At 45.1% G+C, this 72,089-nt stretch overlaps 1 protein-coding gene across 1 annotated transcript; it reads right to left on the bottom strand.

Annotated features, from left to right (window-relative positions):
- Positions 1-22,939: 22,939 nt before the first annotated feature.
- Positions 22,940-47,978, bottom strand: LOC308656823 (PRAME family member 20-like; the record flags this gene model as incomplete). The annotated part of the gene is made up of 4 exons (XM_081308173.1): positions 22,940-23,256; positions 45,546-45,946; positions 46,733-47,314; positions 47,692-47,978. The coding sequence occupies 4 exons, from the start codon at positions 47,976-47,978 to the stop codon at positions 22,940-22,942; spliced, it is 1,587 nt and encodes a 528-aa protein (XP_081164299.1).
- Between the last annotated feature and the right edge of the window lie 24,111 nt (positions 47,979-72,089).

Genomic DNA, 72,089 nt, shown 5'->3' with positions numbered 1-72,089 from the left:
GCAAAAAGAAACAGGAGACAGGGCATAAAGATGCCAGTAACGATATTTTTAGGGACCAAAGTTAGAAATGTGAACTTAAAGTCGCAGCCCCATGCGGAAGATTCAAATGGCGCGGATCAGCCCGCTTTCTCGCTGCCGCCGGCATCTCCTCCTAGCGAGAGCCCGGGAATTCCAGGAACGGTCGCATAGTGTGACGTCATCGCGCCGGCCATGGGGGCCGCCATCTTTAGATTTACCGGAACAAAACAAACAGTTTCCATGCCGACCATGGGGACCGCCATCTTTAATTTTACTGGAGCGGAACCACAGTTTCCGTACAAACCCCTAATGATTTTCAAGGCTTTTAAGAGAGATAATTCAGCCTATGGGATCATTACAGCCAGGACTTCCCTCCCCCACAGCCATTCCTTTAGATTATAGCTTGATGGTAATAGATTTAAAGGACTGTTTTTTCTCTATAAGGTTACATCCTAAAGATTGTGAAAAATTTGCTTTCACTGTCCCAGCAATTAATTTTAAGGAACCTGTTAAAAGATACTGCTGGAAAGTCCTTCCTCAGAGAATGCATAATAATCCTACACTATGCCAAAAATATGTTGACCAGACAATAGATCCCATTACAAATAGCTTCCCATTCCTTGCATCATCAAAATGCTTCTAGCTTACGTAAAAAATTCAGTATTACCAGAGAACAGGCTCGTCAGATTGTAAGCCAATGCCCTAAGTGTGTTATTTACACTCCATCTCTGCCATCAGGGGTAAATCCCCGTGGTTTAAAACCAAATCAAATATGGCAAATGGATGTAACTCATATTCCTCAATTTGGTAAGCAATGTTATGTGCATGTCATAGTGGACACTTATTCTAGATTTATTTTTGCCACAGCACGTACTAAGGAAAATACTCAACATGTAATTTCTCATTGCTTAGCAGCTTTTTCCGTTTTAGGGTGTCCTATGCAGATTAAAACAGATAATGCTCCAGCTTACGTAAGCTCTGCTTTTCAACAATTTTGCCAAGAGTTTAGAATTAATCATAAAACAGGAATTCCTTATAACCCCCAAGGTCAAGCCATTGTAGAACGAGCTCATTTATCTATTAAACTTCAATTACAAAAATTAAAAAGGGGGAATAAGATAATGACTCCCCAAAATAGCCTTAATCATGCCTTATTTGTTTTAAATTTTTTAAACTGTGACACAGAAGGTCACACTGCTGCTGAGAGACAAATGTCTCCCTCGGTGACAGGCCCTTTAGGCAGAGTTCTGTGGAAAGATTTACAGACTGGTCAGTGGAAGGGCCCAGATCCGGTAATATCATGGGGCCGAGGGCATGCTTGTATTTTTCCAGAAGGTGCTTTTCGTCCTATCTGGGTGCCTGAACGTGCTATCAGACATGGAGGAGATAGAACCCAGACTCAAGCGACTGAGGATCGACCCGGAGGAGCCACAACCCAGAAGGAGGAGATATCGGAAAAAGATGAAGAAAGACCAGATTGAACCAGCCGAGAAGCTGATTTCATGGAAAGATGTGAAAAAACTGACAACCCAGGCTTCCCAAATACTTCGACGCCTAGGAAAGAACAGGACCCCAGTCTTGATGGTAGCGACAATAATTGCCCTACTGGGCTGTCAGGTAAAAGGGAATCAAGTAGACACTTATTGGACATATTTCCCAGATCCACCCCTGGTACACCCAGCTGTGTGGACTGGAGAATCTATTCCAGTATTTACTAATGACTCATTCATGATGGGAGGATTTACAGATACTCATATTACTCCCAGTCATGTGACTAGATTTAATTATTCTGGCTACAGTGCCCAATTACCTTTATGTTGGTCACATGATAAACATGCTGGCTGTCTAAAAGTATCATTTGAAGAAAAGACAGCGATTGGTAAACCTAGACTGACAAATAATTCTATTTATGGAGACTTAAAACCTAATACTAGATCAGTAATTAAGATGGGACTTTCCCATAACAAGCCAGTCATTTCTGCAAAACCTCCACCGGTACCTCACTGTCCAAATAGTTCTATAATTGAAATTGGCACCTTTCCTAAATGGATGGATTATGTAAATACCTTTCCTGTACAACATAAGGTGTCTAAAGCTAGTGGGTATATTTTAGACTGGTCTCCAAAAATTGATAAGAGACAATTACGAAGAAATTCTACTATGACACCTGCAGGATTTGTTAGTAATATTTTGACTTATAGTGAAGGAGGCATTCAAAGAGATATTTGGCGTTTACTTGCTGCCTCAGAATATTTACATTTTACAGATAAACCTTTACCAAAATTTGTTGGCAAGAACTGTAAAGAGGGATCTTGCTATGGCCTAAGAGCCTGTGTCCAATCTCCTTATGTTTTAATTATTGGAAATGTAAAAGTTAGATGGATAGATGATAGATATTTTGTTACTTGTAATAAGTGCAACCTAACCAATTGTATTTCTAGGTATAATGGAGGAAAAGGAGTGCTGATACTTCATCAGCCCTCTTTTGTTTTATTACCTACTAATATTTCAGAGCCATGGTATGCTGATGCTGGTTTACAAGTTTTACAGCAAATTCATGCCCAGCTAACAAGACCTAAACGTGCTATTGGAGTCATAATTGTTGGTGTCTTAGCACTGGTCTCATTTATTGCCTCAACCGTCTCTGCATCTCTGACATTGTCTCAGAATATTCAGCATGCAAAATTTCTTAATAATTTAGCTCAAAATACTTCCAAGGCTCTGCGTAATCAAGTAAATATTGATGAAAGGATTGAGACTAAGTTAAATGCCTTAGAGGCGACTGTTATAAACATTGGTAATGAACTTTCAGCCTTAAAATTTAAGGAAAGGCTTAAATGCCATGCTAATTATAAGTATGTATGTGTTACAGCTGCCAAGTACAATGCTTCTCTCTGGGATTGGGAGAAAGTTAAAAACCATTTATTAGGCATTTGGCAAAATAGTAATAATAGCTTGGATATTCTGGAACTTCATCACCATATCCAAGACATTCAAAATAATAGAGCTGATTTTTCAGATCCTTCTTCTTTGGCTAACCAAATATTGAAGGAATTAAATGGATTCAACCCTGGAAATATTCTTAAACACTCCGCTTGGTACCTTATTGGATTATTCTCTTTGCTGTTAATTCTCTTTTGTATTGTAACTATAAGATGGCGAGTCTTCCAATCAAGAATCCGGGGACTCCAGAGAGTGAACCGCCGCCTCATTGTTAAGAATAGAAAGGGGGAATATGTGGGGAGCCATTCTGACACGTGATTGGGTGACTCCCGTTAAGGGCCTGAGGCACTCTGGCTGTGTCGGAGTTATCCCGACCCTTTCCTGATGAGAGAGCCCATCCGTGTGGGGGTGTGCGTAACCACTGACCCTGGAGACCCAATCACTGACCCTGACCTTGGAGTACAGCCCCCCCTCAACCTTCATTGGATGGAATTCTCCCCTGAATCTCTTGTCCCCCCAAATAAAAGGCTACTCCCCAGCGTGTTCGCTCTCTCTCTCTCCTGCTAGCCCAGAGTAATCCTCGCTGCCCTGCTGGGCGGCTGGAGGCAGGGAAACAGGGAGGCGAGCCGTCTCGGACCTAGCAATGTAAAATAAGGTACTGTCTGTGTGTTTTATTTTGATCTCTTCTAACTAACTTAATGCCAGAACCTCATTAATGAAACCACTGCGCAGGCCGCGTGGTAGAGAAGTGTTTTGAAAAGATCCTATAAGGCACATTATAAAGCCCTCCACAATTTGCACCCTAAAGGGTAACCCAGGACCATACGCTGTGCCCTCTTGAATGGTATTATTAACAGGAATGGCCAGTGGCATCATTACACCTGTGGTCATACAAAGCCAGCAATCTCCGGCAAGAGTGGGATTGGAGTCATTAAGCAGGGAAAAGGTGGTCTCTAAAATACCTAGGGTGTTAGCGTCTAGATCAGGGAGTTGGGATTTAGGTAGTGCCAGGGGGTGATACATAAGTTTGGGGATCTCTGGTTCCAGTCGCCTAATTACCTCAATGTGTTTAATGGCATCTGTGGGTCCCCCTCCATCAGAGATCCCTACAGGGGCCATGCTAGACCAGCAGGAGGGCTTGCCAACAATACCATAACAACCAGCCAGCTTCATGTAGCCAGATATGTCTCCCCCTCCAAACATAGGTTGAGAAAAATAAGCACTATTTGGTGGACCCTCCCCTTTGACGGCAGTCAGCGTAGCCTCAAAATATGTTTTCCCATTTTTAATACAAGGGGAGGCCTCCGTATAGCATGAGGAATGAATTGTTGACATAAAGTTGCAAGTTGAAGAGCATTGTGGAGTGCCCTCCGGGTTTGGAGCTTTAATTTTTGGCTTATTGATACAAACCCAATTGGGGTGGGTAGCACCCGTGGTCTGGAAACTTGTACTGAGGTAAGCCACCCTATTGGTACAATCAGAAGTGGTGGTGTAAAAGCCTGGGGCCTGCGTCATTGTTCCCCCTTTGCATTCACAGGGGGTTCCATAGAGGTATGTTAGAAGATTTGTGCCGGCCGGGGGACCAAGGCCCCCATGAACTAACTCACCCAGCGGGAACATCACCAGCAGAGTCCATCTCACGGTTTGGAAGATCGGTGGCAACGGCAGGCTCATGTGTCTGGGGGTCTTCATCTGTAGCCTCATGTTTGTCGTTCACTGGTCTTATGCAGCGTTCCGGGACCCAAATGGGCTTTTCTGCTCCTGGAGGGAAAACACATACGGCTCCCCTCACTCTCGCTAAGAGTGGAGCCAAAGGCTGCCACCTTCCGGTGGATAAATCTTTCCACCGTACTTGAGCATTTTGTACAGTTGGAGGGGAGAAATGGCGCTGTGCGGCTGTACGTCCCCTCGCATCAGTGAGCAAAAAATTCAAAGTGAACAAGGTTGTGGATAATAGCGCTTGTGGTCCCTGGCAGCATCTATATATTTCTCCCTCTTTTGTTTTTTGTAAATAGGTTTTTAAATGTTGATGGGCCCGTTCTACAATCGCTTGTCCCTGGGGGTTATATGGAATTCCAGTTTTGTGTTTAATCTCCCACTGGGCACAGAATTGTTGAACTGCTTGGCTTGTATATGTGGGTCCATTGTCTGTTTTGAGACAGCGTGGAGTGCCCATGCAAGAGAAAGCCTTTAAGGGATGTCCAATTACATCCTTAGCCTTTTCCCCAGTATGTAAGGTAGCAAAGATATAGCCAGAATATGTGTCAATAGAAACATGCACAAAAGACAGCTTTCCAAAACTTGGGAAGTGGGTAACATCAGTTTGCCAGACATCATTGGGGTGTAAGCCTCTAGGGTTAACACCTAAACTGGGAGAATGAATAAATGGAGCACATACTGGGCATAGGGAAACAATTTGTAAAGCCTGATCACGCGAGCATCCTATGTGGAAGCATAAGGATTGTGCATTTAGATGAAATTTAGCATGGAGTTGTGAGGCCTCATCATACCCGGTTATGGTGTATATTAGGCCCATATTGTGAGTGGCGGTATCTGCTTTAGCATTACCCTCCGCCAGAGGGCCAGGAAGCTCCGAGTGTCCTCGGATATGTCCAATGAATAAAGGATCTCGTCTAGCCCAAACAAGGAGCTGAACTGTTTGTAATTGTTCCATGATGGTAGATTGTCTGCCAATATAAGGGGCTGTTTCAATAACTAAGGCTAAATTGGCAACATAGAGACTATCAGTGTATACATTAAGTGGGATGGAATTGTATAGTTTAAGGGCCATAATTAGAGCCTCAACTTCTGATCTTTGGGCAGACAGTTTAGGTACTGGGTGTCGAGTTACTTGAGACCCATCAAAAACAACAGCAAACCCCCCTTTTGCTCCGTCTGTATAAACAGTCTGAGCTCCCGGGATAGGTTCCCCTTTAATAATTTTAGGAAAAATAATAGGACATTTTTTAAGGCCTTCTAGAAGTTTATGTCGGGGGAAGTGATTATCAATTTGACCTTTGAAATTACAAAGAAAAAGACACCAAAGATCATGTTCTTGTTGTAATTTTAAAATCATATCCTGGGTATAAGGCTGAATGAGAATGTCAAAAGTTTTTCCAAACAGTGCACCACCCAAATATTTGGCTTTCCAGATCAGATTTATTACTAGTTCATAAAAGGGAGTTATTACCCAAGAGTTAGAAGCGGGTAAATGGACCCAATAAATAGGGCCTGCTTGCCAAAACACTCCAGTAGGAGTTAATTTTGATGGCAGGATTATAAATGATAGGGGTATAGAATAATCTATTGTGGAGAGCCATTTTGCTGCGCTGCCTTGTGTGGGTGTTGGCTTAGTTCTTGGACAATAACTCAGTTCTTTGTGGTTGGCCAGTTCCGGAGCGAGCCGATATGATAATGTACTGAGTGTTCTAAGAACCAGTAAAAGCTGGTAAGAACCAGTTGACCTGTACTTCCTGGCTCTGGGCGCCAGTGCTGAATTCCTTGCCTTATTGGCTGCTGCTGTGTTGCTATGCGCTTTTGTCCAATCACATGAGACTTAAGCCGCGGCTCTAGTATATTAGGGGTGGTCTTTTCGGGCTCGGGGTCCTTTCTCTCATCGAACCATAATGGAAGCTCCCAATAAAGCGTGCTAGAGAAGAATCCTGTTTGTTGTCGTCATTCCTGCCGGCGGGTAGACGCGACAATCTATCTGGGTAACCTGCATCTTTTGTGGGGCTGTTTTTATTAACCTGAGTGCCTTCAAGGCTTTTGGAGTAGGTTTTCACAGGGAGGTGGGTGAGGGGTCTCCTCTCAAAAGGTCATACAGGGGTTTAAGTTAGTAGTTCAATATACTTAATATTTAATCAACAATGTGAATTTATTTACCAAAATTAATCTTTATCTTAAACAGTAAGAATTATTAGGCAATAAGGATCTTTCTTTAAAGAAATAGACTTACATTTTAATAGGTGTTTATCATATCAAAATATGGACAAAATTTTTGCTCACATTAGTATAGTTAAATTAGGAAAATAACCTGAAATACCCTTAAATTAATTATAGTCAATTTAGTATATATAAATCTCTTTTTTGATTGTTCTAACTTTTTACATCATCTGTTTAGATAACAATATAAAAATTTTTCTCCCTCTTTTTTTTTTTTAGGAAAATGAATATAAAGACCTTGTTTTACCCAAAGATGATTTCTTTCTTCTTTTTAGGATCCATGTGTGCCTTTTCTTCATTGAAGCATCCTTTTCTTAAAAAAAATATACTTAGGAACAATTTCTGAAAACCTTAGAATCTATAAACAAATTATTATACTTTGATAAGAAATATCAATGAAAATATAGTTAAAACCCTTAGATATTCTGTAGAAATAATTATAATAATTTATCATCTTATGAGTTTAAACAGTAACTTTGAGAATTAGAAACTACTTGGTTGTATTTTCACTTAAAAACAAATTTATAGTAAACACATTTATCTCAAATATCTGTAACTGAAAAGGCAGAGTATCTTGATAAATGTAAATATAAAACATAAATTATGGGTTTCCTGTTGAAGAAAAACAATTAGGCAAATATATATTAACTAATCAATTAGGCATGTGCTAATTAATTTATGGATTAACAAATATAGGTTATTTAAATATCTAAAAAATATATATTAAGAACAAGAACTTAACTTATAATTGTATTAACTTTATGTAACCACGTGGTCTTAAAATATTTGGATCCATTTTAATTTATTTTTAACTAGGAGTGCACTCTTCTATGTGACGTCACTTGATGTACTGAAATAAGATCCTTGAGTATACATTTTTATTTTTATAATTAGCAATGAGAATAAGGAATTTTTGGTCATCACAGGAACTTTGCCGGCTTGTTCCTGTGGCGAGCAAATGCATCCTCATAACCTCCAAAATTAAAAGTAAAATATAAAGAAGCATATTTGATATCTCTCATCAATAGAACATTATTTAGTAACACAACTATAAAGAAAAAGTCAGGTTATTTAACTTAGAACTAGCTTAAATTTAGGACTGTAACATAGAAACCTGTAGAATTAAATTTTGTCTGAAAAAGATATGTTTCGTTAGCATTTACAGGTAGGCATCTTTTAAAAATACAGGCTCTGAGCAGCTCTGGTAGAAATCTGAAACACAGCAGTACAGGTTAGTGGCTGGAAGGCGGGATTAGAAGTCCTGTCTGAGTGACTGTGGAAGAACCAATCAGTAGCCCCCAAAAGTGTGGGAGGTGGGACCAGGAAGCCGCTCTTCCGGCCAGGCACCCCATGGTTACCATGGTGATGCAAACAACATGGAGTCTGCTGCCCATTTTGGGGGCAAAAGTTCCCCAAGTTTTCCTAACCGATTGCATTTTGTTTGATTTTGTCTGTGTTTTTCCCCCGCCTGGCCAAGATCTTACTGTGGTAGCAGCTTGTTCTGTCTCTGGATTGCCCCATACTCTCTGGCTTCCAGGGCCCGGGGTGGGCCCCTGTTCCCGTTTCCCGGCTGCAGTGGGCGTCCCTGAGCAACAAACTTGGAACTACACTCGCTGCTCCAATGATTCCCCTTGCCACATCGGGGACAGGGGCCAGGCGTGCCTTCCCGACCCCGTCTATCCCCCTCGGGACAATTTCATTTAATATGTCCCTCTTTCCCACATTGGGAGCAGCTTTTAGGTTGGGCCCCTTTACCATTAAACCCTGACAATCCCGTTTTGAGGGCAGCAGCTAAAACCTGTCCGGTAATATGAGCTCCATTAATATCCTTACAAGCTCGAATCATGTCATTAACACTCTTTGCTCTGGTAGATTTAATAGCATTTTGGCAATAGAAATTTGCATTTTCAAGAACCAATTGCTTAATGACTGGCATGACTTGTTCCAAATTAGGGAATATTTTTCCTGCTATCTGCATCAATCGGGCTATGAAGTCAAAATAAGGCTCAGAGGGTCCTTGAGCAATTTTTGAAATTTTTGTTTCAGAATTTGAAATAGGTAGAGCCTTCCAAGCCTGAACGGCTGCTGTAGCTATCTGAGCATAGACCCCAGGATCATAATTAATTTGCTGATTTATGATAGCATATTGTCCTGAGCCTGTTAACATTTCAAGGTTACGCCGTGGGAAGCCGGCGTCCTGATTGACTCGGGCTAGCTCGCGACACCTCTCTTGATTTTCACTTTTTCACAACAAAAAATCCCCTCTGGACAATACAGCCCTACAAAGCTGTTGCCAGTCACTAGGTGTCAGCTGATTGGCAGAGAAAGACTCGAAGAGAGTCAATGTAAAGGGGGCATGGAGTCTGTAATTAGTAATTGCCTCCTTTAGTTGTTTAATATCTTTAAAGGCAAAAGAAACATACACTCTGGCCGGCTGTCCATAGGCATCCAGGTTTTCAATTACTGGAAAAGTTTGGGCTATCTTAGGCTGCCACTGAACCTCCCCCCCCCCTTCTGGGGTTGTCCTCGTCCCAATCGGGGTTATAAGGAGGGAGCACAACAGGGATCGGGGCTGTAGGTGCTTTAAATCTTGACTTCTTCATTCGACCCTCTAGTTCCTCTATCTCCCTTTCCAGTTCATCCTCTTGCCAGCTGTTACCAAGGAGCCCAGTTAGTAACTCCCTTATCTTAGAAATGTACTCAGCACTGTGAAGCCCAGCTCAAGGCCAGAGGCCTTGTTTACATATTTTTGTGAAAAACTAGTAAGGGAGTGTCTAGCGCCTGGAGTGCTGATTTTTTCAGACAGTAGCCAAATAAAACAGGGCAACATGAAAATAGGAAATTTATCTACATTGAACTTTTTTGTAGAGATTCTTTTGCTGAAAGTCCTAAAATAAGCCATGGTGAATATTCTGAAGAAGGTCAGTTAAGACTTTTCTGTGGGCCTATTAGGGAGGGGGAAGATGAGAAGGCGGGGTTGAGAGCAGCTAGGGTGGATCTAAGAATGAAGAAGGAGTTGTGAAAGAATAATGGGAAAGGGATAAGGACTCTGCCATTTGCTCTTCCTGGACCTGATTAAGGGCCTGTTCACATTCAGCAAGCTGTTCTTTAATCTTCACTTTATCAGTTAAAAGAGCATCCTTTACCAATCTCCATAAGAGAAAGTGGCGATTGGAATACTTTCCGGACCTTGATTCCTCAACAATCTTTGTAAATCACATCTGACCTGATCCCAATCATTGTTATTAAGAAATCCCCCTGTCAGAAACCAAGGACATGCCTGGGCAATAACTTCAACGAATTCTGTTGCAGTTTTTGTTTTTATTCCTGTTCCTTGTGTGTTCAACAGCTCTCTGAGTTCGTTGGCCAGACGAACTTTAGCTGCTGAGTTACCCATGGTGCGCACCCCTTTTCCCCTTCTCTTATGGAAGGTCTCTTTTCCCCTTCTCTTATGGAAGGTCTCCAATTCTCCCCCTTCTCTTATGGAAGGTGAGTCCCGTCCGCTTACCTCCGCTTTCCGGTCTCGGTGGGAACCTCCAATCTGCCACGTCCGGCAAAATGGACCGAGTCCGGCGGGAGACGTCGGGATTAAAAAAGACACAGGAGTCCGAGGTCCTTCATCCAGGGGGAGTCTGACTTTATTATCTCAGCTCATACTTATATATTTCTTTCAGACAGAATGGAAAGTTACTGGTAGGCGGAAGCAAGGACGGAGGGGAGCAGGTGGTTCTTGTCGACTCATACTAAGCCTTCAACCAGGAACCTTATCAGACCCAAGCAGGTCAGGACGTTCCCACATAACCGTTATAGGCTGAATAATATGGAGACAGACACCACAAATCTTTCAAGGCCTTGGGAGCTGGCCTTTTTGGCGTGCACACAAGAAACCAGGGCCGGTACCAAGCCCCGGGGGCCAGGGGGAATCCGAGCCAGCACATTACCACTCTTATTACACATATAGAGCACAATTTTTCATATCTTTGGTTGTATATAAATTATGTTCATGCCAATTCGTGTCTTCATACATGTACTTTGGATAATGATATCCATCACATTCCACCATCCTTGCTAATCCCCTGCCCTCTCCCTTCCCCTCCCACCTCTCTGCCCTATGTAGAGTTCATCTATTTCTCCCAAGCTCCCCCTCCCTACCCCACTATGAGTCCCTCACCTTATATCACAGAAAACACTAGAATGCCATTTGTTTTTTGGGGATTTTCAAACTTCACTTGGTATTATCTTCTCCAATGCCATCCATTTACCTGAAAATACCATGATTTTATTCTCTTTTATTGCTGAGTAAAATTTCATTGTGTTATAGGCCACTTTTTTTTTTAAACTCATTCCTTCTCGAATGCTGAGGCCTGAAGCCCTGTGCGGGGTCACAGCGCTGGTGATTTCTTTGGAAAGCAGCTGTTTAGGAGTCCTCAAATGTTATGCTCAATTTCGGGACCCCCCAAAGACCACCAGGGACCCAAGATTGATGTAAACAGCAAAGAGGTGTTTATTGTGAGCTAGCTCAGTCCTCTGTGCACGCACACAGCAACTGGTGATGCTGAGAGGCCCTGAGCCCAGGGTTTGCAGCAGTTTTATACATTCTTTGGAGAAGGCAGGGACTTCACATACATCATAGCATCTCTTAGCAAATCATCACACACCGCAGGAAAATCAAATAACAACTCTAAAACATGATTAGCACATTCACTGGCGGGAACAAGTTGGGTAAAGGTGATTGGTCAGTACAAAACGGGTATTCATTTGAACTGATCGGTTTAAGCCAAAAGGCGTGTTCGTGCTGAACTACATGGTTTCCCAACATGTTATCAACCACCATAAACTACTGGGAGGGTCATCTGGCATCCCAGGTATTTCCCTGTCTCATGCTGATCGGTGGTTGCTAGGGGGTTGCTATGGATCCCCACCTAGCCTGACTGAGTCAGGGACACCTGGCTCAGCAGATCTCTCCTGTTATTTGTAGATAAACAACTTAGCAGGCAGGGAATGTGCCTAGGAGTGCTCTGTGGGTTTTTCCAAGGACAAAGATGATGTCCCTTCCTTGGACAGGCTTTGCTCTGAGGTAGAGGCTGGTTTTTCACAAACACTCTCTGAGATGCAGTATTCCAACTAGGTGAGATCTGGATCACGGACCAACACAGAACACTGCCTCCCTCTGGCATGCCATCTTCATTCTCCCCACCCTTTTCAAATGCTGGTGATGGAACCCAGTGATGCTTTACCACTTAATTTCCTCCCCAGTCCTTTCATTTATTTTGAGAAAAGTTCTGGCTGAATTGCTAGGGCCATGATAAATTGGTGAGGTCAGCCTTGAATTTGCAGTCCTCCTTCCTCAGCCTCCGATGTGGCCAGTGTTATACGTATCTGCCACCACACTTGGCTCTGGCACTGTTTTTTTTTCCCTTAGCCACAGAGAGAGGGAGAATGGTGCAAATTCAAGGAAGATGCCTTTGGGGTAAAGCAAGGTATACTCACTCAAGCCAGAGTGCAGGCTATCTCTCTTTGTTTTCTTCTTTTATTTTAATTGGCTTTTAAAAAATAAATGACAGTAGAATGCATTACCACTCTTATTACACATAGAGAGCACAATTTTCCATATCTCTGGTTGTATATAAATTATGTTCATGCCAATTCGTGTCTTCATACATGTACTTTGGATACACAGAATGCTGCCTAGTTTTATTTATCACTAAAGAAGAAAACTGAGGTTCAAGCATTAAATCTTTAACTCGTGTTAGTTCTGTGGAAAGTGGTGAGTTAGGGGGCTTACAGATTCCAGAAGAATCTTCAGATTCACATTTGGATTTATTGTTGGGAGCCTGCCAGCCCCGAAACAAGCCTGAGGGTCACAGTGCAGGTTTCTGGTATTAGCAGAACTTCTTAAGACCAGTTCATGTTTGGTTTTTGTTTTTTTTTTCTGACTTTGAGCTCTGGGTAAATTTGCCTCTGACAGTAGGCAAGGTGTCTCCCCCCTGTAACCCCAGCCACTCAGAGAAGCTGGCAGGAGATGGCAAGATCCAGGCTAGCCTCAGCAGCTTATTGATACCCTGTCTCAGAATAAAAAAGAAAAGATAAAAAGGGCAGAGATGTAGCTTGGTGACAGAGAACTCCTGAGTTCAATCCTTTGTACAGGGGGAAAGGAAGGAAGAGAGGGAAGGAGGGAGAGAGGGAGGGAAGGAAGAAAGAAAGGGAGGGGGGACAAAAAGGAAGGAGAAAAAAGGAAGTAAAAAGAAAGGAATACAGGGTAGGGGAGGAGAAAGGAAGGAAGGAAGGGGAAGAAAGAAATTGCCTCTGGCAGGATACGGACCAAGACCAGGGAAGATTGGTTAGGGGTGAAAATTCATCAGTATGCAAGATTGGTTTAACCTTTGGAATAAACCTGGAATGCAAATCTCCTTTCATATTTGAATAACAATTTCATTGATTAACCATAATAATGGAATAAAGCAAAAAAAAAAAAAAGAAAGAAAGAAAGAAATAAGAATCATCTCAATTGACACAGGGAGAAATATTTGTCTGCCAGGTAAGAAGGTGCATTCCTGTTAACCCCAGCTATGGGAGACTGAGGCAGGAGGACCACAGGTTCAAAATCAGCCTCAGCCACTTAGTGAGACCCTGTCTCAAAATAAAACATAAAAAGGGCTGATCATGGCTCAGTGGTTAAGTGCCCCTGGATTAAATCCCAAGTACCCACCCACCACGCAAAACATATATGGGAGATTCAGAGAGAAGGGAAGGCTAAGAAGGTCCCCTAGGCAGGGATGAATCGGTGGCTGGGGTTGGGGTGGAGAGCGAGAAAGGTTTTTCTTTCTTTTCATTTTCTTCCTTGTTTTCAATGGAAAATTGTTTATAAATTGACAAAAATGATCTATGAGAGAAGATGAAACAAGATTCAAAAGAGATGGAGCTAAAAACAGGGAGAAGACATTGAGAAGCCAAGAGGTACCCATGCTTGGTACAGGATGAAGGGCAAGGCCAGGGAAGGTGTCTGCATTACTGGACCTTTTACAGGGAGAGTGTGGTTGTGCATTACGTGGGGAAAGAACATACGAAAACCGAGTGAAGGTTGCCCACATGGACCCGTTAGGATTGCTGGACTTTCACACACACACACACACACACATGCACACACTCACACATGCACTCATGTAGTGACCATAGCCTCAGGTTCCATGCTCAGCTCCAAGGGAGATGGAGACACAGCCCCTGCCCTTCAAGGGGCAGCTCTATCTATCAGGTGAGATTGTCCAGTAAACAGCTGGAAAACATCCTTAGCCCATGATCTAGCCCTGGAGCTCCAGGTATTCACCACATGAGTGAAGCTGCCCCAGGGGTCGGGTGGGGACCCCAGCTGCTCTGTTCAGTGGCACAAGATGTCCTGCAGTTGGGGAATGGAGACACACACAGTGGTCCACACAGCTGTGAAAAGGTGCAGGGAACCTGAAGTGCAGTCACCAGGGAGGGAAGCCAACCGAGGGCGGTGTACTGTAGACATTCCTGAAGACACAAAACCAGGGGCACAGGATAAAGCCCAGTGGTTGCCAGGTTTGAGTGGGAGAGAGGGCTGAGCAGCTGGAGCACCCAGGGGCTGTAAGCTGTGAATTATTCTGCGTGACACTATAATGGTGGATACCATGTCGTTGGGCATTTCTAACCCCAGAAGTCTAGACTCTAGAACCTGAGTCAACTCAGGACTTTGCATAACACTGATGTGTCACAGTAGAGGTATAATGCCAGATTTGTAGACCCCAATAGACCTCCAGGATCTGAATCTGATGCAATCACACAAGAGTCTTTATTGCAAGCTCGAGCCTGGACTCACAACCGTTTCTGATGCAGTGGTCCCAGGGAGTGAGTCCTGGTCCATTGTTCAGTGAGATTTTATAGGTTTTGGGGGATACTCTATGTGTCACATTATCACACAGCAAATCATCACACACCACAGGAGAATCAAACAATTCTTAACATTGATTAGCACAATCACTGGTGGGAACAAGTTGGGTAGGGGTGATTGTTAATTCAAGAGGGGGATTCTTTTGAACTGATTGGTTTAATCCATGAGGGGTGTATGTGCTAAACAACATGTTATCAACCACCAAGACTACTGGGGGGTCATCTGGCATTCCAGGTATTTTCCCTGTCTCACGCTGATTGGTGATTGCTAGGGGGTTCCTATGGATCCCCACCTAGCCTGACTGAGTCAGGGACACCTGGTGTAGCAGATCTCTCCTGTTATTTGTAGATAAACAACTTAGCAGGGTGGGATGTGCCTAGGAGTGCTCAGTGGGTTTTTCCAAGGACAAGGGTCATGCCCCCTCCCTCTGGACAGGACTTGAGGTAGAACCTGTTTTCAAAAATGGAGTCACATCAGTTTCTCAGAGGCATGAATTGTAGTATTTGTACCACTCTGGTGTGAGATGCTGGTCCTGGGGGAGGCTGGGTAGGCAGAGGGCCTTGGGAAGTGTGGAGCTTCTGCTCAGTTTTGCTGTGGTTTTAAAACTACTCTAAAACAAAACAAACAAACAAACAAAATCCAGTCTATGTTAAAAAAACATAAGGGTAGGCTTCCAGGTCTAATGTTGGTTTCTCCTTCTGTTTACCAGGGAGTCCTTGCTTCCCCGAATGCTGAAGTATAACTCCAGAGAGGCACTTTGAGCCAAGGGGAGGGGTGCAGAAGAAGGTGATGAGCCCAGCCTAATTCCATTTTAAGATTGGGAGCCATCTTGTCACAAAGACATGAAAAGGTCATTTCTGTTTTACTATAAATTACGGAGATTTCTAAACTTACTTGGGATGCCTGCCCATGCCTGGAACTCACCCATGCCTGGCTTTTCCTGACCAGATAACAACCCTCTCTGAAAACTTAGCGGGGCCTCATAAATTCTGGCATTGGGATCTGAATTTACTCCCTAACTTGAAATGTTGAGCCATGTAGATCATTAACCTACTACCTACCTTTGTATTATGCTTGTCAAAATCTTTAAATGTGTAAGTTTGAAGACCCCCCCATTTTGCAACTTTTTGTGCTATAAAACCTTGCTCCTAGAGAGTTGGGGGACTGTCCTCTAACCTATGGGTTTCAGGAGAGAGTCCAGGCGGGCCAGAATACAAGCTTGCTTTAATTTGATTTAAAATTGGAGTAGGGGTCTTCTTTGCATCGTGGTTTAACAGAAGGCTTTATTGAAGGACAGCAGAAATAACTTCCCCCCAGAGAAAGAAGGGTTGCCACAGTCTGGCTGGGCACAATTCAGGAGCCACTTGTCAAAAGAAACGAACTTTATTTTTAGAACCACACACGCCAAACAAAATAGCTCCTCAGGAAAAACCCTCAGAGCCCAACTGCCACCACCGGCTTCCCACAAGCCTCTCACCCACACAAGCCTCACCACCTCCCACAATCCTCCTGCTCTTGAGGCCGATTGGCTGGGTCATGTGAGTGGAGCCAAAAAAGTCCTTCAATGAGCAGCTCCATGGTCTGAAAGGGCAAGGAAACAGCTCAATGAGCATCACCACAGAGGAGCCAATCAGCTAGATGTTGCTGGGGCCGCTGTGAGCCAATCATCAGCCGGCAGCTGGAAGTTTGCTGGCAGCTCGAAGTTTGCTGGGGCCCCTTGGGCTGTGGTTCTCAACATCTCCCCCCTCTGGGACCCAAAAGGTGGAATCCGTGGAAGGGGGGTCTCCCCTTTTTTATAGCTAAGATCTTCTTTTAGTCCTCCCACACCCCTGTCCTTTGTTTCCCTCCATCCTGCAGTGGTGGGGGATGCAGGAGGGAAGGCCAAAAGGTGGGAAATAGGTGGAAGAATGGGCCAGGGAGGAGCAAGGGGAGGAGTGATCTGGGCAGGAAGGGCCTGGGGTGGTTTGATTAGTGCCTCCCTCTTTGCTGGGAGCTACTTGCTGAACAGTTCTCTGGGATGCATCCCAGGCCTTGGAGACATTAACATTCAATAACCGAAGTCTTGTTCAGGTTTCCCAAACTCAGATGGGACACCCTCTTCTTCCATTCCCACTATGGTCTCCATTTTCTTTATGGAACTTGATATTTGACCCAATTTACCTAACTACACTAATTATCTGTCCTTAAAATCTGGCTTCCTTCTCCTCCTCCTCCTTCCTCTACTTCCCCTTCCTCCTTCCTCTTCCTCTTCTTTCTTTTCTTCTGGTAATAGGAATTGAACCCTGGGGCACTTTAATCTGAGCCACATCCCCAGTTCCCTCCTTTTGAGAATTGAAACTGGGGCCATTTTACCTTTGAACCACATCCCCAGCCCACCATCTTGCCCTGTTTTTGTTGTTTGTTTTAAACTTAAGACAGATTCTCACTAAGTTGTTCAGGGCCTTGCCATATTGGGGAGGTTGACTTTGAACTTGCAATCCTCCTGCCTCAGACTCCGGAGTTGCTGGGATGACAGGCATGAGCCACCACGCCCAACTAACATTTAACTATACTGAATGCTTATTTAAAGAAACAAATCTCACTCATTAAAGTCTAAAATTAATTTTTTAAGTCTTGTTTGCTTTGAGAGAGCAAATCAAAATAGACATTTATTTTAAATACCCTATTGTAGGGGCTGGGGATGTGGCTCAAGCAGTAGTGCGCTCGCCTGGCATGGGTGCAGCCCAGGTTCAATCCTCAGCACCACATACCAACAAAGATGTTGTGTCCGCGGAAAACTGAAAAATAAATATTAAAAAATTCTCTCTCTCTCTCCCTCTCTCTGTTAAAAAAATGAAAAAAAAATCCTATTGTAGTTTTTGAAAGTACTTCTTATGGTTTGGATCTAGAAATCTTCCCCTAAAAGCTCACGTTTTGAAAAAAAAAAAAAAAGTGATCCCCAGTGCAGCAAGGTCAGAGGTGGGGCTTAGGCAGTGAGGCTGTAACCCCTCAGTGTTTAATCTACTGGAGGAGCTAACAATTGGAGTGGGTTACTGAGCTATAACTGTAAGGGGGGGGGGTGTGCCTGGAGCAGGTAGGTCACTGGGCGGCTGGCCCCTGGGGGGTTGTGTCTTGTTGCTGACCTCTTTCTTGCTTCCTCTGCTTTCTGGTTTCCAGGAGCTGAGCAGCTCTGCTCCACCAGGCCCTTGGGCCATGTTGTTCTGCCTCACTCAGGGGCCAGAACAGTGGAGCTGGCTAACCCTGGCTGAGGCTCTCCAGCTGGGAGCCAAGAGAAATCTTCTGCCTTGTTTTTTTTTCCTGGGACTGAAGATTGAACCCAGGGGTTCCTCTACCCTTGAGCTACTCCACAGTCCATTTTAATTTTATTTTTTAAATTTTGAGACAGGATTTCTCTAAGGTTTCAAGCTGACTTGGAACTTGTGATCCTCCTGCCTCAACCTTCTGGGTTCACAGATGGGCACTTTCATGCCCATTTCAATTTTGTTGTTGTTGTTGTTTTTTGTGGTGGAGATCCAGAGATTCAACTCAGGGGCACTGAGCCACTGAGTCACATCCACAGCCCTATTTTGTATTTTAGAGACAGGGTCTCACTGAGTTGCTTAGTGCCTTACTTATACTGAGGCTGGCTTTGAAGTAGGGATCCTCCTGTCTTAGCCTCCTGAACCACTGGGATTACAGGCATGAGCTACCCTGCCCAGCTCACTGTTTTAAGTTGTTTATGTCAGGCATTTTGGTTACAATAACAAATACCTAACCCAGTACTAAACTTTCCTTACAGTTTTGAAATCAATTAATATGCACATTATATAAAAAATCACAGCACAAATATTTATACTCAATCATCATTTTACAGTACTGGGTTTTGAAATATACCACTCAAAAATAGTCAATGGTAGTTATGCTTATAAAAACTCATGCCACGACTTCTGAGCTACCAGCAGGTGGCGTGTGAAATCTACTACTTGGAAAACTTTATCTTGAGATCACTGCAGGTAAACAGGGCTCCCCAAATCCACACTCTTCTGGATGCTGAACGCTAATTTTCCTTAAAACTTTATTTTTAAATTCCTTTTTGGTACTGGGGACTGAACCCAAGGAAGGTTAATCACTGAGCCACATCCCTAGACCTCTGTATTTTGTATTTTGAGACAAAGTCTTGCTAAATTGCTTAGGGCCTCACTGAGTTGCTGAGGCTGGACCTGAACTTTGACTCCTCCTGCCTCAGCTTCCTGAGCTGCCGGGATTACAGTCATGTGTCACCATGCCAGTCCATTTATTCATCTTTCATTCATTTTTGTGGTCCAGGGGAATGAACCCAGAGGCTCTCTACTACTGATCTATATACCCAGCCCTTTAATTTTTACTTTTAAACAAATTTTGGTACTAGGGATGAAACCCAGGGGTGCTCTACCACTGAGCCACATCGCTAGCCGTCAATTTTTTTTTTTCATTTTCAGACAGGTTCTCACTAAGTTGCTGAGGGCCTGGCTAACTTTCTGAAGCTGAGAATGCAGCTCAGGGGTAGTGTGTTTACCTAGCGGGCAGGAAGGCCAAGTTCTATTCCCACCCCAGGAAGCAGGGAATCCTTCACCTCAGTCTTTTCCCAGCTACCCTGAAGCCAGGGTTCTGTGTCCTCTGCATTTGCAGCCACATGCTACGTTTCATCTCTATGTTCCCAGAGGAAAGCTTTTCCTATGCATCTGACTGGGAAGGCACACAGTAGTGGCACAGCTGCTTCCTGACAGGGACCTGGGCCATGAAACGCCCAGTTGCACCAGGTTAAAGGGTGCCTATCTGCCCAGTAAGCTCAGGAGAGGGCACAGATCCAGATGTTCAGGGGAGTCCTAATGTCCCTCAGTATCCCCATCAGCTTAGCATGAAGCGGGCCAAACCACCAACGTGGAGAGAAGGACACTGATTGGTCTCCAAAGGGGCGGGGCACACGCTCTAGGCTTAACTGGCTCCCCCTGGCACAGTGCAGCAGGTGGTTCTCCAGGACTGACCTGGGGAGGCACCATAGAAGCTGAACATGGTGAGGTCAGCCTTGAATTTGCAGTCCTCCTTCCTCAGCCTCCGATGTGGCCAGTGTTATAGGTATCTGCCACCACACTTGGCTCTGGCACTGTTTTTTTCCCCTAAGCCGCAGAGAGAGGTTTATTTGGTAAAGTAGATACAAATTCTAGGGAGAATGGTGCAATCTCAAGGAAAATGCCTTTGGGGTAAAGCAAGGAATACTCACTCAAGGTGAAAAACCAGCCTCTACCTCAGAGCAAAGCCTGTCCAAGGAAGGGACATCACCTTTGTCCTTGGAAAGACCCACAGAACACTCCTAGTTGTTTATCTACAAATAACAGGACAGATATGCTGAGCCAGGTGTCCCTGACATAGCAGTGAAAATTTAGTACATTTTTATTATGGAATAATAGAGCCCAAAACCAAGTAACATAGTAAAATGAAGGTCCTTATACCTATCTTCCTGAAGGCCAACCTAACTTATTTTTCAAGGGCACTGGGGATTGAAGCCTGGGTATTTGACCAGAGCTACATCCTCAGCCCTTATTTTGAGATGGTCTTCCTGAATTGTCAAGATGGGACTCAAACTTGAGGCCATATGCACACATGAACCCCATTAGAAATTTTTCAGAAGCATTTCTTAAGGTTCTGGAGATCAAACTCACGGCCTCATACCTGAAGGCCCTAGTCTACCTGAGCCTCACCCCCAGCCCAAGAAAGATAATCTGATGTGAATGTGAACAATCCCCTGCCTACTGAATTGCCACTGGGTTTCAGGCAAAAAATCTGTATGTTTGAGGTGAAGAACAGAATCGTAAGAATAAATCTGGATGTCGTGGACAGGCCTGATGTCCTTCACCAGCTGCATCAGCTCCTTCCGAACCTGGTCACATTTCATGGGGTTGATCTCAGTCCAAATATCCCCGAGGATTTCGTCAAAGATCTCCAGAGGAGCAGGGTACTTCACTTGTTCCAGTGGCAGGCTAGTGGTGTGGCCCAGCAGGTTCTTAAGAGCAGTCAGGGGGATTTGGTTCCCACAGAAACTAAAGGTTTTGAGCTGGAAACAGTGACCCAGGGCTGGTGAGATGGCATTTAGCTGGGACTCTGTTATCTCACAAAACTCTAAGACCAGGGTCTCAAGGGTGTGTGCCACCTTCTCCAGCAGGACCTGGAGGGGCTCAGGACTCATACCTTTCATGCAAAAAGAGCTGAGATCCAGACACTTCAGTTGATCAGTGCTCGGACACATGGACAGATGCTGTAAATCCTTCTCCTTGAGCGGACAACCTCTCAGCGAGAGTGTTTTCAAGGGGGTCTGACTCCTGGAGAGAAAGCAAAGAGTTACTTCTGGAGAATGAAGGCACCACAAGGATATAGTGGGAAATAGTAGGTGAGAACTGTCTAATCCCAAACCCAAGGTCGCCCTGACCTTCTGATGATGGACCCCCAGGACACTGTGGGTTGTAGAATCTGCTAGTACACATCACCCATTTCAGGGTGAGCCTTTCACCACCACTTGAGTGACCAGGGGGTTCCATCGTCTCTAAGACTCCTCCCCTCACTGCCAAGCAGAAGGGCACAGCTCTGTGCACAGGAGGTCAGGGGGAGTCATGTACGAAGGACAAACCCAGGCAAGATGAAGGAAACCCACCAGGGTTGTCCACCTGCGAGGCTCACTCCCTGTATCCTCCATTCCTCCTCCTCACCCTCAACTCCAGAATCACCACCTGAGGTTCAGAGCAGCCTTCCCCAGGGGGGCATTAGAAGCAGCTCCTCTTCTTCCTACTGGAGAGCACAGAGCTTCCCTGTTGCAAGGTGCAGTTGTGGGGGCTTCCCTCCTGCAGCGCCCTCTCCTCTACCCCGTCTCCCACCGCCTTCGCTGGACAGGCCTCCCAGGGAAGGAACCTCATCCACCCTCACTAGCTCCTGTCCCTGCCAGCTGGCTTCCCAGCAGAGTTACGCTTTCTAGACCATAAACCTTGCTTTAGCCCTTTGCTCTAACACAGGTTAGGAGATGGAGCTTCAGGATACAATAGGAACAGATGATGAGTTATTTACCTTCCAGTGTGTTGTTCACCATGAGAGTGTCAGTGGCTGGCACAAAGTAGGTGCCCTTTCAGATTTCCGGTAACTGGTCTGCAGAGGATGCTCACCCCCCTTACTCACCTCAGCACCTGCTCCAGGTGGCCCTTGAGGAGGAGGACAGCATCCACACAGAACATCTGCAGTCAGTCCATCCTGAGGAACTGCGAGGTGAACTGGGAAAGCAGCCACTCCTGCTCCTCTGGGGAGGTGTGGGCAGGCACGTGGACCTGGGAGACAAGCAGCTTCCTCAGGTTCCTCATCTGGCCCAAGAAAGGAGCACAAGCAGCCAAGGTGGAGGGTGCCCAGCTGCAGTGCACTTCCACCTTCTGGAGAGAGTCCAGCTGCAGCAGTCTCAGGACCTTCCTGATGTGGCGGGTGGGTTTCCCAAAGATCTTCAGCCTCTTGCAACACAGGTGTACCATGTCCCTTCTCTGTGTGACCCGCAGGAACAAGTGGACCTGGAATTCTTCCAGGGGCCTTTCTCTGAGGCACAAATCTATGACTACCTTGAAGGGTGGCTTAGCTGCCATTGCTGGACCATGTTTCAATGTTCGATTTTTCTTCATGGCCTCTGGTTAGTGGGCATAGACCACGGCTGCAGACCACATCGTCCAGAAGATGTGGTGAACATTCTACAAATCCAGCACCTGCAGTTTCCACCTCCTGTGGTGACCACAGCAGAGTCTAAGCCCTGAGGCCCCTTCTTTCCCCTCTCAGCTGCTGCTCCCTGCTCCACCTCTTCCTTCTGTCTCACTTTTCTCCACCCACTTCCCTAGTGCCCCCACCTGTACCAGCTGAGTTAGAGGCAGGTATAGCCTCCTTCATGGGTCACCACAGCTGCCACAAGCACCTCCACATCCAGAAGCCACTCCCAGATGGGGCTCAGCATGGCCAAGACCTCTCCACCCTTCCTTGCTGGCAGAATAGGAAGCCTTTGGTCCACCCTTCAACACCCACTCTCCCTGGGTCCATCCATCACTTCTTTGAATTCCAAGGGTGCTCCCTTCCAGGCCATCTGGGTCCCCATCACCTGGGGCGATCCTTCTGGGCAAGCAGCATGTCCAGCCCATCCAGTGCCACTCGGAGCATCTCAGGCTGTGGCTGCCTCATCAGGGCCCCCAGGGGCAGGCAGGTGAAGGGCCAGGCCTGCACCATTTTCTTCAGTACCTCAGGGTGTCCCCTGCTGAAGGCCTCCACAAAGAGTGGTGGGAAGAGCTCTATGGGCAGGTCCTCCAGATCCAGGGTGGCCCTGGACTTGTCACTCAGAGGGTGCACCCTTCCAGCTCTAGGAGCATGGGTAGGGACTGGATGTTCATCCTGGGGAGTCTGAAAGAAGAAGGATCCTGGAAAATGGTCCAGAGAAAAGGCCACTATCCCATCCATTGCCAGCCACTGGGAAGGGGGTACTGGGGAGTCTAAAATCACACCTTACCCTTATGGGGGAAACCTTTGATTATTATTTTGTCCTTCTAAAAGGGGAATTGGAGTGTCATGTGACTGAATGCAGTAGGCTCCTCAGTTTCAGCAACTACCATGGCTGGGAAAGGACATGTCCTCACATGGCTGGGAAAGGACATGTCCTCACATGGCTGGGAAAGGACATGTCCTCACATGGCTGGGAAAGGACATGTCCTCACATGGTTTTAATTTTAAAAAATTAAATGAGCAATTGTAGAAGCACATGCCCATATTATAAAATACTTGGAAATTACAACAGAGTCTCATGGATATCTGTTACCTATGTGAGATTCTGCCACCTTAGGGGGGAGTTGAAGAGAACAAATAGATCAGAACAGAGTCTGTGAAGTGTTGCATGAGATAGTTTTAAGCTCTTGTGTAATTTGTTTAAACAATCAATAAAATTACAAAACCATGTAATCCATAAGGTAAAATTTTGGGGACTTGGGACTGGGTATTGAATTCAGGGCACTCAACCCCTGAGCAACATCTCCAGCCATATTTTGCCTCACTGAGTTGCTTAGGGCCTCACTGTTGCTGAGGCTGGCTTTGAACACCAATCCTCCTGCCTCCTCAGCTTCCTGAACAGATTGGATTAGAGGCACATACCGTCACACCGGGCAATAAAGTATCATTTTAAAGGCACACAAAGTAAATATCTTAAATGTCAGAAAATAGAATTCCAATCAATTAGAATGATATAGAATTCCAATCACTCTCTTTGGTTAAGAAATATTAAAGTGGCTTTGGCTGGAGTACAGTGGTGAATTGGTCACCTAGCATGTGTGAGGCCCTGGGTTTGATTCTCAGCAGCAATAAAAATAAATAAATAATGGACTGGGGATATAGCTCAGTTGGTAGAGTGCGTGCCTTGCGTGCACAAAGCCCTGGCTTTATTCCCCAGCACCACCAAATACATAGATAGATTCATAAATGTGTTGTGTCCCTCTCAACTAAAAACAAAAACAAAACAGAAGAAGATTTGGGCCTTTTGCAAATGCCTGTGATTCTAGCAGGGAAAGCTGAGACAGGAGGGTCACAGTGGGTTCAAGGCCAGCCTCAGAAGAGTAGGTGCTAAGCAACTCAGTGTGATCCTGTCTCTAAATGAAATACAGAATAGGCCTGGCAATGTGGCTGACTGGTTGAGTGCCCTGAGTTCAATCTGGAACAAAAGTTGAGAAAGAAAGAAAATTGAAAGCAACATAAACTAAAGTGCAAGTCCTAATGTTCAGCATAAAGGTAAAATCGCATTGAGAGGCAAAATTAAAGTCTTAAATTGATGCATAAGAAAAAATCAAATACAAAATTGTTCCTGCCTCTGCACAGATGAGGCGGGAATGAGGTAGTGCTCAGGGCGGTGATTGGCTTACAGGATCTGGGCAGATGGGCCAGGCTGGCATCCTCAGCATGGCAGAGAACCCAGACTCCTGGGTTCCAGGACTCTTGTGATTCTCCTCTGGCTCTGAAGATGCTTTGATTGACCTCCCTGACCCCGCCCCCAACTCCACCTTTTGAGTAGCATCCAAGGCAATATCTGATCACATTCTCCAATCTCCACCCATGTAACCGTGATTGGATTTTCTTTCTCCAGATTAATTGATTGAGTCACATTTTCATGCATGAGCACAGAATCAGGGAGAGTGAGGGTCAGGGATGCCTCCCTCCATGCATTCCACACCATGGACTGAATTTTGCCTATATGTGACCCTCCTATTCCTGCCTGTGGGACAGAAAAGCCCTTAATCCCTAAACTAAGAAAAACTAAAACTCCAAAATATCATTGTAAAGGAAACCTTGGCCATATCAAAATTAATTAAAAAGTAATTTTAAAAAATTCCAGAGAGAAAAAAGTTTTTTGAAGACAGTAGCATCACCTGAGAAGAAAACAGAATGGCCACCAGATATCCAACTGCCAACAGTCACATAGGTATCCAGTTACCGTACAGCACATCTAGGCCCACTCAGAGAGGAGGCAAGGACAAGGAGGCTGGAGTCAGTCTTCAAGGCTTAGGAAAAGACTTCTTCAGTCTGTCTCTTTGTACTGGGGATTAAACCCATTGGTGTTCTTCCACTGAGCCACATCACCAGCCCTTTCTATTTTTTTTTAATTTAAAGACAGGTTCTCACTGAATTGCTTAGTTCCTTACTAAGTTGCTGAGGCAGGCCTCAAACTTGCCATCCTCCTGCCTCAGTCTCCTTTTAATGTTTTAAAACAATGTGGGTACCGACTTTCTTTTTCTTTGGCACTAGGGATGGAATCTAGGGGAGCTGTACCACTGGGCTACATCCCCAGTCCTTTGCATTTCATTTCAATTAATTAAATTATTCATTTATGTAGTTTTGATACTGAGGATTGAACCAACGGGCACTGTACCACTGAGCTACACTGCCAGCCTATTTTATTTTATTTTAGTTTTAAATTTTGAGACAGGATCTTGCTAAATTTCTGAGACTGGCCTCGAATTTGATATCTTTTGGCCTTAGCCTCCTAAGTAGATGGGATAACAAGTGTACACCATCACACCTCATTTCCAATTAAAAGTTTTAAAAGGTACAGCATTTGCCTAGCATGTACAAGGCCCTGGGTTTGATCCATAGCACCATAAATAAATAAATAAACCTATAAATCTGAAACCCGTGTCCAAGTATACTTGTTAGAGGTTATTTATTTGTTTGTTTGTTTTCCATGAATCTGATTGCAGTAACTTTTAGGAAAAAATCCAAATGGTAACTCATATGATAAATACTTAGAAGAACCATGGTTAAAAATCTGTTGGTAATATGCTGTAACCAGCTAGTAACAAGGTGATTTGGTTGTTTTAATATAGTGTCCAGAACTGTGTCTAAAAACATATTAGTTTTTATATTAATTTAGTGCAATTTTGAAGCAAATATTAATAAACAGCCAAATAAATATAACTTGAAAAAGTTATGTCTTATTTGACAGGTTTTCCCGTCATATCAAATTAGGCAAATTGGGTTAATGTCTGTCTTCTAGAAATCACTTGAGAATTTCTGGAGCCCTCCATAATATCTCAATGTTAGCTCAAGATCAAGTGACAATGTAGAATTTGATCCTAGAGAAGTTAGTCAACAATCTCAAAAGGTTTAAAGCACTTAGTGAAAGCAGGAGCTTAAGTCATTATAAAAGATAATTCATTTAGTCAGAGTGATGAAAGATTTTGAAAGTTAATACAGAAAGTTATGTCATAGGAAATAGTACTTCACCTTTTATCAGAGATGACTAAGTTTTCCTTTTTTTTTTTTCAAGTAATCAGACCCTTGTTAAAACCAACGTAAAACTCCAGAGGCTGAAGGTTCAAAGCCAGCCTCAGCAAAAGCAAGGCACTAAGCAACTCAGTGAGACCCTGTCTCTAAAGAAAATACAAAATAGGACTGGGGATAGGGCTCAGTGGTCTAGTACTCCCCTGAGTTCAATCCCCAGTTTGTATTCCACCCCACCCCCCAAAAAACCTAATCTGAAGCATAAAATGTTACCTCCCCCCAGTACTGACCATTGAACCAGGGGCACACTACCACTAAGCCATCTGCTGAGTCATTTTGGTTTGATTTTGAAAGAGGCTTGACAAATTGCCAAGTCTCATCTGAATCTTGATCCTCCTGCCTCAGCCTCCTGGGAAACTGGAATTACAGGCATGGCCCACTTCCCTGTCTTGAAATGCACTTCTTAGAGTGCAGCTCTTTGACAGCTGTTCATCTGGAACATTCACATGAAAGCCATCACAATTTTTAATGATCTTTGGTATCACTTGCCCACCAATTTCAAAATGTGCTTGAGAATGAACCATAATAGTCTCAGCTGGAGTGCAGAAGAAAGTCTCTTCTGGAGTTCCTTGGAATTTTGGGTCCCATTCTGTGTTTTATTAATCTCTTGAGAACCAAAGATAAAATCTAATGATCTTGTTTGGAAAGTCAGGGGTTTGGAAGCATTTCTTTTGTATAAGGTGGTGGTTTTGGCAGAGGCTCTCAATTCTTCTTTAAAAAATTTAGATTTTTATCAGAAATATCACTTCTTACTAGTTAGGGCACAAGTGACTTCCTGATGAACAGCAGGACAAAGAGATCACTTCTCTGGAGTTCTCCTGAGGCCCAATACCTCTCAGTTTGCACTGCTAGTAAACAATTCAAAGTGTTCAAACTTTTTATAATAGTTGCTAAAGTATTAGTAAGTGATTTTTTTCCAATTTAGGGATCCCCACCTGTGGTAAAATTTCACTTACAAAAGAATGAAATCCTGAGCCCTTTCTGATCATAGGTGCATTAATCCATTTTCTGTTACTGTTATAAAATACCTGAGACAAGCTCAGTTTATTTTTTTAAACAGATTTATTTGTCCCACAGTTCTGAAAGATGCAAGGCCAAAATCAGGCAGCCCTGTTGGTTTGGCCTGTGGGAGGAAGCCAGAGCACAAACTGGGGCTCAGGCTCAGGCTTCTAAACAGCTCTCAGGAGGACTGACTCAGCATCCCAGGAGAGCCATTCCTTTCTAAGAACACACACCCAACGACCTCCCAGGAGATTCTGCCTCCTAAAATCACCACAACGAAGTTTATCTTTCTAATACATGAAGCTTTCTAATACATGAAACTACACCAAACCATAGCATAGGGATACAGCTTGATGTGACCAGAGCCATCTCAGTCATAACCACCATTTTACCCACCAGTTGATCCTGACACACATCCCAAGCCCTAGAGGCCAACAAGGTTATTAACAATCACAGAAACATGTTGTCCCAGTCTCTGATACCCAGAACTTTAGTTTTCTTTTGCCATTTCCATTGAACTGGGGATGTAACCCATGGATGTTTTACCCACCATCAGTTTTTATTTTTTATTTTAAGACAGGATTTTGCTAAGTTGCTGAGGATCTTTCAGAGTTCCCAGGCTGGCCTTGAACTTGCCATCCTCCTGCCTCAGACTCCCCTGCTGCTGGGATTACAGGCATGCCCCCACCAGGCCTGGCCTGACCTGTTTCTTAATATCCACTGACATGTCTGACACATTATAGTTTTTGAGAATGTCCAGGTATCATCCCAGTGTAAGTCTAGCATCTTGCTGCTGCCTGAGACTTGCTTCTGTCCTTCAGTGCTGCAGTCTTGGCTGGGCACAGAATCACGAGCCACTCAAGCAGGAACAAAACTTTATTTTTGAAAAAGCTGCCAATACTCCGTAGGCGCCGGCAAGCCAAACCCCACGCGGACCTCTACCGGAACCGCGCGTCTCCCGGAAACGGGGGGCCCGGACCTCCCCCGGAATTTCCTCCTACTATCCTTCCCCAACCAATGGGAACTCTCCAGGAGTCCCGTAACATGAGTTTTTCTTGCTTCAGGCGTTAACATGCGGGGTGAATTTGGATCTGATGGACCTTTTAGAATATCAAATAAAGGTCCTAACTCTCCTGTTGGTATGCCTAGATAAGGCCTTATCCAGTTTATGTCTCCCAATAACTTTTGAAAGTCATTAAGTGATTTGAGTTGATCTACTCGTATTTGAATTTTTGGTGGACAGACCATGGTTGAGGATAATAGAACTCCTAAATAATTAATTGGAAGATTTAATTGTACTTTATCTATTGCTATCTCTAGATTATAATTTTTCAATAAGTTTGTAAGTGTGGCATAACATTCTAGCAATGTGTTTTTATCTTTATGTGCCAATAACACATCATCCATATAGTGAAATATTTGTAGTTCAGGATTTTGATTTCTAAGTGGCTGGATTGCTTTATTAACATAAATTTGACACATAGTTGGGCTGTTAGCCATCCCTTGAGGGAGTACTTTCCATTCATATCTCTGATCAGGACCTTCATGATTCAGTGCAGGGATAGTAAATGCAAAATGTGGACTATCCTCGGGATGAATTGGAATTGAAAAGAAACAATCCTTAATATCTATAGCTAAAACATGCCAGGTTTTTGGTAAAGCAGACAACTGGGGAATCCCTGATTGAGCAGGTCCCATAATAACCATCTCATTATTAATGGCTCTTAAATCTTGTAATAATCTCCATTTACCAGATTTCTTTTTAATGACAAAAATGGGAGTATTATGGGGGGATACAGAAGGTTGTATATGTCCTTCTGCTAATTGTTGTCTGACCAAGTCATGGGCTACTTGTATCTTTTCTTTAGTCAGGGGCCACTGAGGAACCCACAGTGGTCTTTCTGATTTCCAAGTAATTTTGATTGTCTCAGTGGCCCTTTCTGAAAACCCAATCCATGTCTAATTATTTCTTGATCTATTTGAATAGGTGCTGTCATACCTTGTTCTTGTTCTCTTAATCTTTTTTCTTTCCTAAAGCCTTGTTTAGCCCTAGTAGTGGGCGCGTTAGGATTGATGTTATTTGTTAATGTCAATCCTAATTGATCTAGGACATCTCGTCCCCATAAATTTACGGGAAGATGATCCAATACATAGGGCTGTATAGTTCCTTCACATCCTTCAGGATCCCTCCAATCTAATACCATAGCACTTCTATGGGGATTTGTTGCCACTCCTTGGCCTCGAAGCATTTGAGTGGCTTGTTGTAATGGCCAATGTTTTGGCCATTCTTGACGAGATATGATGCTGAGGTCAGCTCCTGTGTCCAGCAGCCCATTAAAGTCATGTCCTTGAATATTTAATTTTAGCATTGGGCGAGAATCTAAATTTAAAGACAGCATAGCCCAATCTACACCTGTGGAGCCTAATCCCTTGGAACCTCTTTCTACATTACAACTGGAAAATTTATCATGCAGGCTGGGTATTATTAATAACTGTGCTATTCTATCTCCTGGTGAAATTACTGATATACCTCTTGGAGAACTAGCTATAATTTTTATTTCACCCTCATAATCGGGATCAATTACCCCAGGACTTATCATAAGTCCTTTTAGTGTAGAAGAACTGCGTCCCAATAATAAGCCTACTGTTCCCTGGGGAAGAGGTCCTTTTACTCCTGTGGGAATGATTTGAACTCCCATCTCTGGAGTTAGTACTGCTCTGGCAGAGGCGCAGATGTCCAACCCTGTGCTCCCTCTAGTTTGTCTGATGAGGGATTTAATGGATAATGCGTCCTGGGCACTACCTTGATGGTGCTGCTGGGTTCCTCCATTGCCCCATATATTTGTGGTTTTGGGCCCCGGGGCATTGGGCCCTCTAGTCCGTTTTTTGGCAATGGAGCTTGATACCTTTCTCCACGATATCGTGGGTAAACACTTGGTCCTTGTCCATTTTTTGATAACGGAATACCCTCTATGGTGGTTTGAGAACGGCATTCATTAGCCCAATGTTTCCCTCTATGGCATCGTGGGCAAATACCCGGTATTCTATTCCTTTGATACCCAGCTTTGTTAAACCCTCCTCTTATGGGGCAACTCCTTTTAAAATGTCCTGTTTGATTACAATTATAGCATGTTTTTGGCCTGGCATCTAAAGCCTGTTGTACTGCTGCTAAGACTTGCCCTTGTTCATTAATGTCTCTACATAATTTAATATATGTGTTTAAATCTTCATGTCTCCATGGTCTAATGACCTCTCTGCAGCAACGATTTGCTTGGTCATAAGCCAGTTGTTTTATAAATGGCATTACCTGTTCTGTATTTCCAAATATCCTAGAGGCTGTCTGGATAAGTCTATCTACAAATTCAGCATAAGGTTCATTAGTTCCTTGTATTACCTTAGATAATTGACCTTGTAAGTCTCCATGCCCCTGTAAAGTTTTCCATGCCCTAACTGCATCTACAGCAATTTGTGCGTATATGCCAGGGTCATATTCAATTTGCTGTCTTTGACCCTCATAAGGTCCCTTTCCCAATAGCATATCTATATTTCTTTGAGGGTAACCGGCTTCTGCATTTCGCCTAGCTGTCTCCATGCAAAATTCCTCATTGGCAACCTTCCATAACAAATATTGTCCTCCATTTAGCAGAGATCGACACATGTTAGCCCAATCTGCTGGTGTCATGTCCAAGTTGGTAACAGATTCGACCATGCTTATCGTGAAGGGAGCTTGCGGCCCATAGGTTGTTACAGCCTCCTTTAATTGCTTTACTGTTTTGAAATCTAAAGCTCGGTGAATTCGTTGCTCTCCTGCCTGCTCAAGTACAGGGCATGCTAATCTTTGGGGTCCTGCCTCAGAATTCCGTCCATCAACTACGGGAGTTGAGGGCCGCTCAGTTGTAGATGGAGCTGTTGGTTGAATTACGCCCTCTGGTGATAGAATGGAGTTAGTAGCAACCTCCTGTTGTAATTCTCCACCTGATGGTTGTTTTTCCTCTAAGCTTTCTTTCTTTAAATTTTCCTCTGTCTGACTAGCTTGAGAGACCTTCTCTTTTGCTTGACCTAGCGTTTTTTTCTACCATAGTTTGGACCTCTAACAATTTACTTAACAGTTTTTCTGTTTGTTTTTTACTAGATTCTAATCTACTATAAAGGTAACATAACCCAATAAGATAGCATAAAACAAAGCCAAAACAGAATGAAACAAAAACGGAACAGAGAATGGTTATATCAATTTTCTCTTTCTCAGGGCCGAATAACTTCAAACCTTGAGCCAACCATTTTTCCCAGTTTGCCTGAGAAAATTCTAGGGCTAGGGAGCTTGAAATAAAAACAAAATAAATCAAAACAAGAACACATTGTTTTTTGAAATGGTCACCCATTCTGTCGCCTTCCCTCAGGGGCGAGCAATTTTACTCACCTCTAAGTTTCAGGCGTTCCCCACACGGGCCACCAAATGCCGCAGTCTTGGCTGGGCACAGAATCACAAGCCACTCAAGCAGGAACAAAACTTGATTTTTGAAAAAGCCGCCAATACTCCGTAGGCGCCGGCAAGCCAAACCCGGTCCTCCCACGCGGGCCTCTACCGGAACCGCGCGTCTCCCGGAAATGGGGGGCCCAGACCTCCCCCGGAATTTCCTCCTACTATCCTTCCCCAACCAATGGGAACTCTCCAGGAGTCCCGTAACATGAGTCCGGTAGCAGGCCAAGGTGAACAGCAGGAGTCCAATTTCCATATGAATGTAAATCTTAACATAATCATATCATCTCAGTGGCTAGCTGGCGTCATTTTACAACCAAAGGTGCCATACATCATATTATTTGCTTGTGGCTCCTAGCACTTCAGTCTCCAGTAAATAGCACTGGATGCAATCCTGGGTCTGTTTCTCGCATTGGTCTCATGGCCCCACCTGCTTTTGGAAGGTTATATAAGTTGCTTTGAGACAATTACCAAGGGCCACAGGGGTCCTGGAGTGTAGTACAGGGCCACATTTCTCTGAAGCACAAAGCAGTTGGGCTTGGGAACACATGACAGATTAATCAGAGGTCAGTTTATGTAGGACCTTAAGTTAGGGATGTCACCAGCTTTTTAAGAGGCATCTCTGGCCTTTTCAGGTAGGAGACAGGCTGAGCTACTGGGCTGGACCCACTTAGGTGGAAACTTTTATTTTATTTTTATTTTTTGTTGTTGTTGCACACAAGGTGAATCATCTAGCATTCATGAGAGAAAGAATCAAAGTGAATCCCATTATCCAACCCTTGGTGATGGTATTGTAAGGGACCGGCGAAACGTCGGAGGAAGAGACCACAAGAGACTGGCTTCATGCAATTGGCAGAAGGGGATTTATTGAACCAGCATGCTGGGGCTCTGTGCCCACTTGAGGAAGGAGAGCAGCCCAGAGCCCAGAGCAGGGGTTGAACAATGCTTAAGTACACCTTTTGGGGAGGATGGTGGGGGGGGCTTTGCATACATCACAGCTTCCTTTAACAAATCACCTTACACCTCGGGAAAATCAAACAATAATTTTTAGACTTGATTAGTACATTCATTGGCGGGAACAGGGCTGGCTGGAGTGATAGGTCATTCCTAAGGAGGGGGTTACATTTAAACTGATTGGTTTGGACCCTGAATATCTATGTGACAAGCTGCACAGGGTCTTGAATGCTTACATGAGGAGTTGCACAGGACCCCAGGCCATAATTCAACTAAATGGCCAGTAGGGCCTTGTCCTAACTGCCTCAGGAATTTAACCCATGCTTTGCAGTTTAGAAGCAGGTTTACAATGCCTGGTCCTTTACATTTTAACTCAGGCTTTGCAGCTTAGAAACTTCATCCTTTCAGTATGATGTCACAATCTATTACCACATCTGCCTTTGCACATTGACAGGAGGAATGTGTAGTTTAAGTTAGATACAAACAAAAGCATTTCTATGAATTTTATAAAGTAAACCCCATATATCATGTCCAATTAAGCATGATTGAGTTCCTCTACAAATATACCCTGAGCATCTATTGTTAAACCCTGACACAAAGCAAAGACCACTAACTCCAATTTTAAATTAAAGCAAGCTTGTGTTTGTGTACATGATGAGACTGATTAGCGGCTGTCTCTCCCAACACAGGCTAAAGATCAGCCCCCCAGCATCCAAGAACAATGTCCTATAGCCAAAAAGCTGCAAAAGTAGTATCTTGAGAACTTACAGCTAACAGGATTTTGACAAGCATAATACAAAGGCGGATATTAGGTTAATGATCTACAGGGCATGATATTTCAAAGTAGGGAGAATATTTAAATCCCAGTATTAGAATTGTTGAGGTGCCACTGAGGTTTCAGAGATGGTTGTTATCTGGTCAGGGAAGGCCAGGCATGGGTGAGTTCAAGTCACAGGCAGAAATTGCAAACAAGTTTAGAAATTGCAGTAATTTATAGTAAAACAGAAATGAACTTTTCATGGCTTTGTGGCAAGATGGTTCTCAATCTTGTTGGGAAAAGTATAAATGGCAGCCGTACCCCAGAGAAAAAACCCCAACATGGCGCCTAAGGACCTCTTCTTCCTACCTTCTTCTTTTCTGCAGTGGCGTGAAAAGTTCCCGCCCCTGTGAACTCTCCCGCGGTGCCAATTTCAAATCTCGCTGGGCTCTGGAGCTAATATCTGGAAGAACTTGCCAATAAATGGGTTGCCTGCCATTTATCTAAGCCCTACCATCTCCCCCTTAGTTCTATATAAGCACACAGCTTTTTGCAATAAAATTGGAATTCTCCCGGCAAAGTGTCTTTGCGTGGGGAGTTCTTTCAAATCTTAAGATGGAATCAGGCTGGGTTCATCACTATCCATCCCATCGAGAAAACTATAGTTTATCTTACAGAGAGAAATTCTATTTATCTCTAGAATTTCCTTTGAATGAATATCTACTTGTTAGTTTTGTTATGTGTGGTTGACAATATCATGGTTCTGTTCTGATTTCATTTGTATTGTTAAATATGAGGGAGAAATGCTAATTATCAAAATATACTTGGAAAATACTTGAGTGTGCTTGGAAAATGACTAATTAATCCATTGGATGGATTAATCCACTGATTAGATTACAGCTGTCTTGATTTGAACATTTCACCTCTTACATTAATACAGCAGCTTTTGAAGGACACCTCCCTCTTATCCAAACCATGACTGGGACACATGCCTTTGACCCATGTCCACCTCTCCCCAGCTTCTCAAAGAGCTTAAAGCTTCCACCCTCAGTGGATTATAGAGACTGGACTCTGCCTGCTAAGGTCCTCTGACAAGACTGGTTTTAGCTGGGGTAATGGCAACTCATCACCTTGAACTAGGGAGAGCAGGGAGGTGGGGCTGGAGAGGTGCCCCCAGGGCAGGGCTTGCCAAGAGCCAGTTGGCAGGCTTGCATAATGTTGCAAATGGCCTGAGGTTGTTTTCATTTCCAGAAGGCTGTTGAGAGGACCAAGTTCCCCAGAGTGAATTAACAAGAAATAGGGACACTATCAGAGGACTCAGTGGCACCAGGTGGGAAAGACTGGCTTGCCCTTGAGTGACCTTAGGAAGCTTGGCACCCTGGGCAACTTGACTGGAGGCTGATGATTTGTAAGAAGAGTAAAGCTTCTCTTGGGTCAGGGATATTTCTGTAGTGACAAGGGTAGCAAGACTGGCCATGCAGGCAGATGGGGAGTTGAGGCCCTTGGTACTCAGAGATGACATGAGGCCAGGCTCTGCCTACAGCAGGAGTCACAGGATCTCTAGTCCAGGAAAAGCAAAACTCAGCAGGAAAGCTAGATTCACCAGCAACTAGGATCCAGTTTCCAGTTTCCAGTTTCATGTACCCAGTGACCTCCAAGATGCCTCACATCTCAGGTGCAGAAACCAAGGCCTCGGGGAATCATGAGATGTGCCACCATCTTCATATCCAGCTGACAGAGACCTCAAAGTGTGCCCTAAAAGACTTAAAGGCCAACATCAGTTTGCATTCAAGTTCAAGCTCTCCAAGCATCAGGACACTATTCAGATGCACCAACAGTGCTTCTTCCCCTGCCCACTCTGTCCAATAACAAAAAGAAACAAACAGAAAATCACTTTCTAGGATGGGGGAGACCTAGTTTTGAATAAAATTTCAAGTCTGCTTTCTAGAGTCAGCAGCAAACTCAGAAAAATGAAATCTGAAGCCAGAGCCACTTGCAAATCAGCCACTAGGGGGAAGGCTTGTTCCAGTGTGTCCCATCTCCCCCAAGCAATTTTCCACTGCTGGGTTCTAGAGCCACATTTCATTGTGCCCAGTAGAGGGAATGGTCAGCTCGAGGGTGGACTCTGCCTCCGGTCTGGGGTGTCCATTTGCCCTTAGCTGGTTAATTTTTCTTTCCCTTCTTCTCTTCCTCCTCCTCCTTATTGTCTTTTGCCACCCTTTCTTCTCCCCCTTCTTCATCTCCTTCTTTCTTCATACAGGGTATTGAACTCAGGGGTGCTTAAGCACTGAGCCACATCCCCAGCTCTTTTTATTTTTTATTGAGGCAGGTTCTCACTAAGCTGCTTAGGGCCATGGTAAGTCGCTGAGCATGGCTTTGAACTCACTATATTTCTGTCACAGCCTCTCAATCCACTGGGATTAATGACACTTGCCACCACAATTGGCTCCCAGCCATATTTTATTTTGAGACAGGATCTCACTAAGTTTTCCAGACTAGCTTCAACCTCATGATCCTCCTGCTCAGCCTCTTGAATAGCTGGATTATAGACAGGTACCACCATGCTCAGTTTAAATGTAAGCAATGCTAAAAGCCACACATAGTATTTGAGAGCATTTGGAAATAAGAGATGGAAAATGCTAATTCTGACATGAGGCTCGATTGTCATGTGTAACTTGTACACATGACAGTGTGCCACTGTGGAGTGAAATCCAGGGAAAGAAATAAATCAGAAGAGTCCAGCCTATTAAAAATATTGTGTAGTACCAGGTTTGGTGACCTGCCCCTGTAATCCCAGCTACTTGGTAGTTCAAGATGCCCTCTTCCTAGCACCTCCCTCAGCCTTGTTTTGTCAGAGTTTGACATGGAGTGGTGTCATTTTGATGGAAAACTTACACCATTAGCTCCACCTGTAAGTGCACAGGAGTTCATGGCTGATAGACATCCTCAGCAAGGACACAACCAGGTTCCTTGAGTTGTCTGAAACTGATGGCAACAGTTTGGAGTGCTTGTGGTTGTAGGAAAGTGTTTAAAACCCTTTAAAGCCAGGAAGGCAAGCATGGGGACTATAAAAGGAATAATCACCAATGACGGAGAGATAGGTATGCTCATCCTGCTTGCTTGCCTGATTATTTATTTATTTTTAGTATAGAAGGTTGAACCCAGTGGCACTATATAAGGGTTAGTAAAAGGTCGGTCTCCCCAGTGTCAATCTAATAACCAGGACACAGTTTTCAGAAAAAGGAAGAAGAATGTTTATTACTTTGCTAGCAAAGGAGGAACACAGGGGACTCCTGTCCCAAAGGCTGTGATTCTGCCCATCAGCAGGAACAGGTTGTTTTTAAAGAGGTGCTTCAGAGAAAATGAGATTAGAGAGGAGAAACCAGGAAGGAGAAGATCAGGGAAAGGAAGTTGAGGGAGGAGAAGGTTAGGGAGAAATTTTTTTGGGAAAATTGTAAGATTCAAAGCCACAAGGATATAGTGAGAAACTGATGTGACTCCAATTTTGAGAAACCAGCCTCTACCTCAGAGCAAAGCCTGTCCAAGGAACGGGGCATGACCCATGTCATTGGAAACACCCACAGAGCACTCCTAGGCACATACCCACCTGCTGTGTTGCTTATCTACAAATAACAGGAGAGATCTGAGGCACCAGGTGTCCCTGACTCAGTTAGGCTAGGTGAGGACCCCTAGCAACCCCCTAGCAACCACCAATCAGCATGAGACAGAAAAAATACTTGGGATGCTAGATGACCCTCCCAGTAGTTTATGACGGTTGGTAACATGTTGGGAAACCATGTAGTTCAGCACTTACTCTCCTGGTGGCTTAAACCAATTGTTTCAAAGGAATCCCCCTCTTGTACTCACCAATCACCCCTACTCAACTTGTGCCCGCCAGTGATTGTGCTAATCATATTTTAGATTTGTTTTATGATTTTCTTTGGTGTGTGATGATTTGCTAAGAGATGCTATGATATATGTGAAATTCCTGCCTTCCCCAAAGAGTATACAAGACTGCTGTAAACCCTTGGATTGGGGATTCTCAGAGTCACCGATTGCTGTGTGCATGGAGGACTGAGCTAGCTCGCAATAAACACCTTTTTGCTGCTTACATCGATCTCAGTCTCTGGTGGTCTTTTGGGGGTCCCAAACTTGAGCATATCAATAGTAAAAGAGCATCAAGGGAACCTCTGTTACACATTCCCAACCCCTTCTTTTTTGGAGGAACTGGGGATTGAATGCAGGGTTGTTTGAGCTCTGAGCACATCCCAAGTTCTTTATGTTTTTTATTATGAGACAAAGTCTCACTAACTTGCCCAAGCTGTCCTTAAATCGCAATCCTCCTGCCCCAACTCCTGAGTTGGTGGAATTACAGGTGTGTGCCACTGTGTCCACTACAACCACTTGTTTTTAAACACCCACCCCCAAATTTTATTCAGTAAAAGAATATGACACAAGTCACTGTTTTTTAAAGAGAGAGAGAGAGAGAGAGAGAGAGAGAGAGAGAGAGAGAGAGAGAATTTTTGAATATTTATTTTTTAGTTTTTGGCGACAACAACATCTTTATTTTATTTTTATATGGTGCTGAGGACCAAACCCAGTGCCCTATGCATGCCAGGCAAACGTGCTACCACTTGAGCCACATCCCTACCCTACAAGTCACTATTTTCTTTCTTTTTTTTTTCTTTTTTTGGGTACCAGGGGTGACCCCAGGGACAGTTAACCACTGAACCATATTTCTAGTCTTTTTCAATTCAGGAAATACAACCTAATGGAAGAGATTGAAGTGTAAGTTAGAAGTGAAACACGGAGACCAGGCAGAGATACATAAGGGAGTTTACTTTTCAGACGTGACAAGGAAAGGCCATCTCTCTATGGAGAGAGGGCAAAACAGCCTTGAGTTCTGGGTCCTTTATGGGGGAGGCTCAGGAATCAGAGCTGAGCGGGTCCCAATGCTGGTGGTTAAGGGTTGGGTTGGTGTGAGGGGGTGGTGAGCCTTTCTCAGAAACACCCTTGGGTGGGAAAGGGAAGCTTTTTCCTGAAATGGCAGCTGGCAGTTAAGATGGCCATGGAGGTGCTAAGGAAGGACCTTATATTCCCTCTTTTTTGTTTTTTGTTGGGTCACATGGGGAACAGGGATGTAGGTCAATCTTCTCTAACTGCTTCCTGCTGGGAAGGGACAGGGTTTGAATCATTGGGACAATGAGGGAGGTTGAGTGGTGGTGGAATGCTGTCCAGGTGGCCCAGGTTTGGTGAGGGATTGGTATTCCTTCAGCAGAGGAGGGCTGTGTTTTCCTATGTTCAAGGTCTTGTTGGAGTTGTTTTATCTTGTCCTTTACTTACCAGATTGATTGCCATGTTAGTAGCATTCCTCCTGTAGGTTCAGACAAATCCACTTTTCTTGGCCCTAAAAAGGTCAAGCCCCCTTGGATTCTGCAGAGCCACAGCAGCTAAAGAATCGAGCTGGCATTGTATGGCTAGTATGGTTTGAGCAAGTTGGTGTAAGTCTCCTGGACACTGGAATGGTAATCCCTGGTGGTGGCACCCCTGGGAGGTGAGTGCAGAGTGAGGGAGGAGGGTAAAAATAAAAAAAGGGGGGCTGGGGATGTGGCTCAAGTGGTAGCGTGCTCACCTGGCATGTGTGGGACACTGGGTTTGATCCTCAGCACCACATAAAAATAAAATAAAGATGTTGTGTCCACCGAAAACTGAAAAATAAATATTAAAAAAGATTTTTTCTCTCTCCCTCTCCCTCTCTCTCTCTCTCTCTCTCTCTCTCTCTCTTAAAAAAATGAAAAAGTGTAGGTTGGCACTCATGGTTCTACAGTGTTCTTGTGGTCCTCAGAGCCAAAGGAAGATTGGGGTTTCAACCTTGGAGAGACGCAGCTTGAGAGGGCCTGTGGGTCTCACTGTATAAGGGGAAAGAGAGGACTGTTTTAAATGGGGTTAGAAACTCGATATGGAATGCCCTCAAGGTGGGCCACCAAACAAGTGGTAAGAATGACCTGACAGGGTCCAGTCAATATTTCAGAGAATTGATAGGAGGAGGCGGGCTTGTTAGGGGTGGTAAAAGTACCAGGTCACCAGGAGACAGAGTGGGAGAAAGAGAAGACTCAAAATTGTCTTTGGCAGAACAACATCCTTGTGTTGCCAAAGAAGGATCCTAGTGTATGCAAGAAGGGGCCAGAAGAGATGAGGAGCAAGGGGTAGTGGAGAATCAGAGGGTGGTGAGCTGAGCAGGGAGGTGGGCTGTCCATATAGAAGCTCAAAGGGGAGGTGTCTAGTGGCTTCTTTGGGAGGGCCTGTGACAGAGGAAGAGCCAAGGAAGGAGTTTAGTTCAGTCTAAATGTAATTCAAGGGGCAGTAGACATTGAGGGAAGCTCCCTTTGCCAAAGTGAAGGCTCTGATGAGGGCCACAAGTTCAGCCTGCTGATATTGGGAGTGGAGGCTCTTCCACAACCGAGGCTAGAGAGACAATTGCCTACCCTTCCCATGAATTCCCTCCTGAAGGAAGAAGAAGCCATCTGTGAACCATGTGTATGTTGCCTGGAGTGAGGGGCCTTCCTGTGTGTGTGAGGGGTGGGGAAGAAGCTCCCCCAGAGTTTCTAAGCATGAATGGGAAAGAGGAGAAGAGGTAGAAGAGTCCTGAGGAGAAGAAATAAGAGTGGCAGGGTTTAAATGTGAGCAGGTGGGGAAATTAGTGTAGGATCTTCCACCAGAAAAACCTGTAGACATTAAAGGCAACAGGGGTGTAAGGAATGTAAGCCCTTATAGGTCGGGCATTCCTTTAGGTGAGGGGGAGCCAGGTTGCTGAGTGGGACCCCAAAATTGAGTTTCTTTATCTCCTTAATGAGTCCAGAGGCTGCAGCCACAAGGGGCCCATCTCCAAAAAGTAGGGTCACGACCCTTCAATAGATAAATGATCCAGGGCAATGGTTGGCCCCGGATGTGTCCAAGGACATGTAGAGCAAACCCCTGCTTTTCAACCACATAAAGGTGAAAAGGGCATGTGAGGTCAGGGAAATGAGGAGAGAGAGAAAGTTTTCTTCTGTATTGTAGCCAAGGGAAAAGTTAAATTGACACTTTTTTTTTTAGTCTTAGGCCTCTTATCCAGCCAGTCTTTCCTTTGTAATTCAATGTTAGCTTCAGTGTGGCCTTGGCTAGGGACACTGCTGCCCAGGGCTTTACAATGTTCAATGCCAATAGAAGAAGGGAGGAGATTTATGGGTCCTTGTTTGTCTAGAAGGAGGGTCTCTGGAGGAGTCCAGAGCTTTAGTGGCAAGTAGAAGCTGGGCAGGGAAGCAAGAGGAGCCCAGGAAGGCTTAGATTGGACAGAGGAGAAACCTGCAGAGAAGGGATTTCCTTCCATTTTCCTGAGTGCTTTCAGAAGTGATAAAGATTCCATGAAATACTGGGCTCCAAGATGCCATTAGGTGATCATTGTTCAAGTCATAAAAGGGCCAAGACTGAATGGAAGGTTGAAGTATTCAGGAGCCAAATGGAGTGGGGCTACGTGGGTGAGGGGGCAGCCGAGAGGGGAGTCAGATGGGATTCTGGACTGGAGTTCCCCATGGCAAGTTGGATTGCTGGAGTGGCTACAGGGAGGTGTCCCCAGCACTAGGACAAACCAGAGTGAGGGAGGGGACAGAGTGAAAAGGGGTCACCACCACACAATTCTCTGGCCCCAGAGCTGAAGCCTTCCTGGACTGAGAGAAGGGAGTCCTCCCCCGCTACTTCCCTAGTTCCAGGATGTGCCATAGAGAGTCTTGGTGCCTGGCCAGGGCTTTCATGAGCTCCACAGAGGAGCTGAGAACCACGACCTGAGAGTGAACTTGCCAAGGGGAAGGGATGGGAAGTCGAGAATCTTGGTGCTGGGCCAAGATCTAAGTTAACTTTTGTCTCTAGAGTGGAGACTTGTCACTGCCATCTCTAGGAAATAGACTTGTGAGAAGGAAGGTTGAGGAAGAACAAAGTTACTTCCCCAGGAGAGGCCAGTGTGTGGTAAAGAAGCCCTAGGTGAATGGAAGAAGGTGTGTGGTCATTGTCCTGGGCCCTCAGGCCAGGGACCAAAGCAGCCCAAATACCCAGATGAAAGAGCAAAGCTGTTGGAAGAATGTGATCAAATCTGCTCTGCAAAGAGAGGGACAGCATCAGCAAGGGGGGAGAGCAGGTGTTGTGATTGGGCAGAAAATGGAGGAGGTTTTGAGACAGATGTGAATGGGCTCATGGTGTGAGGTGGTAGAAGGACTGGAAACGTCCACCTCAGAAGCGGCTCATGGGAAGGCACTGGCCAACAGAGTAGGGGATGGTCCTAAGGTGAGGGTGAGGGTCAGGGGAGCAGCAGGTGAGTCTGCACGGAAGCGACTATGAGGGGAGAAGGAGAGCATAGCCCCCAACTTTGTGAGTATGTCCCTTCCCATAAGGGGAACAGGACACTGTGGATTGACCAAAAAGGAATGAGTAAAAATTAGAGAGCCACAAGCACAAACAAGGCTAGGTGTCTATAAGGATTGGTAGTTGGCCCCCAGAACACCTTGAGGATTGAATATGTAGGCCCAGTGTCTAGGACGAAGGAGACAGGCCTACCTGAAATTCACAGAGTTACCCTGAAGTAATCTCTTCAACACTCACAGTAGTTGAAGAGATCCCTGATAACACTGGGATCTAGAGTGCCCTGAATTTCCGTGGAGTGATGGTAGTGGGGTTGGGTGATGGGGACTTGGGTCTTGTGAATCCTATGCAGCCACTCCAAGAGTTGAAAAGGGGAGCCAGGAAGGCTGGATATCTGGGGGCTCCTATGAGCTTGGGGACAGTCAACGGCCCTGTGTCCCTCTTGATGGCATTTAGGACAACCCAGAGACTTACAAGGCTTAGGACATGTACAAGCCTAATGACTCATCTGACCACATTTAAATCAGGGTCTGAGCAGACCCGAGGGACACTTCCTTGGTCCAGTGGAACCAAGCATAGATGCTGAGGCCAGATAGATGGCTTGAGGGAGCATCTGGTATCTCTACTTTCAGGCCTTCTCGTCTCCCTCATTGTACATCTTAAAGGGTTCACTTCCAGAACCTCTCTCGGGGAGTTAGGAGCCTCCTCTCAATGTGCCTCAGGGAAAATCTGGGAGAAAAATTATGTCCTCAGTAGTTGTCTCCCATTTGGACCCTCAGGGTCCAGATTAATATAGTGTAATAAAGCCTTGGTCAGGAGATCAAAAAATGCTATATTTTTAAATTATTATCTTGGAATTCTTCTTGGAGTGTTTCATATTTGAAAACCTTATGGCTGCCTTTCTAAGTCCTGCCATGAGGCAAGTAATGCATTGGTTTCTACTAGTTATTCCTCCAGGAAAATTATAATCCCAGTTGGGGTCCCGGTAGGGACTGATTCAATGTCAATCAGATGGGCAGCATAATTTCTAGCTTGCTCCCAAACTCACCTATGGTCCTCAGGCAGGAGGGTGGTAGACAAGAACATATGGACACATTGGAAGGTCAAATTATATGATTGAGTCAGATATTGAAACTCTTTGATATATGTGGTGGGGATTGAAGTATGAACCAACCCACTTTTATGTCTGGGAAAGATCTGACAAATAGAAAGGCACATGAACCCGGGTTATACCATCTACCCCAGCCACCTCATGTATCAGACACAGAGATGTGGGTTGGGCAGTGGCAGCCTGTGAGTGTGTGGCAGGAGGAGAGAAGGTGGAGGTGCTGAGGGGACAGTTGTTGTGGTAGCTTCATCAGAAAGAGAACTGTGGCATGGTGGGTGTCTCACCCACTGGGTGAAAGGAGGAGAAGTCCTGGATAGAATCCTCTGTCCCTTTGGAAGAAGGTGTAGGGGAGGTGAGGGCTGAGAGAACTTGTGTGGGAGAGCAAGAGCTGGAGAGAGAGGGATTAGGACATGGAAAGGAGAAGGCCTGAGCATATGACATCTCTTTCCATTTTCCTGAACACTCACAATAGTTGAAGAGATCCTTGATAACATTGGGCTCTAGAGTGCCCTCAAGTGGCAATTAAGAGTCATTATTCAAAGGATATTGAAGCCATATCTGATTGCACAAGCAGATAAGTTTTGAGGGGTTTAGATCTGGGGTGAGAAGGATCATAGGTCAGACAGGAGGCAGCCTAGAGGACTCTGGGAGGGAATAGATGAGGAGCAACCCATGAGACATAGGGTGTGAATTTAAACATGGGCCATCCCCCAGTCTTGAGTATCACCTAGTTGAGAGCATGGTGATGCTCAAGTGGTTGTCAACCCCACTGGGTAAGCATAAGACCAGGATCCCATAGAGGTACTTGGGACCAAGTCAGGACAGTGTAGTTGGGGCAAAAGCCCCTATAAGGTACAGATACCCATAGATGGGAGAAAAGTCCATAGAGAATAACCCAAGGATGAGAGGTATTCTCACCAGGAACAGCTCCCAATCATTCTTGGTGGTGTTTTATCAAAACCCAGGACCCAAATAAATGAACACTTATACACTGAGTGGATAGGAGGGATCAGCAGTAGCTGTAAATGTTGTGCCTCAGGGTGCCCCCAACCACATAGAGTGCCAGACGATCAACCGTCACTTCCCGGGAACTGTAGGTCCTTTAGGTTGACTGGAGATGAAATGACTGGAGGTGTGGGCAGAGAGGGCCTTTGGTAGAATGGAGAAGCAGGTTCCATGATGGAATGTAGATTGGGGCCCAGGAAATCTCCGTGAACCTCATAGGGGAGATTTGTCACATCAGGGGTAATCTGGACACCTGTATTGCTACACATTGCTAGTTTAATTGAGGAAAGACTACCAGCAGGATGGCAGGCAAGGTTTGGTGAGGCCCAGAGGCTCTGGCCTGTTGCCAGTGCAGCCAAAGCCCGGGACCCAAGGCTTCTGGGTCTACACGGAGACCCACATGGAGGGGCCAGCGCTGAATGTCTAGATGGCACTGAAGTCCCCTGAGGGATGGTTTTCCTCCAATTTCACTGACCACTTAGAATGTTCCAGGCCTGCTGTGGGCACCTGTATGCCTTAAACCACAGAATAGCTGCCACATATAATGACCAAATTTCAGTTTGATACCTTGAGTTCCTGGGGATGAGCCTCATTGAACACCAAGAATCCAGGGCCATCTTTCTCCATAAGCTCCTGGAGAATCCCAAGGTTTAAATTAGAAATCCAGGTAAATCCATCACAGAGGACATGAGAAGACTCACCCTGAGATTCTGTTCATTTCTGACTATTTATTTATGGACCATCCATGAAAAAAAATAGCTTCTTCATACGTGCATGTAGCCTAAATCCCATTCTAGAAATCCAGGTCCCTAGTTATGACCCAATACAGACATATATGGCTCTATACAGAAGGTTCAATCTTCAAGGGTTTTTTTCCAATGTAGCCCCCTGGTTCAGTTTCCTTTCCCCATCCACATTTCAAGCAGTGTCTGAAATGCTGGGCTCTGAGTTTCCTTCACAATCATACTGCATCACGGTTATACCTCCAATTGCCTAGAAGGCAGCTTTTTATACACACCCAACTAGGCAGCTGTTGGACAGGAACAGTGAATGAGGCCCTGGTTGTAGAGGAACATGCGGCCACATTGAGGACATGGGACAGTACAGAACACAAGGACGTTTGGCTGCCTAATGTCCCTCAGTATTGCTGTGAGCTCAGCACAGAGTTGGGAACATCTCCCTGGGTGGATGGCACCCTGGGCATCATAGCTCTCCAGAGGGGCAGGGTACAGTTCTATGCTCAACTGACTCAGCCTGGCAGTGTGACAGAGCAGGTCCCTCAGGACTGACATGGAGATGCGGTTCCCCAAAAAGCACAAGATCCTGAGCTGGGAGCAGCGGCTCAGGGCAGGCAGGATGGCTTGGAGCTGGGAGTCTGTGATCTCACAGGCTTCCAAGTCCAGGCTCCTCAGGGTGGCTGCAACAGTCTCAAGAAGAATTTGGAGGGGCACCGGACTGAAACTGGTCAGTTTGATGCCCCTTAGATCCAGTCGTCTGAGCTGGCTGGTGTTTGGGCATCGGGAAAGATAATTCCAGTCGGAATCTGAGAGCGGGCAGTTGATTATTGAGAGGGTCTCCAGGGGGGTCTTCAGGTGCCTAAGGAGAAACAAGGCAGTTCATTCTGAGGGAGAAAATGAATTGGCCCCAATCCAATGTCACCATGGCCATTAGAACATGGTTGACATTATGCAGAATCTGCCCATTCAGGTAACCCCATTTCCATCTGAGCCTTTTACCACCACTTTTTGACAGGTGGATCCACCATCGTTAAGACCCCCATCCTCAATAACAAGGGGAAAGCCACATCTCTGGTCAGAGGAGGTCAAGGGGAGTCATGTAGGAAGTTCAAATCCAGGCAAGATGTAACAAAATCTACTGAGGTTAACCCCCCTCAGCAAGGCCTCCATCCCTGCTCCTCACCCTGGACTGCAGAATTATTACCTGGAGCTCAGAACAACCTTCCTTACACGGGTGTAAGAGGTGGGTTTCTCTGCTCCCAGCTGGAGAGCACAGAGCTTCCCTGTTGGGGGTACAGGAGTAGGGACTTCCCCTCCTTCACTGCCCTCTCCTCTACCCTGCTTTGCACCCCTGTTACTAGATAGGCCTCTCAGGAAAGGAACCTCAACCAATCTCACTAAATCCTGTCCCCATCAGATGGTTTCCCAGCATCGTGGCACTTCCCAGACCATGAACCCTGTTTTAGCCCTTTGCTCTAACACAGGTTAGGAGATGGAGCTTCAGGATACAACAGGAAGAGATGATGGGTTATTTACCTTCCAGTGCCTTGTTCACCACGAGAGTGTCAGTGGCTGGCACACAGTAGGTGCCCTTTCATAGTTACTGATGCTGGTCTGCAGAGAAAGCTCATCCCCCCTTACTCACCTCAGCACCTGCTCCAGGTGGCCCTCGAGGAGGAGGACAGCATCCACACAGAACTTCCGCAGGCCGTCCATCCTGTGGAACTGTGATGTAAGCTGGGAGAGCAGCCTCTCCTGCTCCTCTGGGGAGGTGTGGGCAGGCACGTGGACCTGGGAGACAAGCAGCTTCCTCAGGTTCCTCATCTGGCCCAAGAAAGGAGCACAAGCAGCCAAGGTGGAGGGCGCCCAGGTGCAGTGCACTTCCACTTTCTGGACAGAGTCCAGCTGTAGCAGTCTCAGGACCTTCCTGGTGTGGCGGGTGGTTTCCCCAAAGATCTTTAGCCTCTTGCAACACAGGTGTACCATGTCCCTTCTCTGTGTGACCCACAGGAACAAGTGGGTCAGGAATTCATCCAGGGGTCTTTGTCTGAGGCTCAAGTCTATGAAAACCTTGAAGGGTGGCTTAGCTGCCATTGCTGGACCAAGTTTCAATGCATGATTCTTCTTAATGTCCTCTTGTGAGCAGGCATCAACCACAGCTCCAGACCACATCCTCCAGAAGTTCTGGGGAACATTCTGCAAATCCAGCACCTGCAGTTTCCACCTCCTGCGGGACCAAAGCAGAGTCTCAGCCCTGAGGACCCTTCCTATCCCTCTCAGCTGCTGCTCCCTGCTCCACCTCTTCATTCTGTCTCACTTTTCTGCACCCACTTTCCTCCAATCCAGCCTGGTTCCCCCGCATTTATAGTCTGAGTCAAGGACTGGTAAACCCTCCTGGTTGGGTCACCACAGCTGCCAGAAGCACCTCCACATCTGGAAGCCTCTCCCAGATGGGGCTCAGCATGGCCAAGGCCTCTCCACCCCTCCTTGCTGGCAGCACAGGAAGCCTGCTGGGCACACTTCAGCACCCAGTCTCCCAGCCTATACCCATCCCTTCCCTGGCACCGAGGGTGCTCCCTTCCAGGCCACCTGGGTCCCCCTCACCTGGGGCGATCCTGCTGGGCAAGCAGCATGTCCAGCCCATCCAGTGCCACTCGGAGCATCTCAGGCTGTGGCTGCCTCATCAGGGCCCCCAGGGGCAGGCAGGTGAAGGGCCAGGCCTGCACCATTTTCTTCAGGACCTCAGTGTGTCCCCTGCTGAAGGCCTCCACAAAGAGTGGTGGGAAGAGCTCTATGGGCAGGTCCTCCAGATCCAGGATGGCCCTGGACTTGTCACTCAGCAGACTGCGCCCTGCCAGCTCCAGCAGCGTGGGTGGGGACTGGATGCTCATCCTGGGGAGTCTGAAAGAAGGATACTGTATAATGGTCCAGGGAAAAGGCCACTATCCCATCCATTGCCAGCCACTGGGAAGAGGGTAATGGGGAGTCCAAAAACTCACCCCATCCTTAAAGGCGATAGCCTCTGCTTATTACTTTTTCCTTATAAAATGGAAATTGGAGTGTCATGTGACTTAATGCAGTAGGATCCTCTGATTCAATAACTACAGTGGCTCAGAAAGGAGATGCCCTCACATGGGTGTTGTTATTTTTAATTTCAAAAAATTAAATGAGCAATTATAAAGCATGTGCCCATATTATAAAACACTTGGAAATTACAAGAGAGTCTCACAGATGTCTCTCACACATGTGAGATTCTGCCACCTTAGTGGGAAGTTGAAGAGAACAAACAGATCAGAACAGAGTCTGTGAACTGTTACATGAGATAGTTTGAAGCTTTTTGTTTAGTTTGTTTAAAAAAAATTATAAAATTACAAAACTACATAAGCCATAAAGTATAATCTGGGGCATGAGGCAAAATTGGGGATTGAATTCAGGACACTCAACCACTAAGTCACTGCTCCAGCATATTTTGGATATTAATCATAGACAGGGTCTCACTGATTTGTGTAGCACCTTGTGCTGCTGTGGCTGGCTTTGAACTCTAATTCTCTGGCCTCCTAAAACTCTGGAGTTGTTGGGATTGCAGGTGTGTGCCACCACACCCAGCAAAACAGTATAATTTTAAGGGCACACAAAATAAATATTTTTATTATCAGAAAATAGAATTCCAATCAATTAGAATAAATAGGATTGCTATCCACTTCCCTGGTTAACTAATTTTAAATTGGCATTGCCTGGAGCTCAGTGGAAGTGCACTTTCCTAGGACATGTGAGGCACTGGGCTTGATCTTCAGCAGCAGGTAAGAATTATTAAAGTTGGGCTGGGGACATACCTCTGTTGATAGAGTGCTTGCCTCACATGCACAAGGCCCTGGTTCAATCACCATACCACCAAATAAATAAATAAATAAATGGATAAATAAATAAATTATATTGTCCATATAAACATATAAACAACAATTTAGAAAAACAAAAAGTTCGGGGCGTGGGTGCACAAGCTTGTAATCCTAGGGTCTCCGGAGACTGAGACAGGAGGATCATGGGATCCAAGTCAGCCTCAGCAAGAGCAGGCGCTAAGCAACTCAGTGAGACCCTGTCTCTAAATAAAGCACAAAATAAGGCAAGGGATGTGGCTCAGTGTTTGAGTGCCCCTGGGTTCAATAGCCCATACCAAAGAAAGAAAGAAAGAAAATTGAAAGTGACATAAACCAAGGTGGAAATCCTAGTATTCAGAATCAAGGTAACACTAAGAGGCAAAATCGAAGTTCTAAGTTGGTTCATGAGAAAAGACAGAAACAAAATTGTTCCTGAATTTGCACAGGTGAGGTGGGAACAAGGGTGGTGCTCAGGGCAGTGAGGGACTTACCGGATCTGTCCAGGTGTGCAGGGTTCTTGGAGCCTCAGCAGGCCAGGCTGGTTCTCCTTGGGCTCCAGGACTTGTGTTTCTCTTCTGGCTCCACAGAAGTTTCATGGACCTCTCTGACCACGCCCCCACCTCCATCTGATTGACTGGCATCCAATCAGAAAGCAGTACCTGATCAGGTTCTCCAGTCTCCACCCACGTAATCCTGATCCGATTTTCTTCCTCCAGATTGATTGATTGAATTTGATGCTCATTCACGAGTGCAGAATCCGGAAGAGGATGAGAGTCAGGGATGCATCCCTCCATGCATTCCAACCATGGACTGAATTTTGTCCATAAGTGACCCTCCTGTTCCTCCCATGAGACAGAAAAGCACTGAATCCTTTGAGAAGAAAAACAACACCTGAAAATATCTTTCAAAGGGATCTTTGGCCATATCAAAATTATTTGAAATTTTTTTTCCAAAAAAAGCATAGTAAACACAGCTTTTTGAAGACAGTAGTGACAACCACGAAGACCACAAAATGGAAACCATGTTTACAACAGTCACACAATTGTTGAGTTACCTTGCAGCAAATCTGGGAACACTAGTGAGGAAAAGCAGACAAGGAGGGTGGAATCAGTCTTCTAGACTTAGGGCAAGACTTCTCCTGTTTGTCTGTCTCTACTGGGGTTGAACCCATTGGTTCTCTACCACTGAATCACATCCCCTGCCCTTTTTATTTTTTGCTTTTATTTGGAGATAGGGTCTCACTAAAATGCTTAGGTCCTCACTAAGTTGCTGGGACTGGCCTCAAATTTGCCATCCTCCTGCCTCAGTCTCCTGAGTTGCTGTGATTACAGGCGTGGGCCATTGTGTCCCATCAGACATGGAAAATTCTGAATTCCACTGAAGATGCAAACTGTGGGCAACTTGGGAATTGGAGAGAAAGACACAGGGTTGGACAGCAGGTGTTCCTGACATCAGGGAGGCCACCCACTGGAGAGTCTTCCTGCAGAATCAAGGACCCCCAGGGCACATCTCCCAGGCAGCCTTTGCTCCAGGCAGTTTCCAGGGCTCTTTAGGCTGTGAGAAGTTCACAGGCAAAGGGAAATTTGAAGAGTCTGAGTGAAAAGTAATTCAGGAATTGAGGAAGGAGAGACGGAAAGAGAGGGAGTGCTTGGCTGATGAGCCATGTGAGGGGAGGACTTACAGGGGAGATGTAGAAGGAATGGTTTGATTGGCAGCAGTTACAGAATTGCATTTCTGCTTTGTTGTTCTGTCTTTGTGTTAGTCAGCTTTTTTACGCTGTCACTACAACACCCAACCCCAACAACTACAGAGGAGGAACAATTTATCTGGGTACTCATGGTTTCAGAGGTAACAATGCACCACAGGAGATTCCATTTCTTGGGCCCTCACCTTCAAGGTGAGGCTGACCATTATGGTGGGAGATTGTGGCGGAGGGAAGGTGCTCACATTATTAGAGAACAGAGAGGCAGAGAGATGGCCCCTAGCCAGATACAAAATATACACACCATATTCACACCCCCAATGATCAGCTCCCTCCAGCCACACCCCAGCAGCTCCCTGTTGTCACTCAGTTAATCCCATTGGGAATTAACTTACTGACAAGGTTAAGGCTATAAACCAATCATGTCTGCTCCAAAACCATTGTCTCACAGGTGAGCTGTTGGGAGACACAGCATCTAAACCGTGATGGTCTTCTTGGGCATCTTGTTGGAAAATATCCCTGCTCACATCACAGTTGGATACTTACAGTTGGCTGAGATGATCTTTGGTTTCTGTTTCACATAATGACTTACCACAGATGACCCACATTTCATCTCCTATGTGTGCAGTGAAGTAGGGCTAAGGCTATTTCAGAGACCTCATTGCTCTTTAGGCTCCACAACATTTGAACTCTAGTCTCTGAATTCTGAATTTCTCTGCCATTTGTCTGTGTGTAGCCAGCTGAAACGGTGACTCCATGCCACAGCCCTGCCTTGTGTTACCACCGTTGACTTGGTTCAGGAGGCAGGTAGATGTTACTGTCAACCTAAGTCACAACAGACAGTGGCTCTCCAAAGAACAAGGGTAGTCGGACACAATAGGGCAGGAATGCAGGACACCCAAAGAACGATGAGTCAGAGCCCCATCCAGGAGGCAAAGGGAGACAGGGTGTCAAAGGCAGCTTTGAATCAATTATCACTGGCTGCACAGATTCAGTACCAAGGGTGACCTCAGTTCAAGGACAACAGGCAGCGACTGGCCAGGTGTCCTCCTAGACTTTGGGGGGTGCAGGTTGGGGTGGATTTTATGCACAGCTGAGGTTGTGGCTGACTGGTTTGTGATAGTTCCTGCCATCAGGCAGAGCTGCCCAGGGACCCTCCCTTCACAGCACCCTGCTTCCCCTTCACCAGGATTTGACACAGTTCCCTGCCTGTTGATTTGAGCACCATTATGTTTCCCCCTTGGGATGCAGATTTTTTCTCTGGATGCATCACACTATGGTTAGGGTTTGATTCTCTCTCAGTGCCAGGATGGACTTTTCCTGGTTGGTCTAGTCTTTCATTGGAGGGAATTAATAGATGACTAGGAATCAATGTAGAAACTCATTGAGCCACATTTGAACAAGGTGGGTTTGGAGGGAGTGGCTCTCCACCAGGAAGTCACTGTTAAATTCAATTTTGCCTGTTCATTAGGCCTTTGGTTTCTCATCTCCAAGCTCCAGCCTTTATTATTCTAGGAAGAGTTAGACTTTTGCAGAAATTTTGTGAGTACAGGTTTTCATTTTTAAAAAATATTTAGGCCCTGAATTTATTTATTATTTATTTTTATTTTTATATTTTGGCATTGGGGATTGGACTCAGGAGAGCTTTACCACTGAGCTACATCCTCAGCTTTTTTCATTTTTTAATTCATTGCTTAGTTAATTAAATTATTCATTTATTCAGTTTGGGTATCAAGGTTTGAACCCAGGGGAACTACACCAGTGAGCTACATTCCCAGCCTATTTTTTTTAAAAAAATATTTGTTTTGAGACAGGTTCTCACTAAATTACTGAGACAGGCCTTGAATTTGAGATCCTTCTGCCTTAGCCTGCTAAGTAGACGGTGTTATGGGGAGTCCCTCCAGAAAGCACTCTAAGTCTGAATTTCAAATCAAAAGAGAGCTTTACTTACCTGACTAGGGACTGTCACCCACCACAGAAACTCAGGCTCTGTGAGAGGACAGCAGCCTCCTGGTCCATCCAAAAACAATATAAGCACAAAATCCACAACTCAGTGACTTGCTTATCGTCATGTAAGCTACCAATCATAGAAATTAAAACATGAATAAGTGGGGCCTCTGGGCTCTAGGCAGGACCATAATTTTCCAGTCAGCAAGCCAGCACATTATTTAAATAAGAAAACAGCAGTTATTTTAGTTTCTCAGAAACAGCTCTTGTAACAGTTGTTCATAGGAGGCAGCAAAATGGAGTCTCAGGCCTGCCTATGACAGTTCTTGCCTTATAATTGTCTTATCTCACTTTTCAAAATTTTATATCCATCGTCTGTATTTTTTTTCTAATCTAGAACCTATAACTGACACACTTACTGATTATATTTATCAGTTCATACCATAGCAGATGGGATTACAAGTATTCACCACCACACCTTTTTTAAATTTTAATTTGAAAAGGTAGACAATTTGCCTAGCATGCATGAGGCCCTGGGTTTGATCCCTAGCAACAATCAATAAAGAATTGAATAAATAAATATATAGATAGATAGATGAGAGACCTGTGTTCAAGTAAACTTGTTACAGGTTTTTTCTTCTTAATCAATTATCTGATTTTAGTTATGTTCAGGGAAAAAATCCAAATGATAGCTCTTGATGATAAAAATTTAGATATTTAACATGGTTAAAAATATGTTGGGTATTTACTCTAAACAGCTATTAACAAGGTGATTTGATTGGCATATATTTTAATATAGTGTTCAGAATTATGTCTGAAAACATACGAGATTTTTAATGAATTTTTGCCATTTTAAAGCAAATATTAATAAAATATCCAAATAAATATAACTTTAAAAAGTTATGTCATATTTGACAGGACATCCCATCATATAAAATTAGGCTAATTGCCTTAATGTCTCTCTTCTAGAAATCCTTTGAGCAACTATGGAATTCTCTAGAACATCCCAATGTTAGCTCAAGGTCAAGTGACAATGTAAACGTTGATCGTAGAGAAGTTAGTCAATAATCTCAAAAGGTTTAAAGCACTTCATGAAACCTGGGGTCCTACATCATTATAAAAGAGAAGCCACTTAACCAGAGTGATGAAAGATATTTAAAGTGTGAATGAGGAAAGTTATGTCCTATGAAATAATACTTCAGCTTTTAACAGAGATGATTCAGTTTTCCTTTTCCCATGTAATCAGAGAACTTGATGAATCCAACTTGAAGTCTAAAAACTTATTCTCTCCTCCTCCAGTACTGAGCATTGAACCAGGGGCACTCTACCACTAAGCTACCTGCCCAGTTCTCTTTGTTTTATTTTCAAACAGGCTTGCCAAATGGCCAAGTCTGGCCTGAAACTTGCCATCCTCTTGCCTCAGGCTCCTGAGAATCTGGAATTACAGGCATGGCCCACCTCACCTGGCTTAAAATGTACTTCTTAAAGAGTAGCTGTTTGAGAGATGTTCAACTGGAACATTCCAGGAGGAAGCCATTACTGTTTTTAATTGTCTTTGGAATCATTTGCCCACCAGTTTCAAAATGTGCTTAAGAAAGAACCATAATAGACTCCTCTGCAGTGGCCCTGAGCAGAGGCACAGAAAAAAAGCAGGGCTTCAAATCCAGCAAGGCAGTTATGGCAGTTATGTCCCATGCTTCCAAAGGATTTCAAATTAGCAGCCGGGTGTGGTAGCACACACCTGTGGTCCCAGCAGCTTGGGAGACTGAGGCAGGAGAATCAAGCTCAAGGCCAGCCTCAGCAACTTAACTATGCCCTAAGCAACTTGGAACCTGTCTTAAAAAGGGTTGGGGATGTGGCCTAATTGTTGAGCACCCTTTAATTCAATACCCACACACACACACACAAATCATCATAGCAGTGAAAATTTAGTACATTTTTATTATGGAATAATAGAGCCAAAAACCAAGCAGTATAGTTAAATGAAGGCCCTTATACCTATCTTCCTGAAAGCCAACCGTAACACATATTTCAGGGGTACTGGGGATTGACACCAGAGCATTTGACCAGAGCTACATCCCCAGCCCTTATTGTGAGACGGTCATCCTGAGTTGTCAAGACTGGACTCAAACTTGAGGCCATATGCACACATGAACCCCATTAGAAATTTATCAGAAGCATTTATTAAGGTTCTGGAGATCAAACTCACAGCCTCATGCCTGAAGGCCCTACTCTACCTGAGCCTCACCCCCAACCCAAGAAAGATAATCTGATGTGAATGTGAACAATCCCCTGCCTACTGAATTGCCACTGGGTTTCAGGCAAAAAATCTGTATGTTTGAGGTGAAGAACACAATCGTAAGAATAAATCTGGATGTCATGGACAGGCCTGATGTCCTTCAGCAGCTACATCAGCTCCTTCCGAACCTGGTCACATTTCATGGGGTTGATCTCAGTCCAAAAACCCCAGAGGATTTCATCAAACCTCTCCAGAGGAGCAGGGTACTTCGCTTGTTCTAGTGGCAGGCTAGTGGTGTGGCTCAGTAGGTTCTTAAGAGCAGTCAGGGGGATTTGGTTCCCACAGAAACTGAAGGTTTTGAGCTGGAAACAGTGACCCAGGGCTGGTGAGATGGCATTTAGCTGGGACTCTGTTATCTCACAAAACTCTAAGACCAGGGTCTCAAGGGTGTGTGCCACCTTCTCCAGCAGGACCTGGAGGGGCTCAGGACTCATACGTTTCATGCAAAAAGAGCTGAGATCCAGATACTTCAGTTGATCAGTGCTCGGACACATGGAAAGATGCTGTAAATCCTTCTCCTTGAGCGGACAACCTCTCAGCGAGAGTGTTTTCAAGGGGGTCTGACTCCTGGAGAGAAAGCAAAGAGTTACTTCCGGAGAATGAAGGCACCAAGTGGATATAGTGGGAAATAGTAGGTGAGAACTGTCTAATCCCAAACCCAAGGTGGCCCTGACCTTCTGATGATGGTGGACCCCCCAGGACACTGCGGGTTGCAGAATCTGCTCATACACATCACCCATTTCAGGGTGAGCCTTTCACCACCACTTGAGTGACCAGGTGGGTCCATCATCTCTAAGGCTCCTCCACTCACTGCCAAGCCCAAGGCCACAGCTCTGTCCACAGGAGGTCAGGGGGAGTCATGTACGAAGGACAAACCCAGGCAAGATGAAGGAAACCCACCAGGGTTGTCTACCTGCAAGGCTCACTCCCTGTATCCTCCATCCCTTCTCCTCACCTTCAACTCCAGAATCACCACCTGAGGCTCAGAGCAGCCTTCTCCAGGGGGGCATTGGGGGCGGCTTCTCTGCTCCCCACCGGAGAGCACAGAGCTTCCCTGTTGCAAGGTCAGGTGTGGGGGCTTCCCTCCTGAAGCGCCCTCTCCTCTACCCGTCTCCCACCTCCTTGGCTGGACAGGCCTCCCAGGGAAGGAACCTCACCTACCTCACTAGCTCCTGTCCCCCCAGCTGGCTTCCCAGCATGTGGCACTTCCCAGACCATGCAGCCTGGTTCAGCCCTCTGCTTCTGTGTGGGTGGTGATGCGACCATCCTTCAGGACTGAGCAGGGGACCAGACCTGGAGGTCACTCAGTAACTCCTCAGCATCTCCTTACCTGACATGGCCCGTGGCCGGGGCACAAGCTCTTTTACTGCTCGGTAAGCAAAAATGGCTTTTGCGGCAATGTGCACCCCTCGTGTTTGCAGGAGGATTTTGCGCAGTGCTCTGTAGAGGAAGAAGACGTTGTTCACATAGAGCTCGCGGAGTTTGTTCACCTTCTGCAGTTGAAAGCTGAACCTATGGGAAAACCACCTGTTTACTGAGCGGCTGGCGAAGACCTTCAGGCTTAAGTCGGAGAGATGGAGTACGTGAAGGTTCCTCATCTGGATCAGGCAAAAACAAAAATGTTGCATTATTTCTCGAGTCCAGTGCTGAGCATTCCCCTCCAGTTCCCGCACGTAGTACAGTGGCAGAGTCCTCAGGAATTTAGAGAGTTTCAAGTAGAAACCTCCGATCTGCAGCTTCTGGCGGTATATCCGGACCACCCCCTTCCACTCCTCCACCCACTCCCTGAGGCTGCCAAGGAATCTTTGGAAGACTTTGTCCAGATCGAAATCTACCAAGATCTTCAAGCGTGGCTTCGCTGCTCTTTGGCTGCATTTCTCTTTTTCCTTTGGAGACGTGGCCTCTTGTGAGCAGGCGCCCAGTGGGGCTCTGGACCACTGATTGGGGCAGTCCTGATTCATTCGAAAATCGATTGCTTTCAGTTTCCATGTCCTATGGAGAAAATGGGAAGGAGGCTCGAAAAACAGACAAAGACCCGCGGACTTCCAACTTGTGCATTAGACCCCAGTGAACCCCTTGTTCTGGGCGGCTGCTCCTCTGCTCTCCTATTTTTCTCCTTGTCCTTTCTCCTTGAATCCAGCCAGGACCCTTCCTGTGGAGGGGGCAGGGCAGCCTCCTCCCTGGCACCACCTGGTCCACCCTTCACCCTGCCCTGCCTCCCCCAGATGTCTCTTCCTGGGTCCCCCTCACCTGGGGTGAACGTTCTGGGAAATCAGCAAGTCTAGCCCATTCAGTAGGGTTTTTAAGGCCTTCACATCTCTTGTCTTCAGCAGGTACTCCACAGGCAGACAGGCCAAGGGGCAGGACAGCACCATCTTCTTTAGCATCTCCAGATCAAAATCTATGAAGGAGGCTCCCATTATAGCCTCCTTTTACAACTGCAGGATGAGCACCCTGGGTAGGTACTCCAGATTGGGGATGGGCAAGGCCTCCTTATGCAGTACTTTCTGTATCACCAGGTCCTGGAGTGTGGGTACGGTCCTGATGCTCATCCTGTTGAATCTGCAGGGAACAGAGGCACCCTTTCAGGCCAAGCCTGAAAAACCCCTTCTCATCCAGCCGAGGTCCAAATCCTGGTAAGCCACAGCTCTGTGGTGGTGGGGATCAAATCCCCAGTATCCAGGTCCACCTCTGGTCCTCCCAACTCTAATCCCACTGGTTATCAAGGAGTCTGAAGGCTCACCAGTCCCCCTATGGACAGGTGACTCATCCTCACTTTTGAGATCCTGGGGAGTGAACCAAGGGCTGAATGCATGCCAGGCAAGTGCCTTACCACTGATCCACATCCCAAACCTAAACCTCACTTAGGACCCCCTTAAAGAGAACCGAAGCGTCACAGGGCCAATGCCCAGCCTGGTGGCACAAGCCTGTAATTCTAGCAACTTGGGACACTGAGGCAGTAGGACTACAAGTTCAAGTCCAGCCTCAGCAACTTAATAAGACCCAAGGCCCTTGTGAGAGATCCAATCCGAATAAAAAATTCAAAGGGCTGGAATGTGGCTAAGTGGTAAAGCACCCTGAGTTCAATCCCCATTACCAAAAAATGATTTAAAAAAAAATGAGAACCTCAAGTTCGAGGGCAGACTGGGAAACTGAGGAAGACCTTGTCCGAGGCTCAAGATGTGGTTCAGTGGTAGCGAGCTTGCCGAGCATGTGAGGCCCTGGGTTCAATTCCCTGTACCACACATGCACACACAAAACTATATGCATATGTGGACCTGCACACATGTAAATCTAGATATAGCTATAGCTTAGGAGCTGTGCTGAGGGTGGTAGCTCAGTGATATAGGAGGTTACTGAGCCCACATATAGCCTTGGGTGAGATCCCCATTGGACCCCAAAAATGAAAATCAGAACTTTTGGTTGCTGAACTTAGAGGAAGTTTACTTGGGGTTCGTGGTTTCAGAGGTTCATTCCACAGACAGCCAGCTCCATTGCTCAAGAGGCAGAAGAACATGACCAAACAGAGCCTCAGAAAAGCTGATCAGTACAGGGCAGCCTGGAGGTGGTGGGCACGGTGCCAAGAAACTTTAACAGGGGTTCACGGGATGCTTTCACTATATCCCTTGTGGCTTTGAAACTTACATGTTTCTCCCCCCACCCCCGCATCTTCTTTTCTCTAACCTTCTCTTTCATGATCTCCCTGATGTCCTTCCTGATCTCTCCGTCCTAATCCCATTTTCTTGAATCACCTCTATAAAAGCCCCCTGTTTCTGAGGATAGGAAGATGCACAGGCTTTGGGACACTAGTCCCTGTATTTCTTCTTTGCGAGCAAAACAATAAACCTTTTTTCCTTTTTCTCAATATCTTGTCATTGCTATTGGATTGGCATGGAGGATGGGGATCAAGCCTTTGGTCGGATGTATAACCAATGTGATCCTGCAATCTGTACATGTGGAAAAATGAGAATTCATACCCTATTTGAATCAAATGTATAATGTGTCAAGATCATTGTATTATCTTGAGCAACTAATAAAAAAATATAAACCCAAATACACACCCACAGGGACTTATTTCCTCCAGCCACACCTCACCTGCCTAGAGTTTATCACCCAGTATGTAGTCCTATCAAATCCTTTAAATAATTGAATGTACTGATTATGGATCTTATAACCCAATTTTCTCATCCCTTGCATTAACACTTGAACCTTTGGGAGAATACATCCTATCCAAACCATGACACAAGAAACCAGTAATAAAACATTGATATGAAATGTATACATCACATCCTTGCGCACATATCCTTTTTGTTTCGCGGTGATGGGGTTTGAACCCAGGTCCTCGTACTAGGCAAGTCCTCTAACACTGAGCAACACCCTCACCCTGTTTTAAGCTCTAAATATAAAATAACTTGTAAAATCCCAATACCACATATTCCATGAACTGTCATTTAAAGGAATATAGACTACATATGAAAATTGTCAAGACAATTCAAAATCAAATAGATAGCTCTCATTTAAAAATTTTGCACTGGGCCAGGTGCAGTGGCACTCGCCTGTAATCCCAGCAGCTCGGGAGACTAAGACAGGAGGATCTTGAAAGCCAGCCTCAGCAATGGTGAGGCACTAAGCAACTCAGTGAGACCCTGTCTCTAAATAAAATACAAAAATAGGGCTGGGGATGTGGCTCAAATGGTCGAGTGCCCCTGAGTTCAATCTTCGGTGCCAAAAAAAAAAAAAAAATTATTAGGTGCAGTGGTGCCTGCTGCTAACCTCAGCAATTTAGGAGGCTGAGGCAGGAGCATCAAAATTTAACACCAGCCTTAGCAACATAGGGAGATTCTAGGCAACTTGTTGGGGCCCTGTGTCAAAAAAAAAAAAAAAAAATGTAAAAGGTGCTGGATATGTGGTTCATTTGTTAAGCAGCCCTGAGTTCAATCCCCAGTGCACAAAAAGTCAAGTTGCAGATCAGGCACAGCACCTTAGCAAGACGTTGAGCAACTTAGGTAGACCCTGATTCAAAATAAAAAACAGGTCTGTGGAGATGAGGCTCACTGGTAAAGCATCCTTGGGTTCAATCCCTAAGATTCAGCAGCAGCAGTGGCGGCAACCTGGGCTCCAGTCACCAGGGCAGACTGGCTGTGGTAGACAGGGTGGCGCATCCTTAGGGGGGGTTGTCCCTTACCCTCTCTGCACGTCTGGATGGAACAGTCTGGCTCTCCAAGTGTCAACAGATCCAGGCAGTGACTCTTGGTGCAGGATTCTCTGGAACCTTCTCTGGCTGCTCTGAAGCTCTTATTCCTCCTCTCCAAACCCCTCCTTTTCAATCGGAAGCTCATATCTGACTAGATTATTGAATCTCATCCAATTAATCCTGGTTGGATTTTCAGTTTATTGATTGGTTTTATCAGATCTCCAGGCAGGAAGGGGAAGGGATTCTGGGTGGGGTGGAGATCCTCTCTTGTATTTCTTTCACAGAGCTTCATCCACAGGGTCACCCTTGTTCTGAGCATGAGACACCAAAGGACTTAATCTGATATTGGACACAGAGAAACCCCTGAAAGCTCATTGTTCAGGGGTCCGTGGCCACACTGATATTGAGAACATGTTCTAGAGTTAAAACCTCTTAGGTGTGATGGATCACTTCTTTAATCCCATCTATGCCAGCAGCCCCAGAGGCTGAAGAAGGGCAATCCCTAAAGCAAGGAGCTCCAGGCTAGCCTGGTCAGCAGGGTGAGAACCCATCTCAAAAACAAAAACAAAAATGCTTTACGAAGCCAGGCGTGGCAGCACACACCTCTAATCCCAGTAGCTCTGGAGGCTGAGGCAGGAGGATTGCAAGTTCAAGGCTGGCCTCAGCAATTTAGCGAGGCCCTGAGCAACTCAACAAGACCCTGTCTCAAAATAAAATACAAAAAGTGGCTCAGTAGAAAAGAAATTGGAAAGGAGTTGCTAGAGACACAACAGAGACTCCTAAACCTCTCGCTACCCTCGAGGACAGGGAGGGAGAAGCAGTCTTTTGTTCCCTTACAAGGTAAAGGGTGTTTCAGGGGGATCAGCTCAGCAAACTGGCTTGAGAATATTGTCACCAAATATGAGCTGGGACCTGAGACCAGAGAGCGGCTTTGACTACCAGCCCTGGGAAGCCACTTTTCCATGTCTGAAGCCACTGAGGGTGGAAGCTGTGGGTACCTCTCAGGATGTTGCGGAGCAAGAAAAGGAGGTCAAAGTGTGGGTCCCTCTCATCTTGGCAGCCACCACCTGGAGCCTTTCAGTGTCAGGGTTCTTCCTACAGGGGCATTTCCCAGGCAATGCTGAGCCCCACACAGTGTCAGGGTCCTTTATCCTATAAAAGCAAAATCTAAGGAACAATGACATTTTAAAGAGTGTTCGATAATAGAGAGGCATGGTGGTACAGGCCTGTAGTCTGAGAAACTGGGGAAGCTGAGGCAGGAGGATTGCAAGTTTGAGCCTGCCTCAGCACTTGAATTTAGTAAGACCATCGGCAGCATATCAAGTTCGTGTTTAAAAATGAAAAGGACTGGGGAAGCCAGGCACAGTGGCGCATGCCTATGATCTCAGTGGATCAGGAGGCTGAGACAGGAGGATCTTGAGTTCAAAGCCAGCCTCAGCAATAGTGAGGCACTCTTAGCAATCAGTGGGACCATATCTCTAAATAATATACCAAAATAGTGCTGGGGATGTGGCTCAGTGGTCGAGTGCCCCTGAGTTCAATCCCCAGTACCAAAAAATAAATTTAAAAAATCAATAACAGGGATAGGGAAGAAGCTCAGTGGAACAGTGCTTGCCCAACATGTGTAAAACCTTGGGTTCAATCCCTGGTACCCAAAAAAAAAAAAAACTGCTAGCAAAATTACTTTTTTTTTTTTTAAATGTATCCTGGGGATTGAACCCAGGGGTATTTACAAATGAGCCATGTTCCCAGTTCTTTTTATTTTTTATTTTGAGACAGGGTCTCAGAACATTGCTTAGGGTCTTGCTAAATTTCTGGGGCTGGCCTTGAACCTATGATCCTCCTGCCTTAGTCTTCTAAGAAGCTGGGATTATAGGTATGTAATATCATGCCTGCTTTGTCTCATAAGTTTTGACCAACATCATGAGTATTTTGAGCTGTGGGTGTTGCTCAGTGGTAGAGCACGTGCTTAGCTTGTGTGCTGTCCTGGTTTTTTTTTTTTTTTTTTTAGAATTTTAATATTTATTTCTTAGTTTTCGGTGGACACAACATCTTTGTTGGTATGTGGTGCTGAGGATTGAACCCGGGCTTCACGCAAGCCAGGCAAGTGCACTACCACTTGAGCCACATCCCCAGCCCTGCTGTCCTGGTTTTGATCTCCCGTACCTCCCCCAAAGCCACATAACTTTATGATATATTCTGTGATAGAATTCTGTGGATTGTGAGGGCTACTCTTAAGAACTGATGACCACTCTTGTGTTGCCCAGACTCGGAGAGCAGCAGCCCTCTGGTCCTCCACACTCATTTTGGAACACAGTTTCCTGGGAACATTTAGTCTCCTACCCCATTTATGTACAGATTACCTATTGCAGGGGAATAACTGAAGAACATGGATAAAGAAATCATTCTGTGTGTGTGTGTGTGTGTGTGTGAGAGAGTTTGTGTGGGTGTATTTTATTAGAGTTTAATCTAGGGGTGCTCTACCACTAAGCTACATTCATAGCCTTTTTTATTTTTTATTTTGAGACAGTCTAACTTGTCCAGGCTGGCCTCAAACCTGTCATCCTCATGCCTCAGCCTCCCAAGTCACTAAGATAATAGGTATGTGCCACTGTGCCCGACCAACAAACTACTCTTTTTACCATGTCTTCCTCACTCAGAAATATTTAAGGTTTATTTTAACTAGATCAACTTGTTTCATGAAGCCCTATCAGATGGAATAAAACTAAGTTCGGTATTTAAGTTGTGTTTCACTTGATTCTAGATGTAGAGATAATTTAAAATTAAAAAGAATTTCTGAAAAATCATCTGTCTAGAATCATTAAAAATGGTGCACATGTGTACGGACACATTTAATTAATTCAATTATTATTAAGTTTAATTTGTTTTGAGATAGGGGCCTCACAATGTTGCTCAGGCTGGCAGTGTTCTTGGAATCCTTCTGCTGAGCCTCGGGGGAGCGAATTATAGGACTGGGCTACCATGCCTGACTTCAGCTTAATGTTATACCCCTTCCTCCCTTTCTCCCTCCCTCCTTTTCTCCCTTCTTCCCTCCCTCTCTCCCTGCCTCCCTCCCTTCCTTCCTTCCTTCCTCTCTTCCTCCCTCCCCCCTTCCTTCCTTTCTTCCTTCCTTCCTCCCTCCCTCCCTTCCTTCCTTCCTTTCATTCTTTTTTGTTTTTTGTTTTTATTTTTCATACTGAGCATTGAATCCACAGGTGCTGTACCACTGAGATACATCCCCAGCCCTTTTCTTGTTTGTTTTTTGTTTTCTTTTGAACAGAGTTTTCCTAAATTGCTGACTTTGAATTTGCAATTCTCCTGCCTTGGTCTCCCAGTTTGCTGGGATTAGAGATGTGCACCACTGCATCAGTCTCTATTTGAAAATATGGGAAGGACACCAAGTAGCCACATTAAATTATATAGGAGCGTAACAGGGGTTCACTTGATGCTTTGACTATATAGCCCTTGGGGCTTTGAAACCTACATGTTTGGTTTTTTTTCCCCTAAACTTCTCCCTGACCTTCTTCTTCCTTATCTCTCCTCCTTAATCTCCTTTTCTCTGAATCACCTCTATCCCCTACCCCTTTCCTGTGAATAGGTAAAATCACAGCCATAAACCTTCTTTTTCATTTTTCTCAAGACCTTATCTTTGTTATTAGATTGGTGTCCAGGGAGAGGACTGCGACTGGGGGATATCAAGTTTGAGGACAGCCTGGGCAATTTAGGGAAACCCTGTCCCACAACAGTTTTGTTTTTAAAGCCTGGGCATAGAGAGCTCAATGGTGGAGCACGCCTGGATTGGATCCCCAGCACTGTAAACCAAATAAACAGAAAAAAACCCTAGAAAACCTCCATTGCTTTAAGAAACGCAGAAGTGTGAAAACCCTTACACCTTTAATTCCTTTTAACTACAGGAAAAAGAGGTGTCTATGGAATGGAGTATGAGACTTCATCTTTTAATCCCTAAAAAAGTGTCTTGAAGGAGTCTGGGGTTAACCAATCAGTGATTTTTCTCTTGCTCCACCTCTTGCCCCTCCTTACAGGGAAAATAAGTTTGAAACTGTCAATCTACTTCAAGCTCTGCTCTTGCTGCCTTTGGGGGTTTTTGTGGTACTGTTTTTTTTGTGGAACCTAGGTGTGCTCTACCTCTGAGCTATATCCCCAATCCTTTTTAATTTTATTTGAGAAAAGCTGTCACTAAGTTGCCCAGGCTGGCTTTGAGTGTGTGATCCTCCTGCCTCAGCCTCCAAAAGAGGCTGGGACTACAGGGAGGTGTGCACCATCAGGCCCAGTTTTCTGTTTTATTTTGCAGGGAGCAACTCCTCTACAGTGTAGCTACATTCCCACCCAATATGGGTATTTTCTTTTAATCTAATGAACTCTCTTTTCTTGTTTCAGGAAAGAACATCCCTAAAGCCATAATGTTAAATATTAAAATCTAATGCATTTACAAGATAAAAAAGTTTATTCGAGTAAAAAGCAATCCATGAACTGGGGAACTTCACATTGAAAGAATTCCTGGCCAAGTGCGATGGCACACACTTGTAATCCCAGCAACTGGGGAAGTTGAGCAGGAGGATCACAGCCTGGGCAATTTAGCAAGGCCCTAAGCAACTTAGTGAGAGCCTGTCTCAAAATAAAACAAAAAGGGCTGGGAAGGTAGCAGAGTGGTCAAGGCCCTAGGTTCAATCCATAATATCAGAAAAGAAAAAAAATATCCAAAATAAGTACAACTTTATAATTTATTTTTTAAAAAGACATGATTTAACCAACTAATGAATCAATGGTGGAGGCCTGCTTATCTGATCAAAACCTCGAGTTTGTTCTTCAAGGTGTTTAAATTGGGATGATGCCAGGCATGGTGGCACATGCCTGTTTTCACAGAGACAGGAGAGGCTGAGGCAAGAGGATCACAAGTTCATGGGCAGCCTCAGTAACTTAATGAGGCCCTCAGCAACTTAGCAAGAACCTGTCTTAAAATAAAAAATAAAAGCTGAGCATGGTGGCACACACCTATAATCCCAGCGGCTCAGGAGGCTGAGGCAGGAGGATCATGGGTTCAACGCCATCTTTAGCAACAGCAAGGATGCTGTTGTGCTAAGGAACTCAGAGAGACCCTGTCTCTAAATAAAATACAAAATAGGGCTGGGGATGTGGCTCAGTTGTTGAATGCCCCCGAGTTCAATTCCTGGTACCAAAAAAAAAAAAAAAAGAAATAAAATATAAAATAAAATTGAGGGTAGTAGTGCTTGCTTTGTTAACAGGAAAACATCACTTTTCATCAATTAGGGCACAAGTTTCTTTCTGTTGAATAGAATAAAATAAAAGAAAGCAAGATCTACTATGAGCCCAAATTATTCACCTCAGATCACACTGCTGGAAGAGCATCCAAAGTATTATTAAAATGCTCAGGGGACCTGGGCAGAACTCAGGAACTATGGGTCCTTATCACAATTTATGTCCTGAATGAACTACAGAAAATACCTGGGTGCTCTGGTTGGCCTCTGGGGCTGGCATCCACTTTACTGCCAGTTCTGGGAATCTCTGGTGCACCCCAGTCCTTGGGCAACCCATGTGGGACCTTCCCAGTGCCAGCCCACATTGTCCACCAGAGGCATAGCCACAGCGGTGTCCTGCCAGGTGACACAGAGCTCCTGCTGCACGTTCCTAAGAAGCATTTATTTTCTCTGCAGAGCCGCAGCCTCTGCTGCTCCTGCTGTTTCCCCCTGGATCTGCCTTTTTAAAATTGATTTTGTAGCATTTCAGTCAGTTGTGCATATTTAACCTGAGTTATAAAGAAATATCAGTCAATTGTACCCTGAGGTAGAGACTCTCGGAATCCCAGCACACTCTCTAAATAAGCTAATATTATGAACAATTTTTGAAAATATTGAGGGAATGTCTAGTTCATTTATTTTATTATTTTTAAATTCTATTTTGTTATACACAATGCAGAATGCAGTCATTCCATATTTATAGAGCGCAATTTTTCAAGACACTGATTGTACACAGAATATTTTCTCACCATTCTTGTCTTATACGTGTACTTGGGCTAATGGTGTCTGACTCATTCCACCATCTTTCCTACCCCCTGGTCCCCTCCCCTGCCCTCCCCTTCCCACCTTCTTTTGAAGACCAATGTCTTTCCACAGTGGACTCCTCTTCACACACAGGGTGCCATGTCCCCGGATGCTGAGATCACGGTGGCTTCCCCTGTGCAGCTCATCTAGATCTCCCTCGCAGGTTTTGCCCTCCTTAGGGGAGATGGAAGACTTCAGTTGGGAACATTCTGGAAGCAGGGCAAGCAGGAGGCATGCTCAGGTACATTGAATATCAAACATTTTAGCAAAAAGAAAGAAAGAAAGGGAAAACCCCTCCCCAACCAGGGGTATTGGCTCTAAGTACTAAAGCAGTGAGAAAGGTCTATGATAATTGCTCCCGACAGTCTCCAGCCTTCTCTCACATATTCACTTCTGTTTGAGCTTTTAAAAAACAACTTCATAAAATACAGTATACAAACAAATTGGTTTCATCTTTGTTTGGTTCTGATTGGTTGTTTGCACTACCAAGGACTGAACCCCAGGGTGTTCTAACACCGAGTCACATCCCCAGCTCTTCTCAGTTTTTATTTTGAGACAAGATCTCACTGAGTTGCCCAAATTGGCCTGTTTTTTTTTTTCAGGGGGGCGGGACTACTGGTGATTAAACTCAGGGGCACTCAGCCACTGAGCCCCATCTCCAGCCCTATTTTGTATTTTATTTAGAGACAGGGTCTCACTAAGTTGCTGAGAGCCTTGATAAATTACTGAGGTAATGATGATCTTTTTTGTGATCCTCCTGCCTCACCCTCCCAAATTGTTGGAATTATAGGCATGAGACACAGCACCTGGCAAAAACTGTTTTTAACATATATTATATAATAGTAACTACTTTTTAAAACTCTATGATAACTAGATTCATTTATTTACTTACTTATGGTACTGGCATTTGAAACCAAGCTTTTTTAGTTTGGCTCTGCCTCCCCAGGCCCCACCCTTTTTTTCTTCTTTTATTTTAATTGGCTTTTTAAAAATAAATGACAGTAGAATGCATTACCACTCTTATTTCACATATAGAGCACAATTTTTCATATCTTTGGTTGTATATAAATTATGTTCACGCCAATTCGTGTCTTCATACATGTACTTTGGATAATGATATCCATCACATTCCACCATCCTTGCTAATCCCCTGCCCCCTCCCTTCCCCTCCCACCCCTCTGCCCTATGTAGAGTTCATCTATTCCTCCCAAGCTCCCCCTCCCTACCCCACTGTGAGTCCCTCACCTTATATCACAGAAAACACTAGAATGCCATTTGTTTTTTGGGGATTTTCTAACTTCACTTAGTATTATCTTCTCCAATGCCATCCATTTACCTGAAAATACCATGATTTTATTCTCTTTTATTGCTGAGTAAAATTTCATTGTGTATATAGGCCACTTTTTTTTTTTTTACTCATTCCTTCTCGAATGCTGAGGCCTGAAGCCCTGTGCGGGGTCACAGCGCTGGTGATTTCTGTGGAAAGCAGCTGTTTAGGAGTCCTCAAATGTTATGCTCGAATTCGGGACCCCCAAAAGACCACCAGAGACCCAAGATCGACGTAAACAGCAAAGAGGTGTTTATTGTGAGCTAGCTTGGTCCTCCGCGCACACACACAGCAACTGGTGACGCTTGGAGGCCCTGAGCCCAGGGTTTGCAGCAGTTTTATACATTCTTTGGAGAAGGCAGGGACTTCACATACATCATAGCATCTCTTAGCAAATCATCACACACCGCGGGAAAATCAAATAAAAACTCTTAAACATGATTAGCACATTCACTGGCGGGAACAGGTTGGGTAGGGTTGATTGGTCAGTACAAAACGGCTATTCATTTGAACTGATCGGTTTAAGCCAAAAGGCGTGTTCGTGCTGAACTACATGGTTTCCCAACATGTTATCAACCACCATAAACTACTGGGAGGGTCATCTGGCATCCCAGGTATTTCCCTGTCTCATGCTGATCGGTGGTTGCTAGGGGGTTGCTATGGATCCCCACCTAGCCTGACTGAGTCAGGGACACCTGGCTCAGCAGATCTCTCCTGTTATTTGTAGATAAACAACTTAGCAGGCAGGGAATGTGCCTAGGAGTGCTCTGTGGGTTTTTCCAAGGACGAAGGTGATGTCCCTTCCTTGGACAGGCTTTGCTCTGAGGTAGAGGCTGGTTTTTCACAAACACTCTCTGAGATGCAGTATTCCAACTAGGTGAGATCTGGATCACAGACCAACACAGAACGCTGCCTCCCTCTGGCCCGCCACCTTCATTCTCCCCACCCTTTTTAAATGCTGGTGATGGAACCCAGTGATGCTTTACCACTTAACTTCCTACCCAGTCCTTTCATTTATTTTGAGACAAGTTCTGGCCAAATTGCTAGGGCCATGATAAATTGGTGATGTCAGCCTTGAATTTGCAGTCCTCCTTCCTCAGACTCCGATGTGGCCAGTGTTATAGATATCTGCCACCACACTTGGCTCTGACACTGTTTTTTTCCCTTAGCTGCAGAGAGAGGTTTATCTGGTAAAGTAGATACAAATTCTAGGGAGAATGGTGCAATTTCAAGGAAGATGCCTTTGGGGTAAAGCAAGGAATACTCACTCAAGGCAGAGTGCAGGCTGTCTCCAGAGGGAGAGAGAATCTCTGGCACTAGTTTTATTTATCACTAAAGAATAAAGCTGAGGTTCAAGCATTAAATCTTTAACTCATGTTAGTTCTTGGGAAAGTGGTGAGTTAGGGGGCTTACAGAAGAATCTTCAGATTCACAATTGGATTTCTTGTTGGGAGCCTGCCAGCCCTGAAACAAGCCTGAGGGTCACAGTGCAGGTTTCTGGTATTAGCAGAACTGCTTAAGTCAAGTTCATGTTTTGTTTTGTTTTTCTGACTTTGAAGTCTGGGTAAATTTGCCTCTGACAGTAGGCAAGGTGGCTCCCCCCTATAACCCCAGCAACTCAGAGAAGTGGCAGGAGATGGCAAGATCCAGGCTAGCCTCAGCAGCTTAGTGAGACCCTGTCTCAGAATAAAAAAGAAAAGATAAAAAGGGCAGAGATGTAGCTTGGTGACAGAGAACTCCTGAGTTCAATCCTTTGTACAGGGGGAAAGGAAGAAAGGGAAGAAAGGAGGGAGAGAGGGAGGGAAGGAAGAAAAAAGGGAGGGGGGAGGAAAAGGAAGGAGAAAAAGGAGGAAAAAAGAAAGGAATAGAGGGTAGGGGAGGAGAAAAGAAGGAAGGAAGGGGAAGAAAGAAATTGCCTCTGGCAGGATACGGACCAAGACCAGGCAAGATTGGTTAGGGGTGAAAATTCATCAGGATGCAAGATTGGTTTAACCTTTGGAATAAACCTGGAATGCAAATTTCCTTTAATATTTGAATAGCAATTTCATTGATTAACCATATTAATGGAATAAAGCAAAAAAAAAAAAAAAAAGAAATAAGAATCATCTCAATTGACACAGGGAGAAATATTTGTCTGCCAGGTAAGATGGTGCATTCCTCTTAACCCCAGCTACAAGAGACTGAGGCAGGAGGACCACAGGTTCAAAATCAGCCTCAGCCACTTAGTGAGACCCTGTCTCAAAATAAAACATGAAAAGGGCTGGGGACATGGCTCAGTGGTTAAGTGCCCCTGGATTAAATCCCAAGTACCCACCCACCACGCAAAACATATATGGGAGATTCAGAGAGAGAGAAGGGAAGGCTAAGAAGGTCCCCTAGGCAGGAACGAATTGGTTGCTGGGTTGGGGGTGGAGAGTGAGAAAGGTTTTTCTTTCTTTTCATTTTCTTCCTTGTTTTCAATGGAAAATTGTTTATAAATTGACAAAAATGATCTATTAGAGAAGATGAAACAAGATTTAAGAGAGATGGAGCTAAAAACAGGGAGAAGACATTGAGAAGCCAAGAGGTACCCATGCTTGGTACAGGATGAAGGGCAAGGCCAGGGAAGGTGTCTGCATTACTGGACCTTTTACAGGGAGAATGTGGTTGTGCATTACGTGGGGAAAGAACATACGAAAACCGAGTGAAGGTTGCCCACATGGACCCGTTAGGATTGCTGGACTTTCACACACACACACACACACACATGCACACATACACACACACACACACACACACACACGCACACACAGACACTCACACATGCACTCACGTTGTGACCATAGCCTCAGGTTCCATGCTCAGCTCCAAGGGAGATGGAGACACAGCCCCTGCCCTTCAAGGGGCAGCTCCATCTATCAGGTGAGATTGTCCAGTAAACAGCTGGAAAACATCCTTAGCCCATGATCTAGCCCTGGAGCTCCAGGTATTCACCACATGAGTGAAGCTGCCCCAGGGGTCGGATGCGGACCCCAGCTGCTCTGTTCAGTGGAACAAGATGTCCTGCAGTTGGGGAATGGAGACACACACAGTGGTCCACACAGCTGTGAAAAGGTGCAGGGGACCTGAAGTGCAGTCACCAGGGAGGGAAGCCAACCGAGGGCGGTGTACTGTAGACATTCCTGAAGACACAAAACCAGGGGCACAGGATAAAGCCCAGTGGTTGCCAGGTTTGGGTGGGAGGGAGGCCTGAACAGCTGGAGCACTCAGGGGCTGTAAGCTGTGAATTATTCTGCGTGACACTATTATGGTGGATACCATGTCGTTGGGCATTTCTAACCCCAGAAGTGTAGACTCTAGAACCGGAGTCAACTATGGACTTTGCATAACACTGATGTGTCACAGTAGAGGTATAATGCCAGATTCGTGGGACCCCAATAGACCTCCAGGATCTGAATCTGATACAATCACACAAGTCTTTATTGCAAGCTCGAGCCTGGACTCACAACCATTTCCATGAAGCTGTCCCATGAGTGACTCCTAGTCCTTTGTTCCATGAAATTTTATAGGTTTTGGGGGATACTCTGTGTCACAATATCACACAGCAAATCATCACACACCACAGGAGAATCAAACAACTCTTAACATTGATTAGCACATTCACTGGTGGGAACAAGATGGATAGTGGTGTTTGGTTAGTTCAAGAGGGGGATTCCTTTGAACCGATTGGTTTAATCCATGAGGGGTGTATGTGCTAAACTACATGGTTTCCCAACATGTTATCAACCACCAAGCCTACTGGGGGGTCATCTGGCATTCCAGGTATTTTATCTTTCTCATTCTGATTAGTGGTTGCTAGGGGGTTGCTATGGGTCCTCACCTAGCCTGAGTCAGGGACACCTGGTGCTGCATATCTCTCCTGTTATTTGTAGACAAACAACTCAGCAGGGTGGGTATGTGCCTAGGAGTGCTCAGTGGGTTTTTCCAAGGACAAGGGTCATGCCCCCTCCCTCTGGACAGGACTAGAGGTAGAACCTGTTTTCAAAAATGGAGTCACATCAGTTTCTCAGAGGCATGAATTGTAGTATTTGTACCACTCTGGTGTGAGATGCTGGTCCTGGGGGAGGCTGGGTAGGCAGAGGGCCTTGGGAAGCATGGAGCTTCTGCTCAGTTTTGCTGTGGTTTTAAAACTACTCTAAAACAAAACAAACAAACAAACAAAATCCAGTCTATGTTAAAAAAAAAATAAGTGTAGGCTTCCAGGTCTAATGTTGGTTTCTCCTTCTGCTTACCAGGGAGTCCTTGCTTCCCCGAATGCCAAAGTATAACTCCATAGAAGCACTTTGAGCCAAGGGGAGGGGGACAGAGGAAGGTGATGAGCCCAGCCTAATTCCATCTTAACATTGGGAGCCACCTCATCACAAAGACATGAAAAGGTCATTTGTGTTTTACTATAAATTACTGAGATTTCTAAACTTACTTGGAATGCCTGCCCATGCCTGGAACTCACCCATGCCTGGCTTTTCCTGACGAGATAACAACCCTCTCTGAAAACTTAGCGGGGCCTCATAAATTCTGGCTTGGGATCTGAATTTACTC

The sequence above is a fragment of the Spermophilus citellus genome (assembly GCF_964194105.1).
Source record: "Spermophilus citellus genome assembly, chromosome: 9".
NCBI classification, from domain to species: Eukaryota; Metazoa; Chordata; class Mammalia; order Rodentia; family Sciuridae; genus Spermophilus; species Spermophilus citellus.
This window is presented reverse-complemented; position numbering and strand designations above follow the sequence as displayed.